General features: G+C 40.4%; 3 protein-coding genes across 4 annotated transcripts; all 3 read left to right on the top strand.

Annotated features, from left to right (window-relative positions):
* The first annotated feature begins 571 nt into the window (after nt 1–571).
* On the top strand, nt 572–35,601 carry tmem131l (transmembrane 131 like). 2 transcript variants are annotated; one of them, XM_008296998.1, is made up of 34 exons: nt 572–736; nt 1,427–1,500; nt 6,777–6,820; nt 15,239–15,310; nt 19,127–19,250; nt 19,364–19,480; nt 20,847–20,951; nt 22,708–22,785; nt 24,197–24,350; nt 25,173–25,231; nt 25,334–25,439; nt 25,529–25,631; nt 25,845–25,989; nt 26,162–26,332; nt 26,424–26,490; nt 26,595–26,718; nt 26,816–26,885; nt 26,983–27,092; nt 27,221–27,290; nt 27,471–27,604; nt 27,831–27,973; nt 28,111–28,297; nt 28,597–28,782; nt 28,903–29,052; nt 29,149–29,695; nt 29,829–29,941; nt 30,103–30,278; nt 30,422–30,628; nt 30,814–30,892; nt 31,285–31,391; nt 31,503–31,644; nt 32,172–32,242; nt 32,434–32,567; nt 35,127–35,601. In XM_008296998.1, exons 1-34 carry the CDS (start codon nt 613–615, stop codon nt 35,442–35,444), a joined length of 4,611 nt encoding a protein of 1,536 aa, XP_008295220.1. In that variant the 5' UTR covers nt 572–612; the 3' UTR covers nt 35,445–35,601. The 2 variants fall into 2 exon arrangements, with proteins under 2 accessions (XP_008295220.1, XP_008295221.1); XM_008296999.1 differs by having other exon boundaries at nt 30,109–30,278.
* Nucleotides 35,602–39,607: 4,006 nt separating this feature from the next.
* Nucleotides 39,608–43,000, top strand: LOC103368587 (toll-like receptor 2). Its single transcript, XM_008297000.1, has 2 exons — nt 39,608–39,625; nt 39,715–43,000. The coding sequence occupies exon 2, from the start codon at nt 39,733–39,735 to the stop codon at nt 42,103–42,105; it is 2,373 nt and encodes a 790-aa protein (XP_008295222.1). The 5' UTR covers nt 39,608–39,625; nt 39,715–39,732; the 3' UTR covers nt 42,106–43,000.
* Nucleotides 43,001–48,815: 5,815 nt separating this feature from the next.
* Nucleotides 48,816–55,965, top strand: pdia2 (protein disulfide isomerase family A, member 2). The gene is made up of 11 exons (XM_008297001.1): nt 48,816–49,086; nt 49,793–49,999; nt 50,666–50,799; nt 50,896–51,033; nt 51,977–52,093; nt 52,218–52,343; nt 53,850–54,044; nt 54,137–54,257; nt 55,325–55,503; nt 55,601–55,741; nt 55,833–55,965. Exons 1-11 carry the CDS (start codon nt 48,840–48,842, stop codon nt 55,887–55,889), a joined length of 1,662 nt encoding a protein of 553 aa, XP_008295223.1. The 5' UTR covers nt 48,816–48,839; the 3' UTR covers nt 55,890–55,965.
* The last annotated feature ends 2,210 nt before the right edge of the window (nt 55,966–58,175 follow it).

Genomic DNA, 58,175 nt, shown 5'->3' on the forward strand with positions numbered 1-58,175 from the left:
TGCATGAATATGCATGTCTAGTTTAAATGTTGTAGTTGGTGGAGATAGCTGTTTTATGTACTGTTGAGCTTCATAAACCAATGTTTTGTTTGTTTGTTTGTTTGTTTTTAAACTCAACACACAGAGGAACCTGTAAATCCTGAGTAGGTCTGACTGGACATTACTTTTGATACAGATTAACCAGCTTAAATCAGGCTCATTGTTGTTCTTTTGTTTGTTTGTTTTAGTCTATAGAGCATCAAAAAAAATGTCTTCAACCAAAAGTGCAGTAAAAGTATACAGTGATTAGTAAATAGTCTCCCAATGGGGAAAAAAGTCAACTCATATCTTTGCTGAACCACAATAACTCATCTGCACCACTGCGGGGTACTTTGTTGGTCTTTCCATGTTGCCTTTTTGTTTGAATTTGTTGGCTTTTACCTTGAACAGCAGCAGCAGCAGCTGGAAGAAGCCCCGGTGTGAGCCCTCCCTGTCCGCTGTGCCTGAGCAGGCGGGGAGGGAGGGAGGGACCGACGGAGGGAGGGAGCTGCTGCTGCCGCTGCTGCTGCCTGCTGAGGCAAAGAAAGACCAACGCAGCGAAACACAAGGAAGGCTGCTAGCTGAGAGGGCAGCATGGCGGGGCTACAGGACTTCCATCAAGGCAGCCACTGTCACAGGAAAACGTGGATCAATATACTACTAGGAATACTACAATTACTTTTACCCTGCGTACAGCACGGAGGGGCTCAGCTGCAAGGTTTGTGCTCACCTTTATTTTTTTTCCGCTTCGGGGGGTGAACACGACCGTTGGAAAAAAAAAAATGTAAGTTAGCTAGGCTGACTTGACAGCAAACACTGCAAAATGACTGACAAGCCGTATTCTTTAACAGTCTAAATAGGTTGAGAATATTCTGAATAAATGCTCAAGTGGTGGTTCGTGCATATTTTAATGCTTTTTAACTTGAAGAAGCTCAATGTTTTATCAGCCTGCTAATGTTAGTTTATGCTAGCTGCCAGTTCCCTGTGCTGTTTGGTTTTTCACGAAACTGCAACTTGCTCCAGACAGGAAAGTAACGGACTGTAGAGGCTTTAAATGGTCAATTAACCACTGTCCTTGTGAGAAATGTAAACGTTGTTCAAGGCTAAAGCTGCACGGCTACACAGTCGTGTTTACTGCAGCAGCAGTGGAGATGTGTTTTCCAAGTTCGTTAGCCGCCGAGCTAACCTGCTAAACAAGCAGCTAGCAAACAGCCTTTGTCAGCCTGCCGAGGCGAAGTCATTTCCTCACTTGTCTGTTCGATTATCGTCCACCTCGTTTCAGTTTATTCATTTGTAATAACCAGTAATATTACCAGGGGCTGCAATATTATTATATCGGATGACTGTGTTTTCCATGTTGCCTAATTTCCAGCAGTCCAACACCTAACTGTTTGTTGCTCCCACAAAGCTCTGAGTCAGATGTCCACCAGCGTGGTCGAGGTCTGGCAGCCAGAGGATGCAGACCCATTAGTCCCGCTTCAGGTAATCACACTTTCTTTTTGGGGGGGGTTCTTTGTATGGAGAAGGAATTGATAAAAATGTATGTGCTCATCACCAAACAACAGCTTCCAAATGCAGCCAGATGAATGAACACGTGTATGGCTCAGAGCATCTCCACTGTGTTTGGCTTCACTGAGCAGACACTTGAGTTGTGCATACTTGCTCCATTATGTAATGTTAGTAACTAGCCACGATTTTTTTCATTATTTTTGTGTACAAATCTCTCAGTTATCTTGCTAGTAATCGCAGTTTAACTGTGGAATGAAACCAGAGCGGGAGGCCACCTGCCATGTGGCTCCTCCTTATTTTCTTTTGTACATAGTGTCCATTGTGGAGTTCAATCAGCAGTACATACAGAGAGCATGTTAGGAATGAGTCTGGATACTTCTGTGCAGTCTTTTTCATGCAGACTACTCTGTATTCACTGTTTCTGCGGTTTGCACATTTTTGAGTTTGTTGTGCAGTTTTGTTTTTTTCTTTCCTCTTTGATCCGACAATACAGTTTTCTAATCATTTTCAAATAGATGATGATTATGTAATGGTGGAGCAAGAGGCCTGCAAACAGCAGGAGTTCAGTGTTTACGGACAACCTGTCATGAGGTCACCAGCTGACTTGTCATGTCACCTGAGGGGGGTGTGGCATTTCCTGCAAGACTTTGGTGGCTTTGGACAAAAGCACATAACTGAATTATTTTCAGTCGACCAGTGTTTGTTTGTTTGTGTTTTTTTTTTTTTTTTTAAATTGGAATGATAATCTTTTTGTACAACTTGACAAATAGTGGAAATATTTTAAAGCAGGTCTGCTTTGCACAAGAATACCTAAACATAGTTGATTTTGTCAGTGTATTTAAGGCTTTTAAAGGCTTCCTCTGCAGTCTACACACTGCTAGAATTACTATAAACACACAGAGACCAGAGATAACACACCAGAGTTGATCCAGCATTGAAGTTAAGTCTCCATGTTAGCTGGATAAACTGCTAAATAATTAATATGGTTAAAAGAATGCTGTAGGGAGGGCATCACTGTTTGGATGTGCTGTTTTCACTCATCCCTACGGTGGAGATCGATTGGCAGATGCCAGAATTGTTAACATTGTTAGGTGTCATGTTTAGCAGTGAATGGAGTGACTGTCTCAGTTACATGGGCGATGTGAAACAGAGCATGACATGGATGTCTTTCTTCTATACGCTGCCGGTGGTCAGCTGGTTAAGTAGTACGGCCGAACAGTTAATTGATCTCAAATCAAAAAGGAACAATGTAGTGATCAAATTGCAAAGGCTGCCGTTTAGGATATACAGAATGTAGCTATTAAATAATTAGACTCAGCCTGTAATTCAGTATTATTTACCTCGAGCAGATTAAAACTTTCAGGGTTTTTTTTTTTAATGCTTATCCTTTGATCAATATATGCTGCATGGTTTAGACTTGCTTTGTGTGTGCATAATGGCCGTATGTTTAGAGTGACCTTAAGTCTAAGTTGCCTGCTTCCAATCCCATTAATTCCAAATTAGTCGAGGTTTTATCTCTGCCCTCTTCTATTTGCGTTTTGTGTCTTGTATGCAAACCCCTGTCATAAATATTTAAACCCCTGCATTCATCTTCAAATCCCTGCAACTCGAGTCCACTTCATTTACAAATTCTGCTGTTCTGCTTTTGAATTTTCCTCGTCATGGTTTAATAGCCCACCTGCTGCAGTGAGCAGCATTAGCAAGTGTTATTTCATTGTTGTGCTTACTCAGCAGGAAAATTGGTTTTGTCTTGTTCAGTTAAGCAATTAATGTGCCAAGCTTCAAAGGTGCTTGAGGCATTGTGGGATACAACGTACAATAAAACAAGGCTGCGTCAACTGGAACTTTTCATGCTTTGGCCTGTAACTTCTGCCATATTTAGCAAATGACATTATGTGAAATGTTAGCGTATCTAATTTTGTTTTGTAGTCTATGTGGTGCAGAAAATTACTTGCAAACATACCTTATAAACACTTTACAAATAAACTAAATGCATGAGAAAGTCTTCTAGCCAATCCACTGAATTGCATACATGACAAACCAAAGGTACATTATTCCACTGTTGCTATAAATCCAGTATAGTTAAATTCTATCACATTTTGGCTCGTCCTGTTAAGTTCTTGCCAGCATTTGTTCACAATACAGCAAGAATGATAGTGTTAAATAAAAGGGCTTCAAACTGACTGGTGGTCAGTGTGTTAGGATTCGGTGTGATCGTGTAGTTTACACAGTTGGGAGAGAGGATACAAAGTGCCTGACAGGGCTGCATGATGTACCATTTCAGCAGTGCAACGGGCGCATGTGCAGTAGTCTCGTCGCACTTCCTGCGAGGCAAGGCAAGCACATGCTATAACACTTTTTGCTGCTTGGCACAAGAAGAAGAAGAAGAAGAAGCCTCACACGGTTCTCATTTTCTATAACTAATCAACAAGAGAAGTCTGATGTAACACAATTTCCTCCAATTTAAAGTTTCTTGGGTTGACGGAGCATTTTAGAATGCAGGCTTTGTCTACAGCAAAATGAGCGAGAGGCCGCAGACAAACACTGGAAAGGAAGATTTGGATGTTAAACGCAAAATCAGTTGTAGGGCTGTACAATAAAAGATTTTTCTTTTTCTCTCCTCAATTAAGTTAACTTGATCAACTGCAGTTCTGACGTTTAAAATGTCTGCTCAGCGAAAACTCCACTCACAAAAAAACTACTAATGTACATAAAGTTACCTGGTTTGATTTTGGGTAAATTGCAACACCTATTTTCACTCTTGAAAATACTTTTTTGTCATGCATCTGTCTGAGGTGTTGCACTGCAGTAATGAAGTGGTCAGACTAGAGGCATCTCTGTGTGCAGCCGCTCAGCTAGCTTCTACTGTAGCCTTCATAAAGGGTGTGCCAATGCAAGGCAGTGAAGGGTATGAAAAGAATCTCCAAAACAAAAGGAGGGAATTACTGCACCATGATGTGTTCATCCATTTTTATATCCTAAAATACAAGTTGCACCAGTATAGTTGTGATTTGTAGTAGAGATACAGTTGAGTTGCTCTGTGATTGAAGAAGTGCATTGGTGATACCCACTTCCATAGTGAAGTAGTTGCTTGGATTGAAAGAGAGGCAACATAAAGATAATAGTTGATAGTAGTTGTATACAATAGTTAAAAACATATTTATATATTTGGAGCAAAAAAAAAAAAAATCAGGAAAAGGACTTGCATAGACACAACATGTATAGTGAAATACAATATAGTTTTAAATCAACAGATGGACATTGTCATCCTTAAGCAATAACAGTAGGTTGTAAAGAAGAAAAACAAGGAATTAGAATTGTTACCAAAAAAAAAAAGAAGTAATTTTATATTTAAGCCTCCATCTACAGAGCATCAGATATCATGGTCTGTCTCTGCACAGTCCATTCCTCTGATAGTTTGGTGGTGGGTGTACTGTATCAAAGGCCAGCTCAGCTCTTCACTTTTCTTGAGCTCAAAATCCATTAGGATTGGAAACATCAATTGAGTTACTAAGAGTAAAGCAAAGGGCAATAAAAATATTTTTGTCCTCAGGTCAATTTATGATTAAGATAAATAGGCTACTTGTGATCTTAATGTTGATCAAATAGTTGTGATTATCATTTAAGCCATAACCATGCAGCCCTAGTCAGTTATATGGAAATGTTCTGTCTACAGAAAGGATGATGTTGACTAAACACACTGCTACTGTGTCTGCAGTGTCTTGTAGTGTTAGCGCTAAATGAGGCAGCATGACTATTTTATCTGGCCAATTAACTCAGCACCACAAGGCTCTGTATGTTGAGTGCAAAGCCAGATCTGAATGCTATCAAAATCTCCCCAAAAATTTCAGATGTGTTTGCCAGTCTTACACCATATGAGAAACACTCCAAACAGTTTGCACTCAAAGTCATTTTTCAGCTTTGTAAAAATTACTTACATTTTCTTTGGAGATACACTCCACTACAAAATTACAAACATCATTCTCAAATGATTATTTGTTTTCAAATAGAGTCATTCAAACCAGCTGGTGACAACTCCTGTATTTCCTTTATATCTCAATATATATTGCAGAAAACCAAATATCTCAGTGTCAGTTATTTCCTGTATCATGCAGCCTAGGCGTGACCGTTCAGGAACCATGGCAGTGTTTCACAAAGCCTGAACTTACATATCCTTCGCTGATGTTGTTAGACAGTGTGAGCATGAAATTGCGACGCAGCTATAGGCCCCAGATTATTTTTAAGGAAACTGTGTTTTCTGTGTTTGAAGAGACTGGAGCTTATCTCTGTAGGCCATGCATGGCAATCACAAAGTACTGCTGTTTGCTGTCATACAGCTGTACAGACAGAACTACTGTGTAGTTATGTTTACCTGCATCTCATTGAATAAAAGTAAAACGTACTACTGGCCTTGAAAAAACTTTGTTAGGTCATGGTGACACTGAGCTTTGTTTTGCAGAATACCAACTCACTACCCACAGCTCCCAGGTAAATTTCTCCTCAAGTAGGGTTAGCTTAGAGTAACTCAATTTCCCAGTGATTCGCATTTAAATGATATGTGATAATTGAATGGATGCCTGGCAGGATGTTCTGTAGCCTGCAGGAAATGTATTAGTACTCGACAGTAAATAGAGAACCTGAAGGACTATCTTATTTTTATATCATTCAAGCTGATTTTTATGATTTTACTCAATTGCTTCTAAAGCTTTTAAATTAGCCAAATGTATGTATGGCTAAAAATGTCAGCAATTTTGTGTAAATTACACAGTAATCCTGCATGTACATGTTGAGAGCATGTAGTGGACAAGCTGGATGTGCATTGTGTTCCTCTGAGAGCTACAGCGTACTGTGCCAGCGCTGGCAGAAATTGCTGCCTGCTGTCTAATTTAGAGTCCGGATGCAAAGGATTTAATGCCAGTTTTATTCTCCTGAGGCGAGTCCAGATTTCTGTTTGGTTTTCCTGGTTCATTCACAGTGAAATCATATTTTGTGGAAAAGGAAGCATTTCAAGAAACAAGCTGAGGTGCAGAGTGGAACAGAGCAGAGCAGTTTGTGCTGTATCAATGTGCAGTAAACCTCTTGTTCATGAAAGTCTTCCAGTAGCTGTGAGATGGCAGTTTGGAACACCAGTACACATGTATATCTCACAGAGCCCAGTTGATGTGGGTCTTTCAAGGCCCCAATGTTGATGTTTAAAACAGAAAAGGTTTAAGTTTACTATTTTAACCACATTTATCTTTTATTATCAGGTGGAGAAGGAGCGAAGAAAAGACGGTCTTCCACTCGAAGACAGGTAAGATATTTTTTAGTTCATCTTGTCTGGCAACAGCTTTAGACTGAAACCCTTCTGTGGGTTTTTTTTTTCACACATTTGTAATGCATTACACATTTATGACAGTCAGCAACCCTGGAGGAGAAGGTGCAAAAACATTTAAACCATCCTACTTTGCTAGTTCAAACATTGGTCACAGCAAGTCATGCATAGGTTCAGCGAATTTAAAAGAGTAGTTGATGAAAGGTTTCCACCTGTGCATGCGTGCCACTTGGGAGAAGGTAGAGGCTTTCCAACGAGCCACATCATTATAAGCAAACCCCAAACCAACATAGAGATTGCATCATACAGAAGTGTTTTTCTTCCACAGCGTAAATTAGAATTAAACTGAAAGAGACCGTAAGCAGAGCTGTACGGAGGGTTCGGTTTGTGAGCAGCCCAGTGGAAAAAACTATTGTGTGATTTAGTACACAGAAGAAGGGGTGTTTAAAGAAAGGTGCTGAGATGTAATGTGAACATATTCACCAACACACACATTAAAGAGGAGCTCTGTTAAACAGTTTATTTAATATGTGAACTTAAACTGTAGCTGCGGGGTGACATGTTTTTGTATTTAAACTGACAAATGACGCGGTGTGGTTTCACAGAAACAAGCTGGTGTAAAGGCCCTTTTTAAAAGTCCGACCCTGTATGCAGGCTGTGTTGTTTATGTTGGTGAGTGAGGGGGTGTGTGACGGAGAGAGTTTGGGGGCGTGTGTTGCAGAGGCACAGAACCAAATTCCTGACTAATTTTAGAACTCCTTGAAAGAAAAAGGAGGGGAGGTCTGTCTTTCCCAGCTGTTTTTGCTCCTGCAGAAAATAGTTTGGGAAATAAAAGTTTTCATCAGAATATGAACAGTTGATAGCATTATATATGATATGTAGTTATAGGCCGATGGTGTCTATGCTTGCTCAGAAACACAGCAATCTTGTTGATGTTAAATAGTTTTTTTTACATCACGTGTATTTTTTAGCTTTTGCTTCTGCTCTTTGGTTGTCTCTGGAAAGATAAACCAGGAGCAGAAGCAATGCCTGTCATGCAAAGAGCTCCGCCTGTCATATATGGAAACTGTAGTGTCCTTTTCTATAGATGCTTGTACCATAGCATCTCTCTGCAAGATGTCTGTATTGCTTTGTCTGCTTTTAAATGTGCCTTGCTACAAAATTATTGCAATGCATAAACCAGCTTGACAGGCTCATGCAGTTGCAGTTGTATTACAAAACTAACTGTCTGAATTAAAAAAAATAACAATAATGCAGTCTCGTAGAAAATATCTCCCACAAACATCTTTCGGAGCTGCATCTAGCATTAAATAATAATGAACTGAATTATGCCTTAGTTTTTTTAGTGCTCTACTTGTTGTTGTTGTACATATATTTTACGTAGTTCAACTATATTAAAGGGCCAAGCCACCAATTTTAAAGGCTAAATACTGCAAAACTAATCGTACTCACATGTGTCAGCTTTTCTGTGGCTCTGGAGGAAGCTCTCCAAAATTTGGTTGTAATAGTCCTGACGATGAAAAAGTGATGTGATCGAGTTTCTCTTCTTAGTTTCTAAAAGTAAGCCTACAAGAAGTGGTTGTCTGCCAGGCAGGGTCAGCTGAATAATAATAAACATTGCTATCAAGTTGGATTTTTAGAAATAAATGTATTTCCTTAACCCATGTTAGGGAGTAACCCAAACCCAAAATGCAGTATTTAATCAGTGGCGTACTCCTTTAAAAGTGACAAGCTTCCAAGTTTAATGTGAAGTTCATTTGGTGTACATGCAGCCAACAGTGTGGGAATATGGCTATTTTTAAATCTAGAGAGGTGAGAAGCAGAAGAGGCTTTACAGTGCTGGTTGACCTCAAGACCTGCGGAGCCGTGGGCTGTGAGGCCTCTCGTGCCTGGGTTATCAGGTACTTGTCAGGCCTGCCATCACTCTCTCCCAGCCTAAAGAGCCAAGCAGACTACTGATACAGAGGTTGTAATGTCTTTACGTATGCAGGCTAGTGTAAAAAAAAAGTCTTATCTTATCTCTTTGTCTTTCATTGCTACTACTTTAATCTCCCTCTCAGTTATTTTTTATGATATCCTTTAAAACAATCTTTGTTACACAAACCTACTCCTCACTGCAGGTTACTGTTAATACTCTGGCATGTGGTTTTAATTTCATTGTTGGTCTAACTGCTTCCCTGTCTACCACAAACACGTCTGTGAACAATAGTTGACCTTAACTCTTGTCTGGTCCTGACCTCTCCCCTGGAGCACGGCTGAGGTCAGTGCTGACACCGACTTTATTTGAGTTAGATCCAGGGGATCAAATAGCACCAAACATAACTTGTTATTTTTGTACTGTGGCGGTGGACACAACCCTTGGACTATAGCTCAGTGGTACGCTGGTCGAGAGGCTGGGTTTTTCTTCAAGGACAGCTGCTGTTTAATTTACAGAAATGTTAGTGGTAGAAATTGACAAAGTAAATACCGTCACCTGCCTTTTTGTAGAAGTTCATAAGAACCTGACACTGTGAGAACCTGACACGATTAAAGAGAGTGCAGTATGTTTTCTACTTTGCATTTCAACGCTTAATCTTACTTCTGCATCAATCAGCATATGCACATCATTAGCAGGTGGTTTCCTACACATTGTCTTTTACATTTTTTATTTTTTTTTAATCCCAGGTCATTATAGTAGTGTGCTTTTAATTGGATGTATGCCTATGTAATGTAGAAATAGCTGACATTCAGACAACAAGGCTAGCTCTATATCCACTCTTTGCGTCACACAAGACTCCTCTGCAGAGGCAGGCAACCTCATTTCCCTCTCACATTTGACCCCTCATATGCTCACCCACACACACACAGTTTTTCGCTCTGAGTAGCACTGTTTGAAGTTATACTGTTTGACAGGTTATGAATTAACAAACAATTAGAACTTTATGAAGCCCGAGAGGGAGAGAGAGAGAAGCACTTGTTATATAATACAGAAGACAGTGTTCCTCTCATCACGTTTTCCCCCACCACCACCACCACCACCACCTGTGTGTTTCCTTGGGTTGTGTTGTTGCTTAATCTGCAGTTTCGGCAAAAGAGGAAATGCTCACATTTTATTACTCAGAACAATGAAGCATTATGGCCACTCAGTCGTTTGGAGCTGGTAAATGAGTGGCCATAACTGAAGAGCAGAACAGTATCGTTGCTAACAGTATGTTGCAGCTTCTGCCACATCAATCTACAAATAAGGTCAACGTTTCAACAGCTGTCTGGTGTAAAGTAAATAGTTGGAAAGTAAAGAAGGCAGATCTTTGAAATGAGAGCCAAAAAGCAAGACACTGAATGCTCACCTGGTGCCATGATAATCCTTTACTAAATGGTCACCTAAAGGTAAACATCTCTTTAGTTGAACACATAAAGAAGAGGAGGTTACATTACATCCATTTGTCATTTTTGCCCAAAGCAACCTAGAGAAAGTGCTTTCAGCTTTCAAGGAAATGAAGCATAACCAAATAAGGCATGTTTAGTTCCACAGTATACCTGCTTGTGTGATCTAGACGTGTTAGACAGGTTTTTCCTTTTTTTTTAATCATGGTAAAATTAGATACTTAGTAGGCGTTAATTATGAATTCTTCAGTAATTAGAGCTCATTTGATCAAATTGTTTACCCCATGCATGTGCACTCATTGGGTGACCACTGCCAGCGTGGAAGTTTCTGTGGTAAGGATAAATATTTCTATACTTATGCCATTTCTGTACCATCTGTTCTACTGTCCCAGTACAGCATCCCAGTTTCTCATCACCTTTTTCTTTTTCAATAGACCTCTATCATCATGACATCAGTATCTGCTGAGGAAAATAACACACAGAGTCTAGCAGTGAATGGTAGTTGAGTATACATGTCTGAACTGTGTTACCAGCTCCCAGTACCTGTTAAAGATAATTATTCCAGTTCAGTTTTGCCTGAAGTCAATTGTTGAAAGAGAAGATCCTCCTTCTTTTTCTTCTCCTCCGTTTCATGCTTCAGCACCTATTGATTGACCATAGAGGAAGGAAGATGAAGGGGTACTTGTGGGTTTTCAGATTTGTTAGTGGTCTTTTTAATTTCAGCTTTGTCTTCAATTAACTGTGTGTGGAAATGATGCAGTTCAGCAGAGGTTTGGCATGGGTGGCTAGTGACAGTGTCTGTGGGCTTAGGTGTAAAACCGTTTATCAATTTTTCAACAGCTCCATTTGTCAGGTGACTAGTTGTCCCTCCGAGTCGTAAACACTGTTCTGTTAAACACTAAAACAAAAGATACAGGGCTGTAAAACACTCTCAGATCTTCCTATAAACTGTAGCTGTCAGCCACAGTTTATACATTAACTTCACACATCCGATTTCATCAAATTTGTGCAGGAGTGGCCTCGGCAGCACTCAGTTTGTCCTTGACATTGCATCAAGTAATGGTTAAACTTTACTGTGTTTGTTTGCATTCTGGCATTTGGTATGACTTGTTTTTCCAGCGCATCCCACAGATGCTTGGTCAGATTGCTATCTGGGGAGTTCAGAGAACAAATCCACACCTTGAACTCTGTGTCATGTTCCTCAAACCATTCCTAAACAAGGTTTGCAGTGGCATATTCTACTACAAGAGGTCAGAGCCATTAGAAGAAACTGTTGCCATGTAGCAGTGTGTGTGGTCTACAGCAATATGTAAGTAGGTGGTATGTGTCAAAGTATCATCCACAGCCAGAGCACAAGGTTTCCCAGCAGAACATTGTGCAAAGCATCACATTGCCTTTGCTGGCTTGCCTTTCTCCCATAGTGCATCCTGCTGCCATCTCTTCCCCAGGAGAACAATTCACATGATGATGTAAGAGAAAACCTGATTAGTCAGACCAGGCCACCTTTTTCCATTGCTCCATGATCCAGTTCTGACACTCGTATGCCCATTCTAGGCACTTGAAGCTGTAGACAAAGGTCATCATGAGCACTCTAGCTGGTCTGCAGCCCCACATGCAGCAAGCTACGATGCACTGTATGTTCTGACACCTCTCTATCATAGTCAGCATTAAGGTTTTCAACAGTTTGTGCTACAGTAGCTCTTCTCAGGGATTAGACCATACAGGCCATGCTTCACTCCCTACTCGCATCAGTGAGTCTTGGTGACCCACGACACTATCGACAGCTCACTGGTTGTCCTTCCTTCAACCACTTTTGGTGGATGCCAACCACTGCGCACCACAACAGTAGACAAAACCTGCCATTTTGGAGATCCTCTGACCCAGTTGTCTTGCCATCACTATTTGTAAATGCTGCTCAGATCTTTACCTGCCTGCTTTTCCTGCTTCAAACATATCAATTTCAAAGAGCCACTGTTCACTGGCTGCACAATATATCCCACAACTTGACAAGTTCATTTTAACGAGATGATCAGTCTTATTAACGTTACCAGGCAGTGGTTTTAATGTTGTGGCTCATGGATTGTATCACAATGACCCATGTACTGCACTGTGGTTTGTGGGTCTTGGTATACACAGGTATTATTAGAAGCTGTTTATTTTTTTTTTTTTTTTCACAATGTTGATTATAGCACATTGGTAGAACATTGAGTATATTGAGTGTTTCTGGTATGAGCCTTAGTTTATAGTTTATAGTTTACTTGTAGCCCTGAAGGGTCTTGTTGGTCTAGTTCCAAAATTATTTTATGCATTTTTCACCAAAGTATTTCATTAGCTGCCAACCTCCAAGAAAGGTCATTCATGGTAGAAAAATTTGCTTCCAATCATGTTTCTTTTTTTAAAGGAGTTGCTCTAACAGCAGTATGACAGTTGATCTTCTGATCTTCTAATGACGGATTCATCATCCCCTTTTAGAGTATTGCAAATCTCACAGTTGCGTCCTTCCAGTTACGAGGGTGAGACATGCCCCAGCAGTTAGAAAATGTGTCAGCAATTATTTTATAGACAGTACGTCACCACACAACTCATAGGGGTCGTCATCCAGAGTTGAAACACTGTACTCTATATTATTAATCAAATTTCAAACAAAACGTTTCCAAATGTCAGACTGCTTTCCTACTTTACATTTATTTGCACAACAGCACATTAGTTAGAGTCATGTTTTCCAAACAAAAAAATAAAACAACACTTGATGGAAGACATGCAATCAAATGTCAACAAAAGTAAGATTAAAGAACATTTAGTGCTAATCTTTAACAGTAGTCAAGATGACAGGCAATGGCTTAGCATTGTTTGTGATAACAAATGCTGAGACAACAAAACTAAACCTTAAGCAGATGTGCCAGGTCAGGGTTAACATCAGAAATGCTTCGGCAGAGTAGTGAAGGGAGTGCCTTGAGGCAAACTTTGTCTTCAGTGTGAAGTTCTTTGTAACTCATGTTGTTTTTTGAAATTATGCAAGATTACAAGACTAAGCCTGCATATTGTGCATTTGCTGTCATCAGAAGCACAGGTGTGTGCACATATGCAAACCTGGACTACTTCCAAATGAGATTGTTATCTGACGTTTGTTTGTTGTCTTTATAACCTGTTGATTTCGATCAGTGTAGATGGAAACATTTTGCTCATATACAGTCAAAATGTTCGCCACCACTGGTTTTATCTCGAAACTTACGCTGTGGCCACGCTATCAGTCACTTCCTCTTCTGTACCCGTGCCTAAGAGATGGCCACTGGCATGAGGAACTGATGTGAATATTCGTCAGTTGGTGAGCGGTTTTACTGTGCTGTAACGGCCAGGAGAAGATATTAGCTCAAGTGATTTCTGAACATTCCCTGTTTTTTTTTTTTTTTGCCTTTTTTTGTAACCGAATGTAGATCACTGAGCATGCTTGTATGTTTTTAGGAAGTGTCACTCAGAGAAGAGTAGGTATCGTATGAATTGGTAGTTGGCAACATTGCTGTAGGCTCAGCAGAATACAGTTTAGAGTATTCTGCCTTCACCATGCTGTACATATTCATCATAGACCATGTATTTTCTGGTGTTAGCTGCCTTTTGATACATTTTAACAGCATTTTTGCTGTATTTTGGCAGATCCTGGCAGTGTAATGTGTTAGAAAGATGTCTTCTGTTGGATGTCTTTGTTATACAATGAACTTCAGCTGAACTGAACTATGCAGCAAACACAGGAGAAGCAACAGAAAATGTCCAGAGACATCCCACGGTCTGTAAAAATAACAGAAGCTCTTACCTAGCACATTGCTCTTGATGAGCAGCAGTTGTCAGCGTTCAATAATATGATATTTTGTCATTACGCCAGTGTACAAGAGCTCAAGTATTAGATTCCCAGCTGTCACCGCATCAGAGAAACTGTGCTGCCGAAGCTGCACCACTTTGTGAAAAAGCACATCAGTGGCCTGTTGCAGGACGTTTTGGCCTTCAGCTTCACTACTGGTATTTGGACCAGCAGTGTCAGCACAGTGTCTACATCCCAATGCTAGCCAAGCCATATAAGGTGCATTTGATGATAGAACACCTCATTAATAGAACTGTAATGTTGTTATGAAACATACAAATTAAAGTCCCTGCACTTGGTTTGACAAAATTTTTTTATCACTGCATCCCTTGTGATTTTATTTGTGATGATATATTATAGGTTGATACTGTAATATTTGTGCCATTGGGGCATGAATGTATCCTGATTTTGCTTCAGATGTTGTAACTGTGGCAATATTTAGCTTTCTGGTAGAAAATTTGAAAGAGGCCAAGTGTCTTTATGTTTAAGTCTCAGTTTCCGCACAGTTAATTTTGCACCCATTTATATCAGCTGTCTATATTGATCCCTGCTTTTCGACAAAATATATTGTGATCTTGCCACACCACTTTCTATACCGTTCATTCATACAGGTTGTGTTGACAGTCTTGGGCCAATTTAATCTGCGCTGTCTATCAGACACGTTTTTCCAAGCTTTTAAAAAAAAAAAAAAAAATGGTTTGATGTCTTTTTGATGACTTCTACAGAATAACAAGAAAAATAATTTATTTGTTTGCAAGTCCTGAATGATTGCTTAAGAGTTGTACAACTTTTTCCCCGTTGTGTAGTGTTGTGATACTCAGTTTTGTGATGTATTATTCATTTTAGGTCACTGCATCAAATGTAGTTCATCCAATCCGTTTACCAACCTTGAGTGGGATGTAGAACGATTTCCATACGCAGACTTCATTCAAATTGATCCATCACTTCCAGTCCTTGCATTTCCTCTTTACGTGAAGGTTATCTCTTTTCACTGCTGCCATGGCGCAGTAATAGTGTTTATAACTGCTCTGTTGGAAAGAAGATAAGACTGTCCTTGTCCTAAGTTGTACATTTTGGTGTACAATATGCAAAAATGGATCATTTTGACTTCAGTGAAGCTGATTAAATATAACTACTGTCCTAATGTTTTATTTCTCTTGTATTTTCCTTCTGTTCAACAGCTCTTCTCCATATACACGGGAAAATGGGAAGCCCTTGCATTTCCAGCCTCCAGCGCTGGAGTTTGGGACACAGTAAGTGCCCCTCTCACTTCCTGCTTTAATATGACGTGTCTTAACAAGCAATGATGGTATTCATTTTCCGTAGAAAATACAAAATGATCTTGAATACAAAATTTTGCAAAATGATTTTGAATACAAAAACCCTGCAAGGACAAAATGTACTGCATTTTGCCATCTTGTAGTCTTCAGTGATGTCATAAAAAAAGCTTGCTTACTTATAAATTTAAGTCAGAAGAAGAGTGATAATCACACCAAGTGATCTGTTGCTGTGGTGAATGCTACAGAAAAGGATTATGTCATAAAGCAGGGGGCCCTTCGTCGTTAAAGAACAACCAGGATGTCCAAGTATGGCTTTTTCAGCATTCAGACAAATACTGGAGAGGACTGACTCCAGTCCAAAGGGTTAAGAATTTTACTCTCGGCCTCTGTACTCCTAAACCAGACAGACTATCAAACATAATGCTGTGGCTGGACAGCAGTCTGCATTGCTCCTGTTAAAAATAAACTGTCCCAAGCAGCATTTATTTTGTACATCATATATTTGGAATGCAGAAAGCAAGCAAATTGCCAAAAATCCCAGTAGTATTGGGTAGATATTTGAAACTGAAATATCACTACTTCAGGGAGTTTGCACTTCAGATTAAAATGAGACTGTGTGACCAGAGTCCCACACATCATCTTGTGGTTTCCTTTTTTATGTGTGAACTGTGGGAGCAGTTGTAATTATACTGTTGAGCTCTGCAAGTAGTACTGACTCCCAAAGATGAGATTCAAGAAAATTAGTGTTGCAGTGTATTGGAAAAGCACTTTGGCACAACAAAACAACAACACAGAACAAAAATAAACCTGTATGAAAGGGGTAGTAAAGTTTAATTGACAAGGGGAACTGCAAACGAGCCAAAGCACAGCACATTATCTGTGCTGCAGGGTAAATGCACTGGCTTGCTAGTGCAGTTGATGATTTTACCAGCAAAATATGTGCTCAACCGGCGGAAAATCTGTGTTACAGTTAATCCAAAACACTGCACATTTGACCATATTGATAGCTGGAAAAGAAAAGTAGCAACTATTTAATTAGATCACTTTATCTCCTGATTTAAATTCTGTTGCGCGTGCTGTTCAGTTGCATAAAGTGAAAGTAAAGTCACACTCACAGGCAAACAGGAACTGAAAGTTGCTTCAGTAGAAGCTTGACAAAATGTCTCAAATGACTCAAATGACTCTGGGTATAACATGTTGTAGAAATGCTACTTTATGAGAGTAAAGTTATGTACAATTAGTATTCAACCAAACCACTCAACAAATGAAAAGTTGAGATGCTTAGAAGCCTCATACTCATCTCTGTGATTATAGATTATTATTTTGCAAGCTGCAAAGTTCTGTTTTTCTATACCCCTTTGTGAAATGGCTTTGTCTTAATTTTTAATACTCCATAATGCCTATATTGTGTATATCTTTGAACATGAATTTAATAGAACTGAGTCACGACCTTTTAAGGCACCTCTGTTTTCATCTGCATTCTGTCCTAATTAGGAGATGCAATCAAGATGTGCATGTCTTGTTCCATTTGTAGCTGAAATGAATGTTAAATTGTAATTTGATATATTTGTAATCCATAACTAATACTCCCAAATGGGTACAAAGGAGTGAATATGCTGCCGGTGTGTTCTTGGTTTTCCCCTGTAGAGAGAAGCAGTCATGTATATAGACCACTGTTGACACCGCCCTAATTGTTCAGAGTATCTCCTCATCTAAATTCCATGTGCTACTTGGCGTCCATTGTTTTCCATTTATGTTTAAGCCTTACTGTTGGCCTGATCCTGATCATGTATGGTTGCTCTGCATTGACCAAATAGAGAGCACTATGTAAATATATTTTGCGATATATGCAGTTAAGAGATACAAATTCTGCCTGTCCAGCAATGACTTAGCATCTTTATATATCAGCTAGCAGAAGTTCAAAGCAATACATTAATCCATAGATATGTTTTGAAAGTTTTCATATCACATTCTAATGTGTTCCAGCCAAATATTTGTTGTTGCAGCAGTTCAAACATTACAGATGTTAGAAAATGTCACTGATTAGTACAGACAAGTTCTTGGTCAACATTTTATTACATAACTCGTCAAAGACTAAAGGTGCAGATTGGAATAACTGGTTCTTCTGTTAGTGTTTCTAGTAGTTTGTTGTTGCATTCCAAGAACAGTTCCCGTGGCAGTGCTTTCTGTTGTGACAGCAGACAAAGCTTCAACAGTAACCTGCGTGTATGAACAACATTTTCCCAACCGGCGTTTGAGACTATAGAAAAATGTAGTTATCACCATGAACATTCTATGTGCCTCAAAAATGTTTGTCACAACACAATAAGTTCAGTGATTTTAGATTAGTCAATTTAGAATCATTTGCTGAAGTATGGTAATTAATTTTAAACCTAAACTTTAAAAAAACAAAAAAAAGTGTGTGCGTTCCACTTTAGACGTAAATTGCAACATCAAAGCACAACATAAAGATGAACCAGAAGCTCTCCAGCACAGACTGAACTAAAGATAAACTAAGACTGAACTGTATAAACTTAAAAGGTGGTAGTATTTATGGTAGTGTTTTGAAATGCACAATATAGTGGGTGTTGTTGCCGCTCTTCTGTGTATATCCAAGTGAATAAAACCTATAGTGGCGTTAGGTCATGCACACACGTACTTGCATTATGCAAGATTACCTGTAAGACCAGTCAGCTTGTAATTTATCCTCCACCTCGCATTAACCCGTCATAAATGGTTAATGCAGCGTTCTTGATGACGGCGGCTCAGAAATGGTCAAACCCAGAGAGCTAATCTTTGTTCTCATGTAATCCAAAGCCTTTTTAAAGCCTTCCTTATGTCCTTATTTGTATATGTGGTTTTACTTCTCACAGCAGTGTCTTTTTCAGATTAAAAGTGAAGGCTCATACTTGTTACTCATCTCTTAGATGCAAATGATGGATTTTCCTGTCATGGCTTTCTCATATTGACAGAACGCAAAACATCAACTATTAAAAGACTCCAGTGAAAAGACTTATAACACTGACAGAGTTACAAGGCTAATCTCATACAGTGTGACATAATTTGTAAACCACATACAACAACAGCAGCAATATTATGTGAATTCAATCAAACTAATTACTGTTACACAAGGTACAATATGAAAAAAGGGAATGCCGGGTTCTTGTTTGGTCCTTTATATACACACATATAACCTTAAACTTAGGATCTGGATAAATGTGGTTTACATAATTTGACACAATGTAAGGATGAGGACTTTTAACCCTGAATCTCATGAAGTAAGATGACTATAAAACAGTGCATTTTTAAATTTCCATCACAACCACGACCGTCCTGAAGGGTTAAAGGGGCAGCAGAGTGATCTTATTTAGTGAAGAGACTTCATGAGTAGGCTTACAGATAGATGGATGTGCGTGATAAGTTTGGTTGAGTTTTCTGACTGAATGGCACGTCACAGATGAGTAGGTAAAGGACTGTCGGAAAGTTAAATATCTGCTGATGTTTCTGTTTTTACGCTTTCTGGCTCTGATAAATAGTGTAAACTTGGCACAAGATAACATGCCTTTTAAACCTGCCAGCTGGTTTTGGGGTTCAGAGAGTTAAATTGTCATGTGTACCTCCTTTTAGTCAGTTTGCAATGATACTTCATGGATAAAAGCTCAGTGTAGAATCATATATGTATATATATACACACATATAATCCTGTTTTTATATATATATATGTGTGTGTGTGTGTATAAATACATACACTGACACATGTATGTATTTATTGCTTGTCTGTCTTTACAGGCCGCTGGGGCTGCCAAGAGCTGAAACCATATATATACACAACCCCAGCCAGGAAGTTCCTGTGACACTGCTGTCAATGTTTACATCCAGCAGACATTTTTACATACCTTCCTTTCACAGAAGAGTAAGTGTGCACAAGACATTTACTACTAATGATGTTCAGAATTAACTGTGATCAAATAAATTGGTTTATCTTGTTGAAATAACCTATTGTCTCATGTTTCCTCTCTGTCACAGGTGATCCCACCCAGGGGGAAGGCATCTTTTAAACTAATTTTCCTCCCGTCTGAGGAGGGCAATGTAGAAAACACATTATTTATAAACACATCGGCCCATGGGCTGCTGTCATACCAGGTCAGTTTACATAAACACATCTCCTGGTGTGTAGTTGCAGACCAAGCTCTCTTGGGATATCGTTGAAATTCCACATCATGATGTATGTGGTGCTTCTCCCTCAGCTTTTGTTTCCAGATAGTAGAGTGAACGGCACTCAGTAATTACCATTTTCTATTCAATTAGTATGTGTTTACAAACAGCCTTAGTCACAGTAGGTTTTGTTTTTCTTTGCATTTTGTGTTCCAAAATAGCAGCAGATTTGACTGCTGGTGTTAGACTGTTGCTCAGAACTTTCCAGCATCCACAATGTTTGTTTTCACTTTTCATCCCACATTCCCACATGCTCATGAACAAAGAAAAAAAAAATGTTTACCCTATTAGAGCAACGATCACGCTAATCATATTGGAACTTTGTTTCAAAAATAACTTGCATTGCATAACTGTGGCCAAAAAAAAGAGAAAGAAATGGTTGGTTGGTAACAGTTAGATTATCAGACACTTTATTCTCACGGTTTGTCAAATACTTCATTTTTGCCTCAGGCTAGAAAACACCCTAGTTTCACACAATCAGTACATTTTGTTCTTGAAGTTTTGCTTTTTTCTCAGGCCTGATTTTTGAGCTACTAAGTAATAAGAATACAGTCTCAGAATATTCATTCCCATGGTTTCAACTGTGGTATCCTCCGGACTTATTGCTCTTCAAGTCAACGATTCTGTCTTGTTGTTCCAACCTGCCTGGCTGGGCTATTACCGTAGGTTTGTCTTGCTTAAATTGTACAGGCTTTGGTTATACATGTTGGTGATATGTATTGTATTTGTCTTTCAAGGTTCAGTTTAAGTAAAGTTTGTGACACATGCAGTGCTTAGTGTAAGTGCATTAGGAACGGTTATGATGTTAGCTCTTGCAGGCTAGGTTTTAGACAGAATTGGGTCTTACTCAACCGCATTGAAGCCAAAGCAAGTAGGAATTAGTTACAGAAATTCACCCTGGAAGTGCACATTATGTTGTGAAATTTACCCTTCTCATGTTAAACCCACACCAGTGTAGCTTATTAATGGCAAGCAAGCACACATAGACACTTCAACTCCCATGCACAGCTGCCACTCCCTTCACATGTCTTCAAGACGTGTAAATGATTGAGTTATTTTTAGGTTTCCTGTGACCCCAGCGATGCAGGCCTTTCATGCATATTTTTCTTCCATACCCATATGTTGATAATTTTTATGTCAGCATTGTATGTCTCTTCTATTATCTGTGAAATGAAAAAGGTACCATAAAAACACATGTGTGAAATTTCATTTTGTGGTGGTACACAACCAGTAATGTATAGTACATGTGGTAGTTGAGAATCTCCTTCTTAAATGTTTATTGTTTCCTTTCCAGGTATTTGGTGTGGGAAGTCACCAGGGTTCATTAAAATCTGTCCAAAGAAAGGATAGTTTGCTAATATTCCCTCACATCCAGAGCATTAAACTGACCCAAACTCAGGTATGTGTTTAAATGTCTGTGTACTTGTTTATGCAAGGCAAACATTAGTGAATAACAGCCCATCATTGGAAACAGCTGATTTCCCCTTTCCTTCCAGGCCTGATAAACAGGCCACTGCACACATAGACACAGGAGCTTTGTGATGCACGCTGACGAGCACTTGCTGTCATTCAATTAATAAGGCAGTCAGCATGAAGGATTTTGCTTAACAAACTTTTTTTTTTCTTTCTTGACAATGTAATGTTTGCTCCCAGTATAACAACAGACACTCCGTTTCAAATACTAGCCATGCACAAGCATTCATTTGTACAAATTTCACAGACATGCAAAAACTTCGAAACGACGACTAACTAGTGCATAGTTTTAGAAACCAGCCACAGCAGTGAAAGTGTGTATGAGAAGCATCTGCAAGGACTCCTCGCCTCCACAACAGGAAGTGGGGCGGCAGTTGCAAAATGTCAGCTTGGCCATGTGCAGAGAGACTTGAGCTCTCACAATCAGTCAGACTTCTGCTTATGCTGAATGCATGCATGCACTTTTTCATCTCAACAAGCTTCCCATGTTTCAACATATGAGTTACAAAAATTAGTCCATTTTAGGTGTGTAACTTCCTTAAGCTTTTCTTGTCACAGTGAAGTTGTTAAATTTGCTCCAAATTTAACTTTTATACATTTTTACAGTTTAAACAGTTTTTATTTGTGATATTTAAATTCTACTTTTACATGCCTGGTGGTAATATATTCAATAATATTCACTGTAGTGTGGATTTAGCAAACGGTTAAAGTTACCTAATGTAACACCAAGTCTTTAAACAACTGAGACATTGTCTTTTTCCTCTTGTTATTACCCCCATTCCAATCAATATGTGGTGACTCGGAGCTGGTTTCAGCTACCCGAAGTTTCTGAGGAAGAAGTGTCCGGATTTTGTGCTTTCTTTTGCTCCATCTTTGTCAAGTTGTTACCAAGTTGCTTTAAGTTAAGCATCATTATATTTGATTTAACAAATATATACATAGATTGACTTAAGGGATTAGAGATTTTGCGGATTAATGGTTAATTTATTATTTGCTTTTAATAATTATTTGATTACAAATAGAGCTGCTCAGTTGTTTTGGAGATTTCTGGTTAGGAGGCCTGGAATCTCTCTGTGTGGAGTTCATTGTTTAGTTTGTTCATGTTTCCAGTGCCAGTTGTGTCATTTTTCTGATAGCATGAGTGAGGTATTTTACTTTGTGTTACGTTCCTCCGCAAGTCCTCAAACTCTTGTTTCATTACACCAGCTGTTTAGCAGTTGTGGCTGCTGTTGTGTGTGACGTTCATGTTGAGACGTTAGACGTCCTCTCCCTACATATAGGATAGAAACTGTGTCACTGAGTCATTCTAACAAGTCGGTTTGTTCCTTGCTTCATGCAAGGAGGGTCGGCTGGTGGGATATTTTACTCATGCAACGGAGAGCAGAGGTTACAGTCATAGCCTTGAGTTCTCTTTGAAGTGTTAACAGGCTACTGACATTCACTTCTGGATAGAGGATCCCTCAAAATTTATTTATTGAGTTTCCCTTCTGGGATGAATAAAGTATTTTTCATTTCATTTCATTTCATTCAAAATGGCTGCACCGGATTTGCTTTCTAAAAAAAACAAACACAAAAAAAAGAAAGCCTTACAAATGTACCAAAATAAATTTAGTACACAGCTTAAGACTCTAGAATATCATAAAAACCTAAGATTTAACCACTGATTGTTGTTGCTCCTGCAGGAAGATGCCTCCAACATCACTATACTGGGTCTACTCCTGGAGTGCAGCTTACCGAAGAGTTTGTTGAACAATCCTCAGGTACTTCTTCCCTATTTCAGCAGTTGTCAGGTCTTTAACCTAATTCTGTTCTCACCAGTCACATTTTCACTCGTCTAAAGGCTGCATGGTGCTGGATTTAAGGGCCTTGAATAAAAAGGTTATATGTGAAGACAAGGTTTCTGGCTGTTTAATCAGTTTTATGCAGACCTTCTCAATTTCTATCACTTAAAATAGCTTTTAACACAATGAAATTCCTGAATTTGTCTTCATTATACTTGTTGTTAAAAATGCGTACACTTAAGTTGCAGGCAGTGAAAGGGTTTTTTTTTTGAATATCTTGGGAAAAACAAGATAGCATGAGAAGGAGAGCGTAGCGAAGGCTTTAGGGGAAAACAGAACTAAATTGAAAGGCAGTTTGTCATGTACTTTAGTTTTTATGAAGTGTGATCCTATGCTGTTTATAGTTGGCTCCTACTTTGCAAAACCAGAGCTGAGTCTCTGCTTTCGTCAGGCCCACTCCCCTTGAGCAGAAAGCCAGCTAGTCAAAAACTTCAACAGGCTGCCGGCCTTGTCATCTGAGCGCCTTCTGTTTTCTCCAGAACCCCTGAGGAGTGAGATCTCTTGCCAGACTTTTAATTGCTTTCTCAAGAGACACTATAATTGACGCAGGGCTCTGGTACTCATGTGGCGCAATATACATGAAGCAAGAGGCGGCTCAGACAACCTAACTCTATAGTCATAATTATTCTATCCGAAATCATCCTTGCGATTGTTGCATAAGTGTCCCAGCTGTGACCTTCGACACGTATTTAAGACCGACACCTGCTTCTCAGTTCTTTTTCAAGACTTTATCACCAAAACTGAGAAATGGCCTTTGGCCGTAGTTGATGCTGCTCACAGACTAAATGAGCCAAACAGGAAGTTAGCAGTAGCCTTGGTTTCAAGGGATTACGTTTGGTATTGCGGGTCTTGAGCCCCCAGTGGCATCCGGCCAGGGCATCTGTCTACAGGTTGTCAAGTGGTGATTCACCCACTGAGACGGTCCCTGGTTTGCAGTGAGATTTGCACTCTCCCACCACTGATCTGTCAGCTTTAAGAGGGTGTTAGTCACAGGGTGGAGGGGACTGGTGGCGGATGGGGGGTAGTACTTGTTATCAGTCCACTTCCCCTGATGTACAGAATGCTTCTGGCGTCTGTGATGCCATCAAATAGCAAAAATAAATAAATCAGATCAGCAGTTGTCAACAAATTCTTTAGAAGGTGTAATCATTCAGAATTTCTCTCCTTTAAAACCAGACTGCCCTTTTCATTTTTGTTGCTTCTTTATTTTAGTCTCTGTTCCTATATGCTGAGTTTCCTAATTCTGAAATTACTCCTCAGTGTTCTCATGCCTGTCCTCTTTTCCTTCTGCTTGGTGCATGACTGGTATGCCTTTCCTGTCCCGTCCCAGGGGTCCTGCCTCCAGAGTGAGGAGCGCCTCAGTCTGCAGATTAATCTGTCGGCGCGTGGTGACCGGCCTGCTGACCTGGACAAGCTCAAGCCCTACGTCATTGAGCACATTTTGGTCCTGCTGGTCGCCCCTACTGCCGGACAGGCTGCATTAGGTGGGTGTTTGTGACCTCTGTGATCCAGTGTCTGGAGGCAAATTCACTGTGGGAGTGGCTGTGTCGCACAGATTAATCGCAGTCCACCATAAGTTATGACTACAGTATGAAAAGAGAAAACATTCACAAGTATTTTTGTTTTTCCAACCTCCACTTAAATTGTCTCATTGAGTGTTTTATCTTTCAGACTTGTTTCTGTGGTCGAGCACTATCAAAGAAAAAGTTCAAAAGGTTAAAATTAGTGTTTACGTTTTGACGTTAGATGTAGACCTAATAAGGTTTCTGCATTTCCTGTGGGTGTTTTTCCTTTTCCTTTAACTTGAGTTTAGTCGGACTCTGGGGAAAGAATGTATTTAGAAAATGTGAAGATAATGCTGCTGTTTGGAAAGAGCTGTCAGATGAGAGGCAGAAGAGATGTGAGAAAACATTAGTTGTGATTTCTTGGCCTGACTTTACAGAATATAGCAGAGCCTAAAAGCCAAATGAAAGTAGCCACAGTTATGTACACAGCCTTTTCATTAGTGTACAATAACTGTGAATAGTCTGACATAGTTTTGATTCTCAAAGCTAGTTTCTGTCACTACAGGGCTTAGCTGTGACTTGGTATGGTCTTGCTTTAGCCTCTTGTTGCATTACCCTCTGTGTTTTAACATAAATAAATCATAGCATTGCTCAAACTGTTCTGTCTGTGTAGATTTCCACATGAATCATGATCGCAAATTACTGTTTATACCTAATCATACGCTCAGTGTCCTCGAATGCACTTATGTACATTGTTGTGATTGGTTGTGTTCTGATTGTTTTCTGAACATCTTTTAACAGGGGAGTCAAAAATTGGAGTTTATATGTTAAATTCTGGAGGGAAGAAGCTCTATGTAAATGTAAGCATTTGTCTTTTTTTCTTTTTTTTTTTCTTTTTTTTGCATTATTACGTCCTCCAAGTAGAATGTTTTCAGCTCTGACGAGATGTTTTATGTCCCCAGGATATGCAGGTGCTATCAAAAGTGGAGGCCAGCCTGGACTTTAATCAGGTTCTTCTGAGACCAGAAGCAAAAAACTTCACTGAAGTGGCCACCCTAGCATGCATAGGTGAAGGCTTATGTCAGTTCAGAGAGTTTTGTATCAGATATAATATTTTGCATTTCAGACAGAAGACATAAACTTTTGTTTCTCATCAGGTTCATTGCCAGGCCATGGACGGAAATGCATTAGTCATATCGGTTTAAAAATAATGGGAAACAGGACAACCTACAGCTTCCCAGGACTACATATCACACACAGGTAACATGAAGGGAACTGCCATTTTTGCTCTTGAACTAAGTCGTAGCCAAGGCAAACGGTGATTTGGAACCAGTGCAGTTTTAAGTATATACAAGCACATCAAAGCTTTTATTTAAAGCCTGTGTTTTGCTGAAGATATGTCACATCAGTTATAAATCTGTCTTTTCTTGGTGCATTATGGTACATTAACATATTTAGTTTTTCTCTCTGCAGATTGAGTGTGGGGGACTTGTTCAGCCTGTTCCAGGTGAAACAAAGCGATGCCAACCAGGTGGACCTGTGGCTCACCAACCCCCTTCCCCTGCCACTCACTGTGTTTAATGCCAGCCTCTCAGAGAAGTTGCAGGGAGTGATGAAGGTATGAACCACAGCGTTGAGCAGATTTTACCACATAATGATGAAAAACCAGCAAACCTTTTAGCAGTTTATGTCACATAGATTCTGTCTGGAACACATTGTTCATTTATTATATGGATCCCAAGCTGGGGACATGATTTAACATGTTACCTCTGCCACCCCCTGTCTGTCAGGTGATGAACTTCAGCAATCCACTGACAGTTCCTCAGGGCTGCTGGCGTATTCTGTCTCTCCAGCTGCTCAGCAGGACCCTGCCCATCAACCAGATGTCCACCCTGAGTCTGGACACCAGCCTGGGCACAGCCCTGCACATTCCACTCTACTTTCATTCTACGTCTTCTAAGGTAAAATACCAGCTGTAGTAGCTACTAGCAGTGTATTGGGTTGAAAATCTGTGCAGAAAACCAAATGAGGTAATTAATTTTGTGTTTGCAGGGGGAAGTTATGTTTGAGGCTGAAAGAGAGTGTGGACGTCCTTGCCCTCTTAGATTGTCTGAAACAGGTAAAGCTTGGAACCTCATAATTCCTTTAAATGTGTGAGAGAAAAATATCTATTCAGATTTTTCTGTGGCTATATATAGATTTTTTTCTGTAATGTCCCATCAGGTCATTCAGAGTGGCAGCGCTCTCTCCTTCCAGACTTTTCCTCCTCATCCTGGACTGTAGACAGCAAACTGGCAGCTGAACTCTGCTCTCGATGGCAGAATCACAAAGACAAACTGCCTTGCAGGTCATTCTTGGATTCAACAAGATGCCATTTTAGCTCTGTAACCCGTCAATGCTCTCCAATAACTTCACTAATCATGTAAATACTTCTGTCTTCTCAGGTGGCCCAGGCTGCCTGTCGAGGCATCCTCTCCTCTGGAATTTGGTGCTACGCCTGTCAATGAGAGCAAGGTGGGCGACTCTTCATGATTGTTTACTGAAAATTCTGTTTGTAGGTTTTCAACTTGTGATGTTTGTCTAACAGAAGAAATCTTTTGGTTTGTCCCAGGTGAAGACGTTCATGCTCAAGAATCCGTCGTCTTCTGTGGTTGCTGTAGAGATCCGAATCCTCTCCCTGTACCCTGCTCCCCTGGAGGCTCTGGACCTTCTAACTAAATGGTACACTGTCAAGACTGTTTTATATTGCAGAGAACGATTCAGCCGATGTTGATTTGTGCCTCAGCTGTTTGAAGGCATGATGCTGCGGCACATCCTTCTAACAATGTTTCCTTTGTTTTGATTGTCAGGTTCAATATCAGCCCCCTCTCTGTCAATATCAGCACAACAGAGTTTTCTTTGTTGGCTTCTCCTCCCAAGGTAAATCTTTAAACGCTGCAAGATATAAAATTGTGTCACTGATAAATGTTTTTGTAATCACTCATTGATTTTTTGCTGACAACTTGCAATCCTTATATTTTTTATCTGACACATGGAAAATTCTTCAGTCTTGCTTGTGTTGCTTCCCCTGACAGTTTTTTTCTGTGTGTTTTTGTAAAGATGGGTGAGAAGATGGAGGACATAAAAGGAGAGGGTGTCCTACGACTGTTGCTGCAGCCCTGGGAAGCCAGAGAGGTTGCTGTTGTCTTCACTCCTTCTGAACACAAACCCACCACCACCATTCTTATTATCAGGTACTGATTCAGATAAGTAAGATGCATTTTGTTCATGTCTTCTAAATGTATATGGTGTTCAGTTTCCATACCAGTGGAGAGTTTTAAAAAGACATTTTGCAATGCCTGGTAAACACCACTGAAGAATAGTTTTTGCTGTTCTTTGACTGCTATGTTAGTCCACATCTTCCTTTTTTAAGGTGTGAATCAAGGCCTTAGTTTGTGTGTCTCTTTAACTGTTTTTCAGGAACAACCTGACAGTGTTTGACATGGTGACGGTACAGGGCCATGGGGCCAAAGAGCTGCTAAGAGTCGGAGGCAAACTACCGGGCCCGGGAGCCTCCCTACGCTTCAATGTTCCTCAGTCAACTCTAATGGAGTGTCGTGATGGTGAGATTTATGTCTGAACTTGATATTCATATATAACTGTAATAAAATGTCATCCTTTAGTTTTTCATTTTCACTTCAAAGGTCAAGGTAAGACACAAGCCTTCCAAATTACTAATACTACTGTATGTCACTCGTAGGTCTGCGCACCAACAAGCCTCTTTTCGCCATCACCAAGAGTTTTAAGGTGGAGAACGCAGGAGAGCTTCCTCTGACCGTCATGTCGATGAATATAAATGGTTATAAGTGTCAAGGATTTGGCTTCGAAGTGCTGCAGTGTCGTTCCTTCAGCCTCGACCACAACACCTCTTCCGAGATCACCATCGCGTAAGTGGAGTTTCAGATTTTTTTGGAAATCTCATTTGTGTCCCGTAGTATTGAAATGTAATGTATAATAGTGAGTGAGTTTAAGGGTCAGGGTTTGTATATTCCTATCTTTACACTATGTTGGTTACTTAACTACAGTACCCACATCTCTCACTTACTGTCTACTGTCTGTTCCTCCTTTACATCCTTGTGCAATATGTCCTAATTATACTTTCCTCTTCCTTTTTATCTCATTGTTCTGTATTCTTTTTCTGGCCGTTTCTAATTCTCTCTTTGTCGTTACCTGTCTGTGTCCTCAGGTTCACCCCAGACTTCACCTCGTCCTGGGTGATTCGGGACCTCACGCTGGTGACATCACGTGGCACCTCTTTCCCTTTTACCCTCAATGTGACGCTGCCCCACCACATGCTGCCTCTCTGTGCCCAGGTGGTCCCTGGTCCCAGCTGGGAGGAAACTTTCTGGGTGGTCACCCTCATTTTCACATGGTTAGTAACTTAAGTTGTATGTGATTGTTAGCTAGGGGAAGGAGGGTGGTCACTGACCATTTATTGATCAGTGTTGGAACATTCTTGTAATTTTAGTTGTTGTCTCTCTTTTTGTCGCAGCTTCTCTTTGTTTGGTGTGTGTCTGATGGCCTTCCATCAGGCGCAGTACATCCTGAATGAGTTCTCCACACCCAGCATCAGGAGCAACCACAATTCTGTCCTGTCCCGCGACAACGGCGCAGTCAATAATATCACACCCAATGGAGTAAAGTATGTTAAAATATTTTTTTCCTGTAACTTGTATATGCAACAGTGGATTTTTTTTTAATTTTAAAATACTATAAATTATCATGTTTGTCTTTGCAGTAAAACAAAGGGCAGTTGTAAGACCTATGTGGACACCTGTCACACATCTGACAAAGGTAAAGGACGCGGCTCTCCAGCTTTGGCCAACAGCCCCGCTCCTCGTCCTCAATCCTCAAAGAAAGGCACCTCAACCACCCCGTCCCAACAGCAAAAGAAACACAAAGTTTCCCTCTATTACACCAAATACAAGTCCAGCTCATCCACAGCTGGTGCTGTGATAATGGATGAAGAGCACGAAGACCTGACACCAGACCTTCCCCTTACCCCGGACTCTGATGTCTGCAACAACAACCAACCAGCTTTCATCAGTGAGCTGGATAAAAAGACATCCACAGACTATAAAGAAGACCTCCAGAGCATTATAGAAGATAGAGTGCCAGCAGCAGTTATGTTTCCCATGGAAATGCCTGCTGGTTTCCCAGCTGATGTCACCCTGAGTCCAGGACCAAGACCAGGCCTGTTAGTGTGCAGTCCTGTGGAAAAGAGCTGCACTGAGCACTATGCAGAGAAGATGGACTCTGAGAAAAGGGACAGTTCTGAGCTGGAGGTAAGAAAGAAACTGCAATTTACTATACCAGTACTCATTATTCAGATACTTGTACAAATTGATTCAGACACTCAGCAAAGTCTAAGGGGCTCCTATAGAGAAGTAACAGTCATCACTTTTTTTGCCACTCCAGCTGAGAGAAGATGGCAAAGGCCAAAAAAAGAAAGCACAGAGCACAGAGACTGGCACTGCACCAGGGAATAATAAGGGAAAGAGGAGTCGCAGGAAGACAGAAAATGTCTCCAGGTAATGCACACATTTCACATTTGTTCGATGCTCCTTAGAAAGATGCCTTGAGACAATAGTCTGATGGGTAATGTTGATAAAGCAAACAAAAGAGCACATCAAATGACAAATATCACTAAATTGTAATATAACTTGCTGTCATTGTTCTTGTCTAATTGCTGCTGTAGTGCTCCTGAGCACAATGTGCTAGTGATGCCAGAGAGGGAGAAAGAACCTGATTGGAAAACAGGGGACCGTAACATCAGTGCAACCCGCAGCAGGAACCGCTGCTGCAACGGCTCCAAGTCAGAAGCACTAAAGCCTGGACAGAGTGCTGAGAGCCCCCTCAAACAGAACGGTGAGCCCCCTCCTGATGCAGCTTCTCGAACTCAGCCAAATCCCGTCACTTTGAACCGCCACAGTGCTTGGCTTCAGCAGCTATGATCATGTCAGCTCGAACACTTCATTTTAACACCTCTGGCCTTTGTTGGTTTCTGGCAGGTGTGTGTCCTGCTCGCACTCGGAGAAAGTGTGCTACAGAGCGACGTGTCGGCGGAGTGTGTGAGTCAGGCTCAGACTCTGGCAGCTCGTCGGGTAGTGTGAGGGCCAGCAGAGGGAGCTGGGGCAGCTGGAGCAGCGCCAGCAGCATGGAGGGAGACAAGGACCCCAGTGCCCGAACACATGCCTGCACTACCTCATCTAGAAAAAGTAGGCAGCGCTTACACACTACCCTCTCTCTTAGTGCTACAGTGCCCCTCATTTTGGCTTGATAGTTAAACTACTATATCAAGTAGTTATACATAAAGTTGAAAAATGGACAGTTACTGTTGTTATATCACAGAAAAGCACCGTGAGTTGCAGCATTTTGACACCAGCCTTGTTGATTTTTCCAGGGGACTCCATGCAGTACAGCGTTTACCCAGCAGAGAGAGACTGCTACCAGACCATGCCTACAAACTACAAGGCTCTAAGGTACTTTAACATAGAACTCATTCTACTAGACACATGAACTAGTTTTAATCATGATCAACCGTGGTCAGAAATATAAAAACCAGTGTGACAGATGAAAAAGTCCATCTCAAAATGTTAGAAAATGTTGTCATGCAAACCTATCTATGGGTTTTACTGACTGCTCTTGTAGTTAGATACCAAATATTGGGCAATGAGCTATTAACTTTTAAGATGCGGTCATTCAGATTGTGCACTGATGTTTCACTGATGTTTCTGCTGCCTGGAACTGGATTACATCTTACTCAGATTAGTCTATAACATGATCAATAGCTGCTACGTTTTATGGAAAATACACAGTTATGTCTTTATTCATTCCTTGTGTAACTTACAACCTTTGTCTTTCCACTGTTTAGCATGAATAGCTTGTACCGTAAAGACCCGTGCCAAAGCCCCGACCCCTCAGCGTCCAGCTTCGCCCCCAGTTTTGCTGCTGTAGCTGCAGGAATGGACAGGAACATGGGTAAAGGCCGAAACATTCGTAGTAAATGCGCGTATCTTCCATACACTGTTGTCTAGAAAAGGCTTGTTGTTCTGTCTGATATTTAAAAGAGTTGTCATGTGCTTCCCTCAGACCTGACAGGTCAGTATCTGCCCGAAGAGACGTGGTCAGCTCCATCCATCCCCCTCACCAATGAGTTCAGATACAACACCACCGAAGCTCTGCCCTACATACCTCAACCAGCACCCACACACACCCCCGCGCCATACAATGGGTAGGAGTTTGAACATACTTGATTAAGGCTCCTCAAATTAATAAATGTCTGTATTGTTAAACAGGTTGTTCGTAATGACAAGTTCAGAACAGAAATTAAGTGAAGATTTAAAGCGATCTATGGTAATTTTCATGAGTTACAGAACTAATGCACAAGGTGAATAATGGATTCATGAGAGGAACCATAACTCCACTTAAATGCTCATTTTGTTGTGTCTTCTTCAGAAGGGAGAATTTGTTTAGTAGCAGTACCCACAGCGATCTTGTGTGTCAGTCTGTGACGGACAAAAAAAGTCAGTTAAAACAGATTTAAAGTTCCCAGTGGTATTTGTATTTTACACTTCATGGGATCCAAGAACTGAACTGAAAATCCCCTCGGTGTAAACGTCATCTCCAACTATTTATTAGTAAGCACAAAGATCTGCCCTGTTTTATAGTTCAAATGACATCCTCCCAGCGCTGCAACAAAGTGTGTTTGTTTTGTCTGTCGCTGTTAAAATCATTTCAATGTTTCCTTGTCTCCTGCAGGTTTACTTGGAGTAATGCCAACAGCCATTGCAACAATCCCTACACCTACTGTGAGGAAAGCAGCTACATAGGTACAAGCTCAAGCTTATGATGTGCAGTTTGTTTCTGCTTGAAGTTGTGTATTTATGTTCTGTTTTGTACAAGATTCACTTTTAATGAGAGCAAAGAAGCAATTGTGAACTGCAACAAGCAAACAATTACTGACTCTTGAGGTTTCTGTGGGTTGTAGCTCAGCATTTGTTTGCTGTGATCATTTTTGCAGGTAATGGAACGTTTCCGACTGGTTTTCCCTGTCACGAGGGCCAGAACGCGCACGGCAATCAGAGCAGCTGGAGTGAGGAGCAGCCTCAGGAATCGCCCTCAACCTGGGACAGAGCAGCCTGTGTGGGCAGCAAGGTGACACCTTAGAATACAAAACACAACCAAGTAATCTGGGTGCTCTGCTGCTCCAGATAGATATTATTTATTGTAGTTATGTGGAGTACATTTTCTAAGTCAGTTTTTGTGGTGTGGAGACCACCACAGTCAACCCATAAAAATATGATCAAGTGTCTTTTATTAACTCCAACATTGTATCATTCCTCTTTTGTGACCGCATGTTGAACTTGCCGATACTGGAATAATTTTTATTAAAGTCATACCAAGGACCAAGGCCCAACACACAACCTCATATTTCTGTAATTTTTGTCAAAAATATCACGTCGAAATTTCTGTGTTGCCCAACTCCAGACATATAAATAAACCACAAGAAGTTAATACAGGAGAAGTTCATGTCCTCAAGCATTGCGCAGTTGTACTTCCTGTAATTTGGAATTGAATGAAAACATGCAGTAGGTTTAAGTCTCATGATAGTTAAAAATATTATGTACGTCCAGCAGCACAGTATGAAAAAAAACAGCAGCAGTATGTGTATTAACACAGTACTACCTTTTTGTTGCATAGACAAAAAGGTACAGAAAAGAAACTTTGGGAAATCGTGCACACACCGGGGACACAGGTCAGTGAGTGGAGAGTTACTGTCTGAGCTCCAGTGAGCATCAAGGTTGTTTGGATCCTGATTAATCTTCTGCCTCATCTGTGCCAACCTAAACGCTTGAATACCTGCAACACTCATGTTGGCACACAGAAACTGAAAACACCAATGACTTCTGTACATTTTAGAGAAAGTCCAGCTCTCGTACATTCCTTAGTCCAGAAATAAGGAACGATAGTTAAACATCTGGTTTAATGGACTCTGTCTTACTGAAAGTGGGTTCAACTTCTCTTTTGTTTGCTGCTTCTGCTTTTTACACAGATGTTACTTTCATTTTGTGCACTTGACGTGCAATTTTATGCTCATGTTCCAGTGGCATTGTCAGCCTTAATAAGTAGAAACCTACATTTAGAAAGTATTTGCATACAACATGTGCATATTAATACATTTACACCCGCTTTCACCAGCAACAGTTTTTATTGAACTGTAAAATGGCACCTCAATTCAAACCTCAACATGAGGGACACTTACCAAAAATGCTGTTATACGTATTTTATATATGTTTAGTTTACATTCTAAATTACATTGATGAGATTACGAAAGGTCAGGGAAGTAAATAGTGGGGAAAAAAATCTTGATATATCATCAGAATATTTAGTTTTTGGTTTTAATTTGTTATTTGTTAACCTCAAAAGGCAGCCACAACCTTCCAGTCTCTGGCAGTTTAACCCACAGTGAACTTGTCTTCCACCCTTGAAACAAAGAGACATGAGATGATGCAGAATGGCATTTTATAAAAGGGAAGTCAGTGAAAGTTGACGACACAGTAAAACACTCTTTAGGGTCATAAAGTAGATTGTAAGTTTTTATAAAAGAGCTGTTAGAAGGTGACTCTTGAATGCAAAAGTAAAACAATATCGTGAAAAACTTGTACTACTGTAATTTTCGGACTGTTGAGCGCACCTGAATATAAGCTTCACCCACTAACTTTAAAAAGACAAAAATAAATTGTACATGTATTGGCCACATTTGTCTATAAGCCGCAGGTGTCCACGTTGTAACATGAGATATTTACACTGAAAGATTTTTTAAATTTTTAATTAAATACGTAACATAGACAAATACGTACCATAAATGCTTTTTTCCGAACAGCGCCTGTAACACAGCTGGTTAAAAAAATAAAAAATTCAGTAGCCTACCAGGAAAAGTCATTGATGGCTCTCTTCATCTTCCTCCTGCTCACTAAAACCACTAAAGTCGTCTTCTTCAGTGTCAGAATTGAACATCCTTAGAATTACTTTGTCACACACTTCCTCAGTCTCTCTTTTGTTGTCGCTCTCAATGTCACTTTTGCCTCGAGGCAAATTCATAAAACTCGTAAAAATCCATAAATTAACCGCATCATTGTTTAAAGCATGTGAAAAAAGTAGCTGCTTATAGTCCAGAAATTATGGTACTTGTAGTTTTTGGACAACAGATGTGTGTGTTTGGGATCCTTGTATGGTTCAGTCTGGTACAGTAGTGTCGGCTTCAAAGTTTTTTTTATCGTCAAAATGATTTTTAATATGGTTTGCTTTTTGAATGTGACAGTGTAAAGACAGCGATGGAGCGAAAGAGGTAGGGAGAGAAAGTTCAGACCCACAAAGCTGCACTTACATGGCTTGCGTCTCAACTGGTCGTCCCTGCGACACTTAAAGAGATAACTTTTGGTTTTCTGAGAATGAGAAGAAACTTTGCCGCCTTTACTAGAGGGGAGAGGTCGCTTTATTTTAGCTGAGGAGAAGGGATGAATTTTATAAAGCTGAGAAATCACAACCAGGGCGTCACCGCAGGGACCAGATGGTAGGCGAGCACAGTGACAGGTGAGGTTAGAGAAGGACAGGGAAGTTTTTTTTCGGTGGTTTGTACCGAAGCTCCTCTGCACACTAAAGCCCCTACAGGTTCTCAGGAGCTAAAGTCTTCCCTCTCTCCCTCCCCCACAGCCATACTTCTCGGGTACCCGCAGCCTCTCCCCCATGTCCAGCCTGTTTGGATCCATCTGGACGCCCCAGAGCGAGCCGTACCAGAGCCACTTCCAACCCGAGCGATCAGCCCCCATGTCCCCCGTGTCCCCCATCACCCCCATCACACCTCCACACTCTCCCTTCAGCCGGGAGCCAGAGGGGACCTGCGGACCGATCCAGTACTCCAGCTTCAACCCCTTTGGCCCGCACATGAACCTGGACATATGGAACTCTTCGTCCAACCGCAGCTCCAACTCCCAGCTGTCCAACGACTCCGGCTACTGCGGAGATGTTTAAAATTTGACAAGGAAAAAAAAAAGAAAGAAAGAAAGAAAAAAAAAAAAAACAAACGGCAGACCTTAACAATAATTGCAAACATATAAAGCATTGACATGTAAAAGAAAGGAAATAAACATGAATGTTCTTTTATCATTATTGGGGAAAATGTGAATATTTCTTTTCTTTTATGTTCCCATTTTCAGATGTTAAATGTTGTGAAAGGTTAAGCATTTGTTGTATATTTTTCTAGATCATCTGCCTTTTTAATGTCATTCATAGAAAAAAAAAAAAAAAAAAAAAAAGGTTTTGTACTTGGACGACATTAGTCTTCTTTTTAGTCACACAATGAACTCATTCTTTTTTGGCTTCTCTCTGATGCGCGATCACTTTAATTGCTCGTCAGAGGTTTGTTGTGTTCTCTGGAAATATGAAACACATTAGACCGCGGAGTTGTCTTCAGAGAGAGCCACCAAACAAACCTCACAACCTGTATGTGTCAGATATTTGGCTGCATAATAACTGATCATATAGAAAATGTTTGTCATACACCTACTAATCTACACACAACACTTAAACCCACAATAAAACACAAATCAATAAGCTAATACAGCCCAAAACAGATCAGGAACATATGAAAACACAACATAAAAAACTTTCTTTTCTGTAGTGCTGCTGTGAACTGCGGCCACAGAAAAGCCTGAAGTAATTCAAGTGAACCAGTTCTGTAACCTTGCAACTCCCTGCACTCACTCTGAGCACACAGAGGGGATGTTCATTAAATGGATGCTTCGGGGATTTAGTGTTGCACTTTCCAAAGAAGAGCTTACAAAGCACAGAGTTTAAAGAAGAAAACTGGTCCTGCAGGAGCTGACGTATCCTGACTTTTCATCCCTGTTATGGGCCAAACTCCAAACACACTGAATCCTCCATTTGATTTATCTCATTTCTGTCAAAAGCAACATTCACTTGTCAGAATCAAATATAAGAAACTATAAAGAATAATTGAAGAGACATAGAGAAATCAATAGAAAGGAGGATTTTAATTAATTAACTAAATAAATAAATAATAATGAATGTAAAAGTACATAAAAGTATTAATACAGATCAAACACCAAATAAATGCAGGCCTTCCTCTGTGTTATAATTTGTTATATACAGCAATACGTCATCAGCATATAATGAAATTTTATGTTCTCCATTTACTGTAAGCCCCTTTATGTTGTCCTCATCTCTGATCATAACAAGAGTTTTAATATAAAAGGATGTTTGTAGGAAGTGAGTTCTAACTAGAATCACAGACTGTTATGTTGGCAACAATATGCTGATGATGAGCTACTGAGATCTCAATCTGTTTAATATATGAAGAAAAAAATAGTTTGTCTTGGGAAATGATTAAGAAATGAAGAGTTCATTTGCAAAAACAGATAACTCCATATTTGCAAACCTTTAGAAAACCCGCTTTTCCATCTTCTACCTGAGACAATATCAATCAAGCTTAAGTTATCTCTATTTTTGTCATGTCATTTCTACTGAGTCAAATCCACTCAGCTTAGTTTGATTGATATTGTCTCAGGTAGACGATGGAAAAGTGGGTTTTCTGAAGGTTTGCAAATATGGAGTTATCTGTTTTTGCAAATGAACTCTTCAAATGTTTGTGGCTTTTCCATCCATCAGTTATTATACTGAACATGTTTTGCTTTACCAGTTCCGGTTAATTGGGAGCTCGAGCTTCTTCCACCTCACACTGGATGAGAGACATGTTCACTGGTGCCACATCTTTCTAAGCGTTTTAACAAAACACATTCACAGGCAGTTCAGAGTCTTCAGTTAGTTTATTAAGTGCATCTGACTCATTTAGTCTTTGTTCACATGAACATTTATGTCATTTTTGTCAAGCACTGGAGTGTAAATATTTTCATCAAATGGAAGATAAAAGAAGGTCCATTAGTTGTGCAGCAACCAGACAGAAAAAGGCTTCATTGCAGGAGCTGATCCATTTGAAGCGCGTTGTGTGGTTTCTGGTTCTGCATCTGCAAACTAGTGAACTTTGAAACCAAACAAATTAACAGCCGTCCTCTTACCGGCAGTCATGAAGTCCCAAAGTTCTTCCCGGAAGCTGTCGTTGTATTTCTTTTACGCTTAATGGGACAAAATAAATGGGGAAATGATTTTGCTATAAAATAGAGAAGTGATACGAAACACTTAGGAATTAGCGAATACATCTTGCTGTTATGACACGACTTTGCCGATGAGAGACAAAAAACTTCAGCTGTAAAACGCCGAGACCCATTGAGGTATTTTCACTTCATTTTTTTATTCTCTGCTTCACAGAGTGTGTAATATACTCAGTTAATAGACTCTGTGTGTTTATTTACAGATAAAATGGGAGTTTTTTAAATTTTTTTAATTAAAAATTAATTGACTTAATATTATATATAGTCTAAATGATGCATTGAAACAAGTGCATAAATTTAAAAGCTTTTAAACACAATTTTGTAATTTCTTTTTGAAACTCACAAATTAATTCATTATTTTGCTACAAAATAAAGACAAAGAGAAGAAATGCAAACATTTAGCATTACATGCAAATTCAAATAATGTTTATTAATTGATATCACTGTGACAACAGACAACTCTCTGTTGTGATTGGCTGGCAGGTGAGTATTATTTTTCTAGTAACCGTACAGTATAACCAGACTGACCAGTAAGAAATAGTGACAGTAGCTTTGGAAAACAGCTGGGAACTTTCATGATTAAGTTTTATTGTTATTTGTGCAAACAGTTAAGTGAAATGGATTTAAACAAGCTTTTTTTCCCCCGAACGTCTTTGATGTTTGCACGATTCTGGCCACAATTGTAGCATGAAGTCGTTGTCAAATGTATTCATAGCCTCCCATTAAAGAAGGAAAAAACCGGTTGTGTTGCTTTGATGTTTTGAAATTTACTAATGTATTAATAATTTACTGTGTATTGTGACTTTTGTTTTTGCTTTTGGTTTGTGGTTCATCTGTATTATTTTTTAACATATCACACAGGCAGGCGAGCATGCTTGGTCGGATCCATTAATTTTTATTTAGTTGTTTGAGCCTTTGAGTGCATTCCTGTGTTTTCTTTTTTTCTGTATCTGTCTTTTGGACTTGTTGACCTGTTTTTTGGTTTTTTTTTTTTTGTTTTTTTTTTTTTTTCAGCCTTCATTCGCAATGTCTTTTTTCTTTCCCTTCCCTTTTATTTATTAATTTTTAAAAAATTGTTATTACTTTTTTCAGTTTCTAGGTGAGTGACTATTGTGAATTTTGCTTTTTCTTTAATGGAAGGATGTGAATACATTTGAGGACGACTGTAGTACATGTCAGGAATAGTCAGTTTCTGAAAATAGATGTGACCAACACAGTTCAGTTCAATTCACAAGATAAATAACGTCAGGTTGCTGAGATCACTGATGTTGGGAATTAGATATTGTCACGGAGAATCCCAACTGTTCCCTCTTGAACAGCACTTGGTCACTGTGGAGAAAAAAACAACAACTACCTTTTACCAGGAACAAACCTCAGATGAAACCAAACTCGGGGTGAGCTGCTCAGGATTTACGGGGACAATTGAACATAACAGAATTATTATGTTTTGGCAATTTGTGCTTTAACAAGTCAAACGCTCTGCTCTGAAAATGCTCTATTTTGTGTAAAGCAATCATAAATGCAGCTGTATTTCCCAGAAAACTCACAGCTCTTTTTTTTCTTCCTGTCCTATAGCTGTCCAGATCATTTTTAGGAAGGAAGTCAAACAGCAACGGTTTGATTCACTTGTGTCCATTTGTACTTTTTGTCCATGTCAGCTTCCTGGCTAGTATTTTTAGTCGTTGGAGGATGTCAGTATTTTTCACTCCACCACTTTGGTTCACACTGAAATATTCTCAAGAGATTGTCCCCACATTTTCTGACAATCCAGACAATGAAAGACTTTGGTGAACCCCCAACTTCTCCTCTAGCATCATCATGGAGTTTCAGGGTTTTTTATTAGGTGAAATGTCTATTAAATACATTGCCATTACATTTGATTCGGACATTCATGTTCCCCTCAGAGTGACCTGTACTGACTTTGATGATTCTCTTGTCTTTCACCAACAGCTTAATATTTTCACTGGTGCTTTAGCATCAAGATCACAGCACTGCCGTGCTAACGTACAGCCCCACAGAGCTGCTGTAAGTCTTGTTCATTATCAGACTGCTTTGCACAACCATCTGGAAGAAAAGGCCTGTTGGATTCTTTTCTGTTCTTTTGTGTTTTACAGAAACTCAGGAGAAGAAGCATGACGTCTCTGGTGTTTGTCCTTCTGCTGGTGTCTCAGACCTTCTCGTCGTCCCGACCACAGTGTCACCACTGTGATCAAACGTCCTGCGACTGCTCGAGACAAAACCTGACTGAAATCCCTGCAGCCCCGTCAAAGCTCATCACAGAACTTGATCTCTCTTTCAACCAACTGGAAAGAATAATGAAAGACGACGTTCTTGCGTATGCCAGTTTGAGGTCTTTGATTGTGAATAACAACAGAATCAAAACAATCCAGGAAGATGCCTTTGTCCCGCTGATTAATTTGGAGAAACTGGACTTGTCCTTAAACCAGCTGGATGCGTTGTCCTCCACGTGGTTTAAGACCCTTTTTTCGCTCCAGTACTTAAATCTTTTGGGAAACAATTATACAACATTGGGTCAAGGCAATCTTTTCCAGCCACTAAAGAGACTGAAGATTCTACATTTCGGAGGACCTTCCCTTCAGTCTGTCAGTAAACTGGATTTTTGTGGCCTCTTTGGTCTTGAAGAGTTGTATTTTGATGGAAAGAAGCTGCAAGTCTATGCAGAAGGAAGCTTGAGACAAATTGGACCTATCAGCCATGTAACACTTGGTCTAAATGGTGGGTTTCAGAGAAATCCAATGCTCGTACAAACCATACTGTCAGATGCTGTGCAGGCAAACACAATGCTGACAGTCACCGACACACTGTTCAACACAGAGAGTCAAATGTTTTCTCTTAAGGTGGCCTTAGACCGTGGTGTTAGAAGCCTTACTTTTAAAAACGTTAACATGTCGATGGAAGCTTGTTTAGAACTTCTGAATTTACTTCAAGACTCCAATGTGACTATGTTGGCACTTGAAGACGCACAATTCTTGTTAAGACCTACAATTGTCAGTGTTGGTCCCCTCTCCCTGGACAACTTGGAGGCTGTTTCCTTCAAAAATATTGATGTAACCTTGTTCTACCGTTTTCCAGCCCTCAATTTCATGGATCGTCTGATTAACGTGGTGCGAAAGGCATCTGTAATAAACTGCAATGTGTTTGCCATTCCTTGTGAATCTTCTGCCGAGCTCACCAAACTTGAGTTTTTGGACCTCAGTGACAACATTATCAGTGATTTTACGTTCCACGAAATGATGTGTGGCGGCAACGGTGTCTTTCAGAACCTGCAGACGTTCAACATCAGCAAAAACATCCTGCAGACAATCAACAGCCGGCTCTTCACCAACCTAGAAAAGCTTCAAAACATCGACATGAGTAAAAACGCGTTGTACAGTATGCCTGAGACCTGTTACTGGCCAGCAAATCTCCAATTCTTAAACCTTTCTTCAAATCGTCTACCAACGGCGACACGCTGTCTGCCAGAGAGTTTGCAGATCCTTGACCTGTCCAATAATGATTTGACTGTGTTCAACATCGACCTACCGTTGCTCACAGAGTTACACATCTCTGGCAACAGGATTGGAAATTTGCCCACTGGGCATTCATACCCTACTCTCATGTTTTTTTCTATTAAAAACAACAACTTACAGACATTCAGCAGTAACGATCTACACGATTACAAGCTGCTGAAGCGTCTGGAGGCTGGCGGCAACCCTTACGTCTGCTCATGTGACTTGGTAGCTTTCATGGCAAGTGACTTGATGAATCACAGGGTTGGAGGTGAGATAAAGTCCTACATCTGCGACTCCCCTGATGCTGTGAGAGGGAGGAGGGTGGCAGATGTGAGGTTGTCGGTGTTTGAATGTCACGCGGCTTTAGCTTTTTCTTTACTCTGCTCAGGCATCCTGGCCCTGGTCCTGCTCTGTGTAGGTCTGTGTTATCGGTTCAGTGTTGTGTGGTACATGAGGATGACCTGTGCCTGGCTGAGAGCAAAGAAGAAGCCAAAGTTAAAGAAGGGAGCGCTGGAGTACGATGTCTTTGTGTCCTACAGTGAAATGGACTCCGGCTGGGTGGAGGCGCATCTGGTCTTGGCGCTCGAGCAAACTGAACCGCCGCTCCGACTCTGCCTCCACAAGAGAGACTTTGTTCCTGGAGGGTTAATCATGGACAACATCATGGACGCCATAGAGAAGAGTCACAGAACAATCTTCATCCTTTCTCGACATTTTGTCAGGAGCGAATGGTGCAAGTACGAACTGGACTACAGCCATTTTAGATTGTTTGATCAAAACGACGACAGGGTTATTCTGATTCTGCTGGAGCCCATCGACAAAAAAAGCATCCCCAAGAAGTTCTGCAGGCTGCGGAGACTCATGAACTCCATGACGTACCTGGAGTGGCCTGATGATGAGAATCACATCGCTGCATTCTGGGAAAGTTTGAGAACAGCTGTGACAAGGCCTGAGACTGGCAATGAAAACAAAGAAAATGAGACTTGTTTATAGACTTGGGATTTAGTTTGCGTCCTTCTTTGCTAGTATTGTCTGGTAAAGATCTTGCTTTGGTAAAATATCTGTAATCAAGTATTTGTTCAGAATTTGTTCATGTGTTGTGCCAGTTATGATTTATAGGAAACTTCAATGATTTTTCGTTAAATAAATCAGCAACAGCAAAACATATTTCCTTGATTCATTGCACCGTTTCACAGCTTTCACAGCTGTCACATGCTGTAACTGAAGTCAGTAAATCTGAAGGTGTCCTGTGTTATCAGGCTCTATGACAGCAGCAGCAGAACCTTTACGTTCTGGTAAGTTTTTTGTGTGGAAACATTGTGTGAAAGTACAGATAAGACAAAAGGGAAATCTGAAAATAAATAAGCCAACAGAATAAATCACTAAAAGGTCACACTGATGGCTGTTTAAGAAGAACTGGGTGTATATAACATTGTTCGTTTAGTTGAATTTAGAAATATTCCTTATTCGTCATGTCAAAAAATGCAAATACGCAAAGTCTGGACAAACGACTTGTCCACATTACTTCATCTATTTCTGTTATAGTCTATTTCAAATATTTTTATGTTCTACTAGAATACAATGTGAACTTACAATTTCACGCCATTATTTAATTGTAACAAAGATCTTTAGAATTACAAAGATTTCACCTGTCAGCTTATCAAAGGCAGCAGATTGACACACAAGACGTTACATTTATTTAGTTTGATGCAATGCAGGAAAACTCCCAAATATTTAGAGCATATTTAGATCTCTCCTATCACAAACTATTGACTGTTCTGAATGCTTTTTTAAAAAAATATATATATATTTTAACCACCATAGTTTTAAAAAAAGTTGTATTGTGTTCTTAATTTGTCATGTTTAATCTAATAAATCTAACATATATAGATAGATAGATAGATAGATAGATAGATAGATACTTTATTCATCTCCAAGAGAAATTTACAGTTCCAGCAGCTTCCAAGAAGGGAACACAGGGGCATGCAGTGTTCTAGTACAATAAAATAAAATAAAAGGAATCGTAGTATATATATGACAAATCTGTGTGTGTGTGTGTGTGTGTGTGTGTGTGTGTGTGTGTGTTCATGTGCTTGTGTGCCTAAAAGCGTGTGTAATTCTTTGTCAGGCTCTTGAGAGCTGACATATTGCTGCTATTGATCTTTAGTCCTAAAACCAACACAGAAGCCTGGATACTGATGACAGGCAGGCCAGGGGAGTCAGGGTGTCCTGATAACACACACACACACACACACACACACGTTAATGCTCAACACACACATATAAACAGAAGCCCAGACACATATGTACATTGTCTGTAAAAAATTAAAAAAAATCAGTCAAATGCGTCACTGCAGGATTTAATTAGTGTGTGTTAAAATCATCAAATAATTACTCTCATGATTTAACTCTCATTAAAAGATACACTTTGACGTCTCTTGATCACCTACATGTTGTAAATAAGGCACACGTTTGCTTAGTTTATTTTATTCTGATCCAGTCTATCTACAGTAAACGGACTTTTTATCCCAAAAGCTTCGTGTCCACATGCAAAAATGGTGCCGTTCAATATTATTCAAACTCACAGCTCTATTCTGATTATAACAAAGATCTTAAAGATTCCAAAGATCTTAAGTGTCATTTTGTTGTTGAGAAAAGTGCAAATAAATCCATGCACAGCACACTGAATATATTTAACTTGATGAAATGATGTAGCTATAAAATCAAAGTGGCTTGTTTTAAATATTTCATGGAAAGTTTTATTTTTAATCTACAAATGTGAGAACAGGTAGATACAGTACAGGCTACTTAGTTTTTAGATATTGTAAAAAATGTGGTTTAGATTTTTATTTCAATTTTCTTTGCTTCCTGACAGCATGTATTTCCTGAACATAAGGACATGATACAGTAGTTGTAGAACTGATTGGATTTAAGCTAGAATTTCTCAGAAAGTCTTAATAACTTAGTAAATTTCTTTACACCCCAGTAATATTAGCTTTATATATAAGTCCACTCTCTAGAAAGTCAACTCGTTAGTGTCAAGTAATGTGGGCCTTAAAAAACGTGGAGGAAATCAGACTTGTTGTTGTATAATGTGAAAGAAGTTTTTTTTTTTTTTTTTTTCATTATGTTGTCTATTATTTTTAAAAGTACCCTTGGACACAAATAAGAAGAGGGCAAAGAGCTTAAGAGGATAAAGGAATGATGGCACTGAAGCAAAAACAATCTACATCATTAGTTTGGGAAGCACGTGTTACAATCAGAGTACGTTTTTGTTACCAAATTCTATAAAAACACAAAAACCAGCAGCAATAAATTGATCCCAGTAGCAGGCGTTGTCTGTGAAGCCAAAGTCAGATAAAGGTTTCTGGTTTTTTTTTTCCCACAGTGATCATGGACAACATGTTCAATAGTCTCACACACACTGTGCTCCTGCTATAAATACTAACACAGCGTTAACTGTGTATTAATCCACCGCTGAAAATAGTCCCCAGGCGATTACTGCACTCTATTATAAAACTTTATATCTGTGATCAGTTTCTTAAGATTTATTCACATTCTTCCCTTGGACTGAATGGTTTTTGGTCCAGCGATGTTGGCAGAGGTGTAAACCGCTGTAGGTGCAGCTGCTGCTTCCTTCACTGCTCATCAGCTGTTTGTTTGATTAGTTTGTGTCCATCTATTGTCTGAAACTGATGGTGTGTCTGCACATCTAGTCATCTTTTCATAAGCCAGGATTTGCATTTGAAAGAGGCTGATGTTGTGTCCTTCAGCGTAACACTTAAAAAAAACAAAAAAACAATTCATGGTGCGTGGTGTTCAGAGGAGCGAGTGTGTGATCAGGATGTACCGTGTCTCAGTGTGGTGGGCTGATCAGAGTTCATAGTGTTCCCCTTTAGAAGTCAAAACGGCATATGATTTGATTTCATGCTCTTTTATCCTTTAACTAGCCTGATAACAGGGACGGAAAAAAGCAATGATGTGTTTGTGTGTGTCTGTGTATAACAACTCTCCATCATCCCCTAGCAGAGGATCCATTAGCCTCGGACCCCCTCCCCGGTTGCCCAGTGATAAAGTAAACAAAGACTGTTTGACCGATCCGGCATGCAAATATTTGTTCTGGAAGCTGCCTCATCCGACCTGAGACGCAGACGTCTGCAGCCGAGTGCTGAGGTATATATACAGTGCCAGTCCTGCTGGACCCCTATTACATACGCACACACATGCACACAGTCGTGGATCCACCAGCGGCCCAGTCCGGAGCTTGTTTCTGGGTCACAGACTGAACACATCGACCTGGCAGCTGAAGTGCGCCTCACTAGGTAATAAAACTTTTTAAAAATTTTACCACTTTTTTTTTTCTTGCCCACAAACACTTTTCCCTGTCAGATTCTTGCTTCTTCTCATCTGTGTTGGTCTCTGCAGGGTTGGAAGCCAACATGGCCACAGGCGTCATCAGGAACCTGCTCATCCAGGCCCCGGCTCCAGCCTACTTCCCCATGATTTTCCAGCACTCTCCATGCAGGCAGGATGAAGAGGAGAAACTGCAGAAAAAGCCAGAGGACCGAGAGGATGATGACGACAGAGAAGAAGAGGAAGAGGAGGAGGAGGATGAGGAGTCTGAGGCTCAGGAGGAGGAGGAGGAGTGTTTAGAAGAAGCTTTCTTGAACCCTGCTCACGACGCTCTGGATGTCACCAAGCAGCTCCTGAGGTTCGCCGACCTCATCAGTCGTGATGTCCAGCGGTATTTTGGTCGCTGCTCAGGTGACCAAGAAGCTTGTGACATCTACAGCGACTCCATCTCCATGACGACCAGTGGACGTCTGCGTTACTATGACGACCTGCTGAGAATCGCCGGGGCGGGAAGTCCAGAGGAGCAAGAAAACGGCCTCGTGACTTGTGCCGATGATCAAGGAGTCGTGGTTGCTAAGGGCAACGGTGGACTGGGGCCCCTGGCTGAACTGTTCGACCACAGGGGCCCGAGTCAGGCCCGAAGCCAGCCAATGATCAAGAGGCATCTCCCGCTCAGCTTCTGGACTGAACCGATCCCCTGCTGCTCTCTGATCAGCTCCAGTGGCACACCCGACGCCACACACTCACACAGCGGAGCGCCTCCACAGGACGACACACACATCCACTACACACACCACAACACGCACACCCTCGACACCACTCAGCCGGACTTCAGTGACCTGCTGGCGAACTGGGATCCGAACCCTGAACTCAGTCACACGCTGACGGAGAACTCACACATGCAGCATTAAGCACAGCACACAAGCACAACGTTTCACAAACAGGAGAACAGCAGGAACAAACCAACGTGTTATGAACTGTTTACGTTAAAGTGTCAGTTTGCCTAAAAACTTTATCTCTTGCCTCTTGTGGTGTCTCGCAGACAGTGTTTTGTGCTCAGGTTTTAAGGTGATGTGAATTTGTGACTTCTGTTCGCATCATGAAAAAGGTACAAGAATTTTTGCTTTGAAAAACATCTGTGATTCAGTTCCACATTGTTTACCTGAGTTTATCCAGCTCTCAGAAAATTGTAGATATGTCTAAATATCATTGTTTTCTGGTCATTTTTAATAATTTCTTGTGCATGTTGTTGTTAAAGCTGATATTAAAAGGACATTTTTGACTTTATAAACCAGGTTAGGTCCATTTAGGTCTTTTCTGCAACCTATTGACTATGCAGACCAACATTTTAAAAAGACAGTACAATTAAATAAATATATTCTTGTCAAGACATTCAAATTCTTAAGTAAATCATCAATAATAAATAGAATTTTTATGCCTCAGAACTGTCGATAACTGTGGTCGGATGCATTATGTTTTTGTGTTGTCTCATTCTTGAGAACAAAACATATCAGGAAGACCTGGATTGAATTTCTGCAAATTTGGCACAAATGTTCAATTGGAGTTGAGGATTAAGTGGTTAAATTTTAATGGTCACTCAAAAAAAAAATTTGCTCAAACCACAAGAATTTATACGTTAATTATGACAATTTACACAATTGTCTTGAATGCAAAGAGGATAAAAAGATCATGTAGTGACATTTTATATTCAAAGGGTCAAAGGTCAGCTTCACTGCAAGAGCCTAATGTTTTACCAAAACACTTTTATGTCCATGACTCAACACCATCATTCAGGAAGACAGAAACTTATGTGCTGTCGGGTTGAAGATTTGTATGTCGATTGTATCATTCAAATTTAAAGACCACCTTAACCACCGACACTCTGAGACAGAAGCTGGTCCACCCTAACAAACTGGAAAGACCATCACTCAGCAGAGGTGGAGGTCTGAGGCATCACCTCTCACCTGTTCACAATTCAGTCCTCAGATCTCTCCCCAGGAAGATGAAACCACATTCACACCCAGGCCCAAAAGACCTAACGACACGCATAACGAGGGGGAGGAGCAACAAACCCCCAGTTGAAACTGAAACTCAGGTGTTAATGGCTCCTTAAGGATATAAGTATCTGGAACTCCCAACTAGTCAGTCAGAACTGATGAAGCCTCTTGGATGAGAGGTGAAACGTCCTCAAGGAACTCAAGAGAGTCCAGTTGCTACAATTAAACTATAACCATGAGCTGGATGACTGAGAGTCTTCACAGACATTTTAATCTCAACTTTTATGCCAATACAGATTTAAAAAATAAATAAATAAAATAAGCGCTGCAAGGTGACTCAGTGGTGAGCACTGTTGCCTCACAGCAAGAAGGTCGCCGGTTTGTGTCCCGGTGAGGACACCCGGGATCTTTCTGCGTGGAGTTTGCATGTTCTCCCTGTGCAGCGTGGGTTCTCCCCGGGTTCTCCGGCTTCCTTCCACACAGTCCAGAAACATGTTGAGGTTAATTGGTGATTCTAAATTGTCCGTAGGTGTGAATGTGAGTGTGCTTGGTTGTCTGTCTCTAAGTGTAGCCCTGTGATAGACTGGTGACCTGTCCAGGGTGTCCCCTGTCTTCACTCTAAGTCAGCTGGGATAGACTCCAGCTCCCCAGCAACCCTAGTGAGGATTAAGTGGTGTATAGATAATGGATGGATGGATAAATAAAATAATTCTTAAAAAATTTAAACTGTAACTGGACAAACAGCATCCACTGAGGAGGATTCACTGTGGAAACCAGAACAAACCCAAACTATCTGCATGTAGACGCCACTGCTTTGACAGCATTTAGCTTCAAATAACCCTGAAATTTGGATTTTATGCTTCATGAAAAACTTAAATTTCTGGTTAAACAGCAGCGAGGATGGAAGGTTTGGGGAGCGAGAGGAGCGACAGTTGAAAGCAGTTGCTGCAATTTAGATAAACATGCACCTGTTGCTATCACTGTGACTGTTTTTAGGTAAATGAAGTTCTGACAAGGGCCAGAAACGGCAGTGAAAAACTGAAGGAAGTATATAAATGCTACCATCTGGTGGGTGATGGGGTCTATTTAGAAACTACAGACAGAAAGGGAGAAGAGAAAAATCATGAGTGAGTGTACGTGGGATCTTTTGTGGAGCCACAGCAGCTAGTTTACCCTGAATCTGAATCTACAAGGCACCATCTGATTGGCTGAAACCAGAAAGACTGACTTACAGGCTGAACTTCTGATTGGCTGAGAGAGAAGGCCAGTAGCATTTCGACACACACTCTTCATCTTAGATAAATAAACGTACAAACCGTCAGTGACACCTGTAGTGAAGGTTGCCCACACCTGAGCGGCTCAGACACAAACGCAGACATGAGGACGCGCAAGCTTTTGTCCATTACTGTGCTGGGCCTGCTGCTGTGGGCCTCCTGCATCCGGGCCGACGACTCCGAACAGACAGAGACGACAGAGGAGACACCAGAAGACGCAGAGGAAACCGCAGAGCCACCCAAGAAGGAGAAAACAACAGAAATAGAGGAGGAGAAAGATGTCATGGTGCTCCACATCTACAACTTTGAGCGAGCTCTCAGCGAGAATCAGTATTTACTGGTTGAATTCTGTGAGTAGTCATGAATCAGCAGTTATTTATGATAATGAATTAGCTCTTTAAAACCCTTACAGAGAGTTCCCTCATGTCTGTTTGTCTTCCTTGAGACAATTTATTCTGCATTGTGTTGCTTTGTAGCACAAAGTGACAACATATGTTTATCTAAGAACAACTAACGGGGGCAGGTTCTGTGTTAAAAGGTGTCACATTTGTGTTTCCTGATGAACACGTACAGATGTAATGTATGAATACAATGGCTAACATGTAAAATAAGTTTTTCTTAGGAACATGCACACGGGGGGAAGAAAATCAAAATTTAGCCAAATAAGGTCATGAAATTTGGAAAGCCAAGTATAAAATGTCTCATCTAAGTTTTCTAAGATTCCTTGAGGGCATCGAGCGCTGAACATAAATGTGCACCCACGTGTCCCGTCCTGTCCAGATGTCGTCCTGCTCCAACTCTCCCACCGTTGACCTCAGCGTTACGGCCGAAGAGGTCACAACAAGGAAAACAGCAAAGAGAGATGAAGGCGGAGGCCAACTGCTGCTGGCGCTATCAGCAGCTTATTTCCATGTGTATCTGCACAGGAGCTGCTGATAGCAACAGAGCACAGGCTCGCTTTGGATAAAAAACCCCTCAGTTTTCAGCTTCTGTTTTGCATTGTAACCCCTGCTGGATAAAGATATAAACCGCCCGTGTCTGTGTGTTTGTGTGTAGATGCTCCCTGGTGTGGCCACTGTAGAGAGCTGGAGCCAATTTATGCCGAAGCTGCTGAGAAGCTGAAGAAGGAGGATCCACCGCTGCGTCTGGCCAAAGTGGACGCCATCGACGAGAAGGAGCTGTCTGATGAGTTTGACGTCGGAAGCTTCCCGACTCTGAAACTGTTCCTCAACGGAGACCGGAAGCAGCCCGTCGACTTCAATGGTACACAAACACACACACACAGTCGGCCGAACAAAACCATCTGAGCCCATATGTGTGTGTGTTTATCTTACCTGTTCATCTGTAGCACACTTATGTCCAGTTTCACAAATTCAACATTTTGGACAATAGAGGAGTTTCTAGGATGTAAATGCAGTTGATGTGCAGAACATTTTTGTCACTATTTAGAAATAAAGATCTAATAAGAAACTGGAGAAACTGACAGATGAATTAAACAGCAGTTAACAGCAATGGTGATGCTCAGACCAAACAATGGCAGCTAGAGAGTACTTACCGTTCAAAAAACATCAACTAATAGATCTGGTAAAAGCAAATCTTGGCACAACTGATTGTAGTCATTATATTTAACATGTATGAAAATGCTATCCTGTAATAATTTACAAAATGTTTTTATAATGCCTGACAATGTTGTGAAGTTTGCACTTACCTGATAACAAACCCACTAATGTCATAAGTTCACCAAGTTAAAACCATCTAGCAGCATCTCAACAACAACACTTGGACTAAAGTGTTTGTTTGACCTACCGTTCCTTCCATCATTCACCTTGTTTGTCTGAATCATATTTTTACAAGGTGTTTAACCACTTTTTTAATGTTACATCTTTACATGTTGAAGCACTTGAAACTTGACTTGATGTGTTTTTCCAGGTAAGAGGACAGTCAAGGGAATAATGCAGTGGATGAAGCGCCGTACAGGCCCCGGAGCTCCAGCTCTGGACTCTGTAGACTCCGCGGCTCAGTTCATTGACTCCCACAACGTCACTGTTGTAGGATTCTTTGATGTAGGTTTTCCTGTTTAATCCTTCCAGTTTTGTCATCACATCATGCAGTCATCCGTACGTTTCTGTTCATCGTTTTGCTCTTGTTCGCTCCTGCAGAGTCTGGAGAGCGAGGCAGCCAAGGTGTTCAAGGAGGTCACGTTGGAAATGACTGACACAGAGTTCGCCCTCACAGCCACTCCTGAGGTTTTCCAGAAGTATGAGGTGAAAGGCAGCTCGGTGGTGCTTTTCAAGAAGGTAGGAGGATCACAGACATACAAGAAGCCTTGATGATGTTAGCTTTGCTGCCATCTAGTGCCCACAGACAATGCATGTCTCTGTTTGAGGTCCAAATACAGTCATAGTTTGTAATGAGTTGTAGTTATTTTAAAAAGTTTTCTAATGTTGCAGTTTAGATTTCAGGTTCAGTTCAGAATGGGAACAAAGTGACGACAGGCCATGAGCCCATTATGTGTGCAAATACTGTCACAATTATTTTGATGATAGATTACGCTGATGCTTTTCAATAATAAATGAACTACGTAACTGTCATACAAATGTCATAATAGAGAAAAAAGGCCCCTCACAGTTACCTGGACAACCCCTACGACTTCAGTGAAAAATAAGTGACATTAATTTTTAGTTTTGTTTTTTTTTCCGTTGTCATGCTTCAGTCTTACTTACATTCATAGAAGGTTTACTGTATGTGCAGCTATTTGAAGTGCTATAAGTTTTGTTATCAAACAGCCACAAAGAGACAACCTGACCTCAAATAGATGCAATTTAGCTGGCCGAGAAGCAAACCGACCACAAGGATAGAAAAAACAACATAAAAGACACCACAGACAGCGACAAAACACACAAAATCACCACAAAGTGATGAATGTCCAAGTCCCATATGGAGCTAAAACCTATTTTTTTGAACATCTAGGGTCAGTGAAAGCATAAACAAGGCAATTTTCTCAGAGCTGAAGAGTTTAACATCAGTCCAAATACAAAGATATTGATGTTACAGTGAAATAAAGCAAAGAGAAGCAGCAGCTCCTTACATCTGAGAAGCTGAAAGCAGCAATGGTTCGCTATTTGTACTCAAGAAAATAACTTTCTGCTAGTTGTCAAAACTAGAATGGATCAGTGCATTAGGATTAAGGGCTGCCAAAGTTGGCATAGTTAAAGAATTATCTGTGTGTGTGTTTGCTAGTTTGATGACGGCAGGGCAGATTTTGCCTTGTCAGAAGACGGGACGCTGGACAAAAGCAATCTGACCACCTTCATTAAGCAGAACAGCCTGGAGCTGATGATCCCTTTCAGCCAGGAGGTAACACACACAAGGACACATGACTACATAATGAAATTCTAATGTGCAATAATTTTGAAATTATACTGCTGCGTGTGTGTGTGTGTGTGTGTGTGTGTGTGTGTGTGTGTGTGTGTATTTTCAGACAGCAGAAAAGATTTTTACCTCCAGCATCCACCAGCACAGCCTGCTGTTCATCAACTCTACAGTGGAGAGTCAGAAGGGCCTGGTGGACGAGTCCAGGACGGTAGCCAAGGAGTTCAAGGGCAAGGTAATGGCCTGCTGTGTGTATGTGTGTAGCAGGTGTGTCTACTTACCATAGACTGTATAAAAGATGAAAAATGAAGCCAACCCGGAAGTGTCAAAAACCTGCGTCCGCCAGCTGCTGGCTCACATAGACTTGAATTGGAAAAGAAGTGATCACAGATCATGAAATACCGCATTCCTACAGCTCAGGATTTTTTTCTTATTAGTGTTCATAGTCAAATTCAGAGATCAGGTGGCCAATCTGAAAATAAATCAATACTGAATTTTTTAAAAATCATCAAAATTTTGCGGAGCAAGGGGCGTGGCTGGCTTGATTGGCAGTCAGCAGCGACCATACAGATGAAGCCAGCAGAAGGCGGTAAATGTGGGCGGGCAGAGAGGGCCCGCCTCTCAATTCATCTGACCAATCGCTGCTCCTATGGCTCCGCCCCCCTCTGATGATTTTTGCCTCACTGGCTCCAAAAATCCAAGATGTCAACCAGGAAGTAGCAAAACCCTGGCTTCATTTTCTCAGTGCAGAAACCAACGGGTGACGTCACGGTAGCTACGTCCATCTTTTATACAATCTATGCTACTTACATATTAATCCAACAGTGGACCTCTGCATCGTGACATATTTTCACTCGGGGCCCGTCAAGCCAACAGGTGTCATTTTTCTAGTCCTCTGTTGGTCATGATTTGAATCATGTTAAAATCCTAAAAGGATGTCTGGAACCTTTGGGTGAAGTTTTAAATTTTTTCCATGATTGGTCCGGCAGGTGTGTGAGTGTTAGTTTGTGCACTCAGCAGTGCCACTGCAGACCAGAGCAGGTATTCCAACGACCCATTCACATGCATTGTTTACACACTCCTCTATTCTTTGACTGGCTTGCTGCCATTGGGTGTTTTGAGACTGTAAAAGGGCTTTTAACGTACCACTTACTGAGAGAATCAGTGTCTTTAGACAGAATTTAAATTTCTCTTTTTGTATCAGAATGTACAGGCCCAACTTTAATCTACATTTGAGCTTTAAAATGTCGTTTTCAGAGCACAACAAAACTCAACAAATTTAAACCATTAACAAAGACAAAGCTTGAACCTGCTGCAGTGTTTTTATATTTTTAGTGAAGAGGCTTCAATAGAGTTCAAACTGAAGCTTTTTTAATAGAGGGAAATAATTACAATATTCCTAAATCAGAACAGCAACAATATACAATGAGACTTACTTGGTTTATTGACATTATGATACTTGCTTTATCTCATACTGTATTCATTTAAATGATATGAAAGTAAACGGTGAAACATTCTGTGTAATGATGAAATAAGGGCCCATCCTTGTCTGGATGTCATAAATGTGGTGGTATTTTGTAGACACCATATTTATCGTATCAAATTTTCCATTTAAACTGTATGAAGCCTCAGTAAATCCATTTACTGCCAGATATCAAAAAGGTTAAGAAGCATCAAAAATGGACTCAAATCAGATTGTTCAAACACACTTAAGAGGTGTTTTTCTCTGTGTGTTCTGCAGATGCTATTCGTTGTGATTGATGTGACAGAATCCCTGTCACATGTGCTGAACTACTTTGGTGTGTCTGAGAAGGACGCCCCCACTGTACGCATCATCGATATGGACACAGGAAAGAAGTTCAGCATTGCTGCTGGGGATCTGACAGTAGATTCCTTGCGAAAGTTATGCCAAGAAGTCGTGGATGGCACTGCCAAGGTAACCCACACACACACACAGTTACACATGCAAACATTTCATACTAGCACAGCAGCATTAAACCTGGTACCTTGTCCTGTTGTGTGCTGCAGCCCTACTACAAGTCTGAGGACATCCCGGAGGACTGGGACAAAGGACCAGTTAAAGTCCTGGTGGGAAAGAATTTCGAGTCTGTTGCTTTGGACCCAACCAAAAACGTGTTTGTGGAGTTTTGTAAGTCAGACTACATTTTAAAAACATGGACTGAAAATTGTGAAATCAGCTTGTCTGTCATCATTAGATTCAATCAAGTTTTAAGTGAAGTAAACTCAGGACACATAATCACCATTTGAGCTCCTCAGCCAGTTAAAATACACTTTGCTGTACCAAAGGGTGTATGTTTAGAGTTTGACACTAATCTGACTGCAGTCTTATGAACATACTTCACAGCATACATTTCAATCAGGCTTCTGTTTCATTTCAAAGATTTACATTTGTGTTTCTTCCTGTATTTTTAAGGATTACTGTCCTTAATAACAATTTACCATCATTTCTTTTAGTTATGATAATATTCAAGTCATTTTTGAGATGTGAAACGTGACTACATCACTACTGTGAATTCTGATAGAGTCAGGTGGTTAGTAAGACAGTTGAGCTACGTAGCTTAGATAAGTAGCATCTAAATCCAAACAGTAGGTCAGTGCTGAACCAGGAAATTGGTCAGATAAGTTTGTGTAATTATTACATCATTCTTTTTCAACCAAGAAGTTTAGCTTATCTATGTTTGTTTTTATGAATCAGTTTCGTAACAAGAAGTTTGTCTTGTAACGTGTTTCATGTTATGAAAAGGTGTATTTTACCCAAACCATGACCCTAACCTACACCTTGGTGCCTAAACTATTTCATGTAGTCGGGGTGTGTAACATTTACAAAACACTCAATGAAAAGGAAAGTAACCAATGAGTGAACAGAAGACGAAAATCACAAAATAAATTGAAAGGACATAAGTCATAAGTCAATGACGACCACTGCCCCCACTCCTCTAATCTCCTTATTAAGCTCTTTTAAACTTTAAAAACTCCTTTACCTCTATTGGAATAGAATGCTGACATGGGTGGCACCAACGCCAAAGGACACATTGATTGTATCTCTGAGACGCCAGCAGCTTTGACCAAATAGGAGTTGTCGGTGTGCTGGAAGATTAGAATAGGTTGCAGAAACTGTGTTGAAATCTTTGAAATGGAACAGAGCCGTTCCGAGGTCTATCAGTGACCTCCCTTAACACTGCACTCTGTCTGCAGACGCCCCATGGTGTGGACACTGCAAGCAACTGGCTCCCATCTGGGAACAGCTGGGTGAGAAATACGCCGACCACGAAGACATCATCATAGCCAAGATGGACGCCACAGCCAACGAAGTAGAGTCTTTAAAGGTTGATGGATTTCCAACAATCAAGTATTACCCAGCTGGTGACAAAGAGGTGCACACAGAAACACACACATAAACACACACTCATATCAAACCACACAAACTGTAGAGATTATAGACCTCTTCTCTACTCTTTGCTTTTCTCTCAGGTGATTGATTACAGTGCACTCAGGGATCTGGAGACGTTTTCTAAGTTCCTGGATGCCGGCGGCATGTTGCCTGAGGAGAAGAGTGATGAGGATGAAGATGACGAAGATGAGGAAGAGGTGGATGGTGATGACGATAGCGAGGTTTGTGTTTTTGCTGCTGCTTTGAATATTTTCCTTCTTAAAAAAAACAAACTCCACTCTCAGCTCTCACTTTACTTTTTCTATCTTGCAGGAGGCTGATGAGCCTGACAATGTAACTGCAAACGACACATCCAGAGATGAACTGTAATGTCACTCACCAGCCAATCAGGATCAACCTAGCATCTTCCAATTTTCTTAATAAAACTGATACAGGTTTAAAACTGCTGTGTATTCTTGACTGAGTTGGTCTTAATATTTTAATTAACAAAACTAAATGCCAGTAGTGGTGTGATGGAAGAGGCCATCAGACAATGGTGAGAGGAGCTGCTGATTCAAATAACAAAAAAGTAGATAAAATTAACTTTGCACTGACATACCTGCAAAATAAACCAAACAAATGTATGTAGTGTAATTTGTCTGCAGATTGATTCCTACCAGGAGAGATGCACTCACTCCATGAGCAGACTCCCCAGATCTGGTGACTAAATCTGTGTCTCTAAAGTTGTAAATGTGCTGCTGGATCCACCTCAGAGCTTCTGTCTGATCCAGCAGCCCAAAGTTGCTCATCTCCAGCGATGAATAGAACATGTTAGAGCATGTTTAGGCTGGCTGGTTAAAGTGACTCAGCTTTGACATTGTGTTCCCATGTGGCACAGATCACAGTAGTAGAACATAACTACAGTCAGTGTCTATAAAAAGTGTTAACATTTCACATGTATACTCCATGTGAAGCCCATACACATTTCCCCCATAGACTGTTCAAATAAGTGCATATGAAAGTGCTGAAAATGAAAGCTGAATATTTGTTTAACAATCAGTCCAGGCAAAAAGTCCTGCTTGTGTTGCCCTGTGGTGATAGTTACACTTCACTCTACACATGTTGGCATCACACTGCTGTCAGATTAGCATCAGAATTTAAAAGTGGCTTTAAACTTGTCACTGTGACTTGTGCAGGAGTGTATTGACCTTGTCTGTCTGAGACCTGCATCACTCATTATTTATTCATAACATACTTCTAAGAGTAAAGAAATGTTTTTTTTGTTTAAGTGCAGTTGAGGCAATCTTGTTGCTCCTCTAGTTCTCAGGAGAATCTCATTCTGCAATTCAAAACAGAGCTCAGTAGAAAAAAAAAAGCTTTTAAATACCTGGCTCTGCTCAGCTGGAATAAACTGCAGCAGGAATTAAAATAACATCAACTCGCTTCTTTGGTTAGTTTTACATTTATCCTCAGTTGACTGTATCTCAATGAAATGTGGATGTTTCAGGTTAACATCGCTTTGTGTTAAACCTTCTTGTACACCAGCCTCCACTTATGGACGTCAACAAGAAGAGTTACATCAATTAACCTCCATCTTCTGCTAGAGTTCTGCATTTGCTGCCTCTAAGTCGAAAACAGCAGCTCAAATCTCCACCAACAGCTCCGGCCACAATCCTGCAGCCACCGGCTCCACCTGCAGATTGCGTGACAAACCTGAAACTCAACACTCCACCAACACAATTAACCAGAAGCTTCCTGCTTCACCTGCAGATTGTGGCAAACAGCTGGCATACAGACAACAGCTGGATTTATTTCCTCCATGACAGACAAACATGTACCAGAAGCTTTCAGAAACTCCTGTTAAGTCAAACTGGGCTTTACAAACACGTTTAGTGCTGAGTGACTGAGAGAAGCACGATAAAAAAACTGAAAACACTTGTAAATGATCGTGTAATATTTTACATAATACAGTGTTCTTTCTCTCCAGAGCGATAGAGAACTTCAGCATAGTTTTGTCCGTTCATTTGGCTCAGGCACTGTACCTAAGGCTTGGAAGTGTTTTCAAAAGCATTTGTTAATTTTTCAATGAACTAAATAGCAGGGAACCTGTCATTCATAACTGTGTTACTTTATTAATCAGGTTAACTATAGCTGAATATGTACAGCAGAAATAGGTGCACTCCTCTGTTTACTGGGAAATCACTTGATCAAGATTGAACAGTTTGTCTCCTCCAGTCCTGCAGTTACAGTTGTGAACAAAAGTTTACACACACTTAGAAGCTTGACAGTCTTAAGTTTCCAATGACTCATACAGCCGGTAATCTTCTATGATGAAGTCACTGAAACATTCCATCATAGATGCTTTGGAACAAAAACAAACCCACATTTTTGTTTTTTTCAGAGATTTATCATATAGCTTCTGGAAAAATGACAAAACCTGCTGGGTCAAAAACATGCATACAGCAACGTGAAATATCCGTTTTGGTGATGTAGAAAACCGTGCTAGTCAAATGTTCTTAGTGGCATGACATCTTAACTTCTGATGACAATTGACGATAGCTGCTAAATTCTCTGAACCAATTTAATTAGGGTCTATTTGATAAACTCATTAGAGTCTTCCACAAACACTACAGTTGGAAAGTCTGAGGAGCTCAGCACGGATTTAAAAAAGCAAAT

Source organism: Stegastes partitus, unplaced genomic scaffold (genome assembly GCF_000690725.1).
Source record: "Stegastes partitus isolate 25-593 unplaced genomic scaffold, Stegastes_partitus-1.0.2 Scaffold1175, whole genome shotgun sequence".
NCBI lineage: Eukaryota > Metazoa > Chordata > Actinopteri > Pomacentridae > Stegastes > Stegastes partitus.

What these genes read in the sequence shown, in the direction of transcription:
- pdia2 (XM_008297001.1), top strand. Translation starts at nt 48,840, where the DNA reads ATGAGGACGCGCAAGCTTTTGTCCATTACTGTGCTGGGCCTGCTGCTG. An exon ending in GCAGCCCGTCGACTTCAATG is followed by an intron (nt 50,000 to 50,665) that starts GTACACAAACAC and finishes GTGTTTTTCCAG; the next exon opens with GTAAGAGGACAGTCAAGGGA. An exon ending in TCGTGGATGGCACTGCCAAG is followed by an intron (nt 54,045 to 54,136) that starts GTAACCCACACA and finishes TGTGTGCTGCAG; the next exon opens with CCCTACTACAAGTCTGAGGA.
- tmem131l (XM_008296998.1), top strand. Translation starts at nt 613, where the DNA reads ATGGCGGGGCTACAGGACTTCCATCAAGGCAGCCACTGTCACAGGAAA. An exon ending in AAAGACAAACTGCCTTGCAG is followed by an intron (nt 26,719 to 26,815) that starts GTCATTCTTGGA and finishes CTGTCTTCTCAG; the next exon opens with GTGGCCCAGGCTGCCTGTCG. An exon ending in TCTAATGGAGTGTCGTGATG is followed by an intron (nt 27,974 to 28,110) that starts GTGAGATTTATG and finishes TGTCACTCGTAG; the next exon opens with GTCTGCGCACCAACAAGCCT.
- LOC103368587 (XM_008297000.1), top strand. Translation starts at nt 39,733, where the DNA reads ATGACGTCTCTGGTGTTTGTCCTTCTGCTGGTGTCTCAGACCTTCTCG.